The sequence below is a fragment of the Schistocerca gregaria genome, chromosome 9 (genome assembly GCF_023897955.1).
Source record: "Schistocerca gregaria isolate iqSchGreg1 chromosome 9, iqSchGreg1.2, whole genome shotgun sequence".
Lineage (NCBI taxonomy): Eukaryota > Metazoa > Arthropoda > Insecta > Orthoptera > Acrididae > Schistocerca > Schistocerca gregaria.
This window is the reverse complement of record NC_064928.1, coordinates 144,751,885-144,810,391: the sequence shown is the minus strand read 5'-3', so window position 1 is coordinate 144,810,391 and position 58,507 is coordinate 144,751,885. Positions and strand designations below refer to the sequence as shown.

General features: G+C 38.3%; 1 protein-coding gene across 3 annotated transcripts; it reads left to right on the top strand.

The window, feature by feature from the left end:
* The first annotated feature begins 18,905 nt into the window (after positions 1-18,905).
* LOC126291978 (V-type proton ATPase catalytic subunit A) lies at positions 18,906-48,029 on the top strand. Of its 3 annotated transcripts, none has more exons than XM_049985731.1 (12): positions 18,906-19,037; positions 22,830-22,923; positions 23,121-23,233; positions 27,882-28,109; positions 29,064-29,201; positions 29,388-29,539; positions 30,678-30,949; positions 33,056-33,182; positions 36,435-36,683; positions 39,707-39,913; positions 42,447-42,636; positions 46,763-48,029. In XM_049985731.1, exons 1-12 carry the CDS (start codon positions 19,029-19,031, stop codon positions 46,853-46,855), a joined length of 1,872 nt encoding a protein of 623 aa, XP_049841688.1. In that variant the 5' UTR covers positions 18,906-19,028; the 3' UTR covers positions 46,856-48,029. The 3 variants fall into 3 exon arrangements, with proteins under 3 accessions (XP_049841688.1, XP_049841689.1, XP_049841690.1); XM_049985732.1 differs by lacking the exon at positions 18,906-19,037 and adding an exon at positions 19,604-19,708; XM_049985733.1 differs by lacking the exon at positions 18,906-19,037 and adding an exon at positions 20,002-20,091.
* The last annotated feature ends 10,478 nt before the right edge of the window (positions 48,030-58,507 follow it).

The window sequence follows — 58,507 nt, the reverse complement described above, 5'->3', positions numbered from 1 at the left end:
AACAGTTTCAAAATTAATCAAGTGTCATAGGTTTGATACATTGGTATTTATAACCATTAACATATTACATCATTTACAAGGTGGATATTACTGGTTATGACATAATAATTATCTGGTTAATTGGAATCTGGGTAATGACTTGCTCTCAAAGACCTGAGACCTGTGGTACTGATTTATTCAATATGTTTTCCAAACTGGTTTGCTATGTTTCATAGTGATAGTGGTATCTACAGTTTGATGAGCCCTCCAAAACTGATTTTCTTTCTTAAAGTTAATTGTGTAAGCACAACATATCATTAAACAGAAGTGAGCAGTGCACATTTTCTCATGTGAGTTCTTTTGCATGTGGAACTCTTTGGGTTTCATTACTTAGCTATGACTTCTCTTGCATTCAAGTAGATGGTGACCTCATGGTGCCTCAAGCAGGATTTAAGTGCACATGCAGCTCATGCTAAAGGTCCACTGACAGTTGACTTTCAATGAAGGAGTATGTCTGGATAATGGCCTGAAATCGCTAGCCGTGCAGGTCCATTCACTATGTTTGGATGGTGGATGTTTACTTTTGGGAGTGTACCTATACCTACTGGAGGTGCTCCACTTTCCTCTGCCTTTTGCAGCAGTATTTAGGTGTTTGACTAGATCTGTTTTTTTTTCTGCCTAGGTTGGTGGATGTGGTCATATACACTGTCCTTAATTCTCCCAACTATTACCCAGGAATAAACAATGAGCACCATGTCTTGGGTACAGTATCATGTCTGATGCAGTTCATGAAAACCCCTATACTTTTGCCACTGAGTTTTGTTTGGTGTTCTAACTGTAAGCTGGTGCAGCTTATACTACTGGCTGTTATGTTGGCCATTGCCCTTAACGTAGCTCAACATCCTCACTGTGTGCTCTAGTCAAACATTGATTCATTTGTAAGAGGACCAGCATTTTCCATAGTGCTGTTTTGTGAGTCCCTGATCCAGAAACATTTGCTTTTATCTGCACTAGTGGTGCATGTATTTCTAGATTTGGGCATCTTTACAACATTCCACTGTCCATTAACTTTAAGTATTTGCAGGTCAAATAGGTTCAGTTACTTGCTTTGGATCGCTCATTCAGAACTAAATAGCCCATATGCATGTTGTAATTTATTTTTCTATGTAAATTGTACTCTGTTATGCCTTTGCATATGTGGGTCAAACAGGTTCAGTCATCTGCCCTAATTTTTTGTGTCATGGTTGGAGCTCATGTGCTATTTGCCATTTATTTGTTATGTCAATTTAATGTATATTCTATGTTTTTCTTTTAAGAATCTGTACTGAATCGATTAACCATTTGGGGCATGACCCAAACCCAAGCTGATTATCATGCATTGAATAATCCATGTGTTTCCGTTACTATATTTATTTTGAATTTGTGCTTGGTTGCTTTTGTGAATAATTGCTTATGCTTTTTGATTTTCCAGTACTACCTATCTTATTTTAAATGCTATGTAGAAGTTACATATTCAGTTGTCTTGAAAACTTTTTTAATGTTTTAAATATTATTCATTTTGTGGCTATTGTAATACCGATTTTCAAACAGCTAAAATATGAGGGAGAATCGGAAATATGTACAATAATTTTTTCCCCTGGTATTGCAGCTGGAATGCTGAAATTTCACAATGATATAGTTTGAAGTTTATGCTACAGAGGGTATTTTGTTTCCATGTACAGCACAAATGATGGAGGGCTGAAGTATGAAACAAATGTAGTGTGCATGTTACTGTCATTAACTATTGAAGAGCAGCAAAGTGTCCTTTGATATTTGTGGGCCAAAGGACATAAACCAATTGAAATTCACAGGGACATGTATGAAATGTACGAGGATGATGAGATGACTGTATGGACCATAGCAATGTATCCATGCCATGCGCATTCTTCTGAGAGGGCCGAGTGAACCTTAGTGATTCACCACGCTCCAGGAGGCCGGTAACAGCTGCAACTCCACAGAATGTTTGCGTCACTGAGGCAGTAATTTTGAATGTCAATGTGGTGTATAATACTGTTGATGGCACATGGAAATTTTGTAAAGTTAGTGTTTACTTTGTGCCTAAGAACCTGACAGACAACCACAAGGACCAGCGAATGGTGAAAGGCTTGTCAGAAGTGCATGACTGAAAGGAATTATCACTGGTGATGAGACCTGGGCATATCACTACACATCCAAAACCAAACAGGCCTCTATGGAGTGGAAACATGCTGGTTCCTCAGTAAGAAAAAGTTCAAAGTGACTCAGTCTGCAAGGAAAGGTTTTTGTGACAGTGTTCTGGGATATGCATGGTGTATTCCTGGTAGACTGAGCAAGGGACCACTGTGAATATTTCTGTCTAAATTGTGTCATGCCCATCATAACATTAATGCTGATTATGCAAAACTTCTGCGTGACAATGCTTGCCCTCATGTTACTGCCTCTCTGCATGAGAAAATCACCAAATTTGGGTGGGAGGTGCTCCAGCACCCACCATACATTATGGACCTTGCACAGTTGGACTTTCATCTGTTTTGTTCCATGAAGAAATTCTTGATCGGCCAACACTTTGCGACAGATGCAGAAGTGAAATCAGCAGTCTACAGAAGGCTGTACTCCAACCAAATGGACTTGTATGAACAGGGATATTGAAACTGGTACCATCATTAGAGAAATGTGTTGAAAACATTATTGACTATGTAGAAGAGTAGGTAAAAGATGTAATTTCATTTGTAATTTTTTTGCTACCTATTAAACTTTTTGGTAATAAATGCATTACTTTCCAATCTTACCTCATAAATGTTAAACCCATTGAGTGACTCTGGGGGTGATTTACAATGTTTGTCAAGTTCAATGGTTTTGCTTTGCTACAAATTTAAAAAATTTATCCTGTGGTATATTCAAAAGACTGCAATTTCAAGTTTTGCTAACTTATTGTGGTGTTCCCTTGACTTTATTGTTCATCATTGTGAACATTAAATTTGGCATCTGTGGCAAATTAATATTTCTCATCATTGTTTATGTTAAATTTGGCTTTTGTAGCAAATAAATATGTTAAAAATGATTACCTTCTTAATGCTCAGCATCCAAAATTGCTGCCATTTCAAGAATAGTAATAGCTTGTTGTTAATACAGTGTACAGATTAGGTCCCTAAGAGTTTCCTTTGTTATATCTTTGTTATTACGTACACTTATTTATTCCTCGCCACCAAGTGATATGACATAGTTGTAGGCCTCTAGATTTTTATTTTTGTGCATGGTTGTTTGAATTCCCTTCTGGCCTCTCGGATTTAGTTTTCTTGCTTTTCCTAAATTGCTTAAGGCAAATTTTAGGATGTTTCCTTGAAAAGACAGGGTCAAGTTCCTTCCCAATATCTGAGTTTATGTTAGATCTTTAATGACCTCTTCATCAATGGCATGTTAAACTCCTTCCATGTTTGTTGCATATCCCTGAAGATTCTCCTTGATGGTGCCTGAGTCAATTTATGACAGAATTTTTTTCCACAGTAAACAATTCTGTTCAAAAGTGATGAAGAAAAACAGAATATAAAAACAGATAAAATACACAGCAGAACACATAAAGTCTTTCACTATGTGGGAAACAAGAAAGCTGAAACAAGGGAGACATCAGAAGCAGAGTGACAGAGTGAAATTGAGTGTACAGCACATGCTTGAAACATGTCAATAAGTGTTTACAATATAAAGTGTTGAATTCTGTGGCCAATAGGTAATTAAAATGGAAACTGTCAAGCTGATATTAACTGCAGTGTTGTATATACTGTGGTATGCCAGTAGCCAAGCGTAATTCTACAAAAATAAACATGTCACCTGTGTGAATTTCATCTGGAGGTAAATCTGAAAAGCTTCAAAAATAAGTATCTCATAAGTGACAGGTTGCATTATCTGTAGAAAGACAATGATACATGTGGAAACGCAATTAAAGTTCAGAAAGAAGAAATAAAAATTTCAAAGTCTGTCGATAACATTGTAGTTTTTTCAGAGACAGCTAAAGATGAATGTCAATAAATCAAGACAATTGTAATAAAACATAGTGAAATTAAATCAGGCAATGCTGAGCAAATTCAAGTAGGAAATGAAGCACTAAAAGTATTAGATGAGTTTTGAAATATGACAAGCAAAATAACTGATTACAGCCAGAGTACACAGGATAAAAATGCAGACTGGATGTTTCAAGAAAGCATCTAATACAAATTTAAGTGTAAGAAAGTTTTTTTCTAAGGGTATTTATTTGGAGTGTAGCTTCATACAGAAATGAAACTTGGGCAATAAGCAGTTCAGACAAGAAGAGAACAGAAGGTTTTGAAATGTGTTGCTACAGAAGAAGGCTGAAGATTACAAGGCTAAATCAAATAACTACTGAGGAGGTAATGAATCAAACTGGAGAGAAAAGAAATGTTGGCATAAATTGACTGGAAGAAGGAATTGGTTGATAGGACATATCCTAAGGCATTGAGGATTTGTCAATTTGGTTAGAGAAGAAACAGAGAGAGATAGATGCCACTGTTAAGGAGAGTCTTCAGATATGTTATATGGAAAGAGTCAGTGATACATTAACATTATCAAATATTGGTATAGAAAAGGAGCTGAAGCAACTGAAACTGAATATCATTCACACACCCATCATTTTCCAGAAATGGCATCATTAAGGAGAGTCTTCACGTGTATTATGTAAAGTCAGCTACCTGTATATGTCAACAGGCAGAAGCAGCAACTGTAAATTATGTTAACAACTCATCTATTTAAATTAGTTGGTTCCAATATGTTCTAAAAAGCAATACGTGAAAATGTGATTTTTCAGGCAGTCATATCTCAGGTTATACTGATCACAGAGATAATGAAGGGGTCAAGTTCTTTGGATAGCCCTTGGCCTAACAACCATTTGTATATCTATTGGAAGAATGGGCATACTCCATCTATCCTACAGTACAGTGTTAAAATTTAAACATTACATACTTTCTCCAGCCCAGGCAAATTGAACAACTCAGTTGGTTCTTTTGCTTTAGGTGCTGTCTAGGGTGGACATTGGGTGGCTTGTAAAAGCTTCATTTGTTCATGGACAGTTCCTGAGAAAACAATGAAAAATCATGATCTTTGGGTGCAAAAAGTACCAACTGTGGGGATGGCCAGGTCTATAATTTCTATTCATGGCAGATGACCAAAATTTTTGCTGTATATTCTTAAGATGATAGTTTAGGGAAAAGTCAAAAATTTTTTTAATGTCATTATCCATCACTGAGATCCTTTAGTTAAAACTTACCGACCTTCTGCACATAAAATTTGCACGTAACATAGTTTTAACTGATGTAGTGAACACATGGAAAAGGTTTTAGCACAATAACTAAGGTTCTGAGGCTACAAAACAATATTTTTGGTTAGCATTTTTTCAGCAATAAAACTTTATGATTTGCTGTCTTTGTATTCAGGCACTTCGCACCTATACGAATACAGTATACTCAAAGTGGTAGTGCAGTAACAAAAAATGGACTAAAAAGGGTTTTAATATGCTTGAATAGGACTGAAATGATTGTCAAAAATTATGTAAAACTGGAAAACCTTCAAATACAGTAAAATATTTCTGACAACATTTTTACTCTTTTAAGAAACAAATTATTTTTGTTGAACCGCAGTCAATGAGCAAACAGCTATCCAGAAAACCTGTAAAGCAAACAATTTTGTGTTAACTTTATGTTATACATACTTATTTGTTGTTTATATGAGCCAAAGTACATAACTGTGTTGTAGTACATAAATAAACTGTCAAAACTTAACTGACCTATATAATTTGTTTTTTATAAGTAGCATACCCAGCTGTAACAGGGAAAACAAGGAAACCAGCAGGAAAGTGCTCCAGTCAGTTTACAAAGAAGGTGAATATGTTCCTCTTTAAAAGACCCTGGTAAAAATGTGTAGCACCAGCTGCTCAGTCCTCATTCCACTTTCCTTGGCAAAACTTTAGGCTTGCAAAACTGTTCACATTTTTTGGTGCTGAAACAGAGCAGCAGAGATAAAGTGGTGATGGAAGAGAGAGAAGACAATGCCAATGGGAGAGAAAGAGAGAGAGGAGACAATGATGGTGGAGTGAGAAAATGGCAGTGAAACAAAGAGGGAGATGGATGGAGACAATAGCAGTGGGAACCAAAAAGAGAGAAGATATTGACAGTCAGTGAATAATGGTGGTAGTAAAGGAGAAAAAGAGGTTGGTGGAGGTAGAAGCAATGGGACCAAATGAGAGAGGAGACAATAGAAATGAAGAATATAGATAAATGGAGACCACACGTGGTGTTGGGGAGTCTGAACCCACACACATAGGGGAGGGTACATTTTGAATTGCAATTTTAAACATGCAGGTATAGAGAAAAATGTAAGTTGAACCCTCCAGCATTTTTGTGCAACCACAGTATGGTGGAGACAGTGGCACTGGGAAAGAGAGACATTGTAAGAGAGAGAGCAGACAGTGTCAGTGAGATATACTGTAAATCATTGGGACAGGAAGGAGACAGTGGAGGAGAGACACATTTAGACAGTGGCAGTGAGACGAAGATGCTGAGTATGAAGAAGAGAGATTATGTAAAAGGATTTAGAATGTTCTGTGTTTAAACAGATCTCACAAAATGACAGCAAATAGTAATGGTAAAGTTCTTAGCTTACGTAAAAACTTGTGTTTTGATGGGAAAAAGTGTAAAAAATGCGGAAAAGTACTGAAAACCGGAATCACGTGCAAGGAATGTAATAACTCATAACATTTTCGATGTGCAAAAGTGGACTCATCTGTGAAAGAAAATAATGAATTTGTAACATGCTGGAACTGTAGTCAGTGCTGCGTTCAGAATTCAGATAGCTGTCATAAAGCAAAAATTTGTGAGTGTAGGTGTGAATTATCTGTACTAGTCGGCGATATGGTAAGTGAAATTCAGAGCCTAAAGGCTGAAGTTACTTCTTAAATAAGAAGTTGTGTTAAGTTGAACAACAGCGCCTGATGAACTAATGTAGGCCTAAACTAAAAACCAAGGAAAGCTTTCCTGCCATCATTACTCAAAACAGGTTTCAAATTCTCGACGAAATAGTGGAACAAGAACAAGTTCAGTCTGTGCAAACTAGAAGTAATCCTTCAAGCAGCAGCAAAAAAAAAAAAAAAAAAAAAAAAAAAAAAAAAAAAAAAAAAAAAAAAAAAAGCGCCACCTGTCAGTGATAAGTTCAGAAAACACCAAGTCCCAAACTCGTGTGCAAAATGTGAAACAGAACATAAACAAACCGACCAAGGAAATCGAATCTGTGAAATTACACGCAAGAAATCGTCCCTAGAGAAAAACAGAAGAAATGACTACAATCAGAAACACAAGCAGGGCTGGATTCTATTATATGTAGACAGCCATGGACGTGAAATAGCGCAAAACATCGCAAATATGCAAGACAACTTTGCAGCGGTAGGCCATATCCAGCCTGGAGCCCCTCTTTCTGCTGTAGTGAAGCCGTGCATGCAGGATTGTGACTCCTTCTCATCCAATGACTGTGTCATTATTATCGGAGGTTCATATGATGTATCAAGAAATCAAACAAATGATGCAATTAGACATATGAAAATGGTACTGGGTAAGTTAAATGACACTAAAACAATTGTTGTCAACATTCCACAGAGGCATGATCTTATGAAACAGTCTATTGTGAACCGGGAAGTTCATAAAACAAATGACAGGATTAAAGCTCTATGTAGTAAATTTCAGAATGTGTCTCTAGTAGATGTCAGCTATCTAGAAAGGGAACTGCACACAGCTCATGGTCTGCACATGAACAAAAGAGGCAAAAAGATTGTTAGTAGCAAAATTATTGAGGAAGTCGGGCGACATTGTTCACAAAGTGATGAAAAGAAGTCCATTGCCATGGGGTGGTACAACCCACCTCAACAAAATCTGCCACAACACCAGCCACCACTGGCAAGCCAGGGAAACTTGTAAAGCCTGTTGGCCTCATTGCTTGTCCAAAATTATTGTCTAAGGTCCAGCAGGTAAAACTCAGCCTTAAAATCATACACCAGAATCTTGGTAGTCTTAGAAATAAGCATAATGATGTAGATGTAATTTCACGGATTGACAAACCCGATATATTAGTTGTAACTGAACATTAGTACAACGAAGCTCTGATTAGCATTAGTCAACCATTGTGTATGAAATTCTGCACAGCCTTCAGTAGAAAAGACAAGACTGGGGGAGGTGTAGCAATTTTCACTGTAAATGAAAGTAATTTTAATGTTATTGATGTGAGTGCCTTCTGCTTGGAAGGAGTCTCAGAATTTGCTGAAATAAACCTAAAATGGGGTAGAGATAACATAACAGTTATCGGTGTTTACAGGCCACCTGCAGCAAATACAGATACCTTACAGGCCACCTGCAGCAAATACAGATACCTTTTTTTGTAAATCTTTCTGGCTTGCTTGTATATATAGACACAACATTTTCTGGGCCAAATGGTCATGTAAATATTATAGTTACAGGGGATACAAATATAGATTTATTAACAAATGATGTCAGCACCAAAAAGTTACTTCGTCTGTGCGATAAATTTAACTTGACCCCACTCATTCAGGAACCCACTAGAGAAATTGGCAATAGTAAAACATGTCTTGACAACATAATAACAAACATGACCCACCTATCCCACAGTGCATCGGTTTTAAAACTAGCCATCTCAGGTCACCATGCAGTACAGCTTAAATTGAAGCTCCATGAGGCCCCCACTGTCACTACAAAGCAACAGTTTGTAACTAAAAGAATAATGTATAATTACAACATAAATAGACTAAACTGCATGCTAGCACAAATAAAATGGTTTGAAAATAATAGCTTTTCATATGATACCTTTGCTGCTGACTTCTATTACTGCCTTGATACCACATGCCCAGTTGTAATCACAAAAATGAAACAAACAAAAAATATAAACAAAAATATTTGGGTAAATAGTAATGTCACTGAAGCGAGGGAAAAATTAAAACTACTCCACAGTGCAATGCTGAATAACAGAGAGATTCCTGAGGTAAAGGAAGCCTTCAAAATATATCAAGCACACTATAAGGACTTACTCTCACAGACCAGGAGCAACTATGTTGCAAATGAGCTTCAAAACTCACACAACATAACTGCTGGCATCTGTGCAGTCATAAACAGTTTTAGAACCTGCAATGACAAATCCTGTATGGACTTTACTATTAACCACAATGGTATGCTCATGAAAGACCAACTGGAAATTGCAAATATTTTTAATGAATATTTTTCTTCCGTAGGGAAAGCCATAAATGACAAACATAAAACATGCACTACAGTTTTAAAGGTAATACATGTGACCATAGTATATATCTAGCCCCCACAAACTGTGCAGAAATAAAGGGCATCATTAGCTCTCTAAAACCCTCTAATTCAGCTGGGCATGATGGCCTAAATACTAATGTTTTAAAAGCCTGTAGCCAATAATAGAATCAGGTACCTTCCAGACAGACTCAAAATAGCACAGGTAACACCCATTTTTAAGAAAGGTGACAACAACAAAATAGAAAACTACAGACCAGTCTCAATCCTTCCTGTCTTTTCCATAATAGTTGTGAAAGTTATATACAACAGGATTATAAACTTTCTTAACAAACACAACCTGATATTCGAAAATCAAAATGGATTCCTAAAAGGTAAATCAACTAGCACTGCAGCTGCTCAACTAATGGAAGAGGTGATAGGGGGTATCGAAAGCAAGGAACATGTGGCAGGTGTATACCTAGACCTGGAAAAAGCCTTTGATTGTGTGAACGTTGACATCCTATTAGACAAGCTATGGAAAATGGGCATTAGAGGCGCTGCTTATGACCTAATAAAGTGTTATATGAGCAATAGAAAACAATTTGTTCTACTTAAAATGGAAAGTGGTGTCTACAAATCAGAGATCATGTGCATAAAATATGGTGTGCCCCAGGGCTCAGTGTTGGGCCCCCTTCTGTTCTTAATCTATGTAAATGATATTAAATACTGTACTATGAATCCCAAAATTGTTCTGTATGCCGATGATACGTCCATTGTATGTAAAAAGGAATCATGTAATGAACTAGAGGCTGAGTACAATAATGTGACAAAAGAAATTGTTCAGTTTTTTAATGCAAGCCATTTAAATGTAAGCACCAGTAAAACATGTTTGATGGAGTTTAACGAAAGTAGTTTGAATACTGAAATTAAATTATGCATGGGCAATGAATTGGTAAAGAAAGAGTCTAGTGTAAATTTCCTTGGCATAACAATCCAAAGCAACCTAAAATGGGGCACACATATTGACTCCGTAACAACTAAGTTGTCAAAAAATATATTTGGAATCAGTACTATTAGCAAGTTGTGTAGAGACACCGTAGTCCTAAAGACTGCATACCATGCTCTTTTCTCCTCTCACTTGAACTATGGTATTGAAATTTGGGGGGGCAACAACGAAAGCTAATCTAGATATGCTACTCATTCTTCAAAAAAGGGGCGTGAGAATAATCTGTGGAGCAAAACATAGGGAATCTTGTCGCAACTTGTTTCCAAAAACAGAGGTGTTAACTGTTATAAACACATACATTCTAAAAGCCATATTGCTTGTGAAAAGACTGCACCAAAACACTTATTCAGATTTCCACCAGTACAATACTATAAATAAAGAAAGATTTTACATTGGCAGCCACAGAACAGCACTTTATGAAAGGGGGCCTCAGTACGCAGGTATAAAATTAGCTAATGCACTGCCTTGTGCAGTCATGGCTCTTCCTACAATTAAACTGAAACATCAACTTAAGAAATTTTTAGTAAAACACCCTTTCTACTCATTAGAAGATACCATACTTATATGAAGAATAACAAATGCTTTGTGAAATTATGTGAATAGAAATCAGTAAACATCTTATTGTAATTTTGTTGTAAATTAATGATGTATTCAGAAGAATGTGTCTTGCGTATTGTACAAATAACTTTAATCATTACTGTTTCTTTGTACATGTGCAGTGTACCATTCGATGTTGAATAAAGCTATTATTATTATTATTATTATTATTATTATTATTATTATTATAAACAGGTTCACACATTTTTGTGAGGAGGGCAGAGTGAGGATTGAGGCAGCTCGTTTGTCACTTTTCTGTCAGATTCTTTTAAGAGGAACATGTTTGTCTTTTTTGTGCTCTGACATGAGCATTTTTCTGCTGGTGGCAATTACTTGCACAAGGTGAAAGGCAGCTACACTGAATGGGTCATGGAGATCACTGCCCTTCCTCTTGCACTCTCAGCTGATACTTTTATATATTATTTCTTTCTAAGAATTTATGTAATTTAATTTATTTTAGAGAATGCTACCAGTTTCTTACATACTGAACAAATGAAAGCCTGTTTCATATGCATATGCACATTAGTGTGAAAGGAAATTTACATAAAAATATTTGTATATGTCACAGAAGGTGCAGCTAATGTCTGCCAGAAATGTGTTAAAAATTTTTGCACTAGAACATACGGCTCCATTCAGAATCCTAGATCGGGGTGCATAGTATGTATGGAAATTATTTTTACTTCCAATCCTAGAGTCTCTCTTACTATTAACTACAAATTCCCTCAGGGAGTCAATATATTGGCATGTGTAAGACTCCCAAGAGCCTAAAAAAATTCATAATATGAGTTTTTGTAAGAGTAAGCTGTTCGCTGTAAACCAGTTGTGAGCCTATTCCATTTCTCTCTTGACTGTGTCTCATTTGGATGTGCTAGGGCCATTTATCAGTACACTAAATGTCATCAACAAAAATCACAGATTTTGATTAGTCAACAGCAGTAATGTGTCAAGTGCAAAACCATGTGAGCAGGGCCTTATTTAGGCAGGTGCAACAAGTGCAGCTGCACATGGTGGCAAAATGTGTCCACAAAAAATTTTTTTTCTTTAATATAATTTTAATATTCATTGCATCATCATTCAGGCATTCAATAATTTATTGGCTAAATGTTGACTAATATATTTATCTGTCATTAAATTCATATTTTACTGCTAGTCCACGTGTATAACATCTTTCATGTATGAGCACATTAAAGTACTGTCAAACGTGGAGCACACAACCTGCACAGCTGCCTGTCATGGTCTCTGCATTGCACACTATGTTACAGCATCATCTCGGGCAAACAAGAGGTGGGCGCCCATGCTAGGCCATCTTTGCTTGTGGCATGCAGCTACCAGGTTGTGATTTTCTACAAAGGCTATGGCACGCAAGTGTGTGCAAGATGGTGGGCAAAACAGATAGATTCAACAGAAAAGAAACTAATGGGGATCAAGAATTCAGAATCAGTTCCACTTCCTTCAGCTGCTGAGAACCAAAAAAGGAAATTTAAAATTAAACGCAAGAGATTCTTTGATGAATCATCAGACTCGGAAGATGAACACACATGTCCTAAACAAGAAACAGGATCAGAGTGTGTTGAGATGCGGAGAAGAATTACAAACTCTTCTGGATGAATTACAGATGACAGCTGACTTCTACAGAGAATAAAACTTAAGATTTTCATTTCCCTTAAATATCACTGAAGTAGAAGCTGTTCAAATTTATGATGCTGTAGAGAAACTCAAAGCCATCTATGATTCTGACATAGTGAACAACTGTTGAAGAATGTATACATTTTAAAAGCTATCTGTACAGCACTCAAGATTTGCAGCTGTGCCCAAGTAACAAACTGTTCAGCTGAAAGGAACTTTTCTGTTTTAAATGGATTACGAACTACCTACGGGCAACAGAAGAAAATCAGGAACGGCTTGTCAATCTTGTACTACTAGCCATAGAATCAGGCATGATGTCAGTCTTGATATTCAGAGACTGATAAATGAATTCATAACTACAAAATTGAGATGTTCTTTAACTTTGCTATATTTTGTAAAATGCCAGTTAAACAGTATTGTACAACATTTGTGGGACTGACTAAACTTCACATTTAAGTGAAGTAATTTTAGTATAGGGTATTAAAGTGTAATGATTTTCTTTGTATTTTTACCATAAATTATGTCCAGTTTGATATTTCTGTGGTAATTTTTCAGTAAAAGGGGCTATTTAATGATAGTAGTTATTTTATTAGTTTTGGATATTGAACTTGCATATGTGCTTTGTGTCACTTTTTTTTAATTCTTCAGTAAAGTTTAGAATTGAAGTTAATGATTATGCAGCTTTATTGTTAGCAGCCCATAAATGAAAATCAATGCTGAAGTTTAGGGGTGGGGGTGTAAAATAAATTAGTGCACAGGAGTGTCGCACACCTTAAACACGGCCCTGCATGTGAGAGACTTGAAATACTTGCAGAATATTTTAAACAATTGCAAAACAGTGATGCATTACTGGAAAATTAATTAATTAAACACAACATAAAGAGAATGAACCTTGAAGCAACTAACATTCAAAGAAATTAAAGAAATGTAAATAAAATAGAAAGAAACTTCCACATGGGAAAAATATATTAAAAACAAAGATTCCAAGACTTACCAAGCGGGAAAGCGCCGGCAGACAGGCACAATGAACAAAACACACAAACACACACACAGAATTACTAGCTTTCGCAACCGATGGTTGCTTCTTCAGGAATCTTTGTTTTTAATAAATTAAAGAAATGATAAGATAACTTAAAAATAACAAAGTATATAAACAGGAGAACAATATAGTTTGCAGAATTATGGAAAGGCATTAGTGACAGTATGATAGCATGCCTAACAAAAATGATTAATGAATCTGGGAAATGAACACACAGTCAGCTGGGTGGAAATCTGTGTTAATACACCCCCTAGATAAGACGGACGATAAAACAAGTCCTAATAATTATAGAGGAGTCTCCCTCTTTTTATTTATTTATTTGTGTTCCATAGATCCAGTATACAAGGGAATTCTATGGACGTGGAGCAAGTCATAATTATACATGATAACAGCAGCTTACTTATAGATGCTAATAGATACAAATTGCGATAAGTGTAAAGGTACAAAATATGTTAACAATTTCAAGCTTAGGCACTTCCTAAAGTAAAACAGGGAAATAAAACAATAAACTACAATTATTCCATGTATGTTATAACTTTTCTAGAACTGAAGTACATTGTTATTTTGGCACAGGTCATCATGTTCACTTACAAAGCAGTAACAGTAAATATTACAAGTCAATGTTCCGTGTCTGACTTACAATATAGAAGTGCTTATGTCTGAGAACTCACCAAGAGAGTAAAACAGTGTTCCAGAGGATATTCTTTTAAGTTACTTCTAAATTGTGGTATTACATTAGCAAGTTTTTTTTTATTATTTTTTTTTTACATAGGAAGTGCATTAAACACCTTTTTGCTTGAGTAGTGTGCACCTTTTTGTACTAGGCTCAAGTTTTTTTTCTGTCAACATACAAGTCATGTTTTGATCTTGTGTCATAGTCATGATAGTCACTGTTGGTTTTGTGCAAGGGTAGGTTCTTAATTAAAAAGGACATTTTGAGGTCACTGTTAATGTTTTGTGTGTGTTTAAAAAGATTTCTGGACAAATGACTTCTACTCATTCCACTTAGAATTCGGATTGCTGTTTTCTGAGTGACAAATACTTTATTTGCAATTGGCTGATTTCCCTAAAACATTATGCCGTATGATGAGAATGAATGAAAATAGCCAAAATAAGCAGCCTTAACAGCGTCAGTATTTGCAGTCTCTGCTCTAATATGTAGAGCATAAGTTGTTGAAATAAGTCCTTTTCTTAAATCCAAAATGTGATACAACCAGTTTAATTTATTGTCAATGTAGACGCCTAAAAAATTAGAAGAATATTCTTGATGTGTATCTTGATCATTACAGCTTAGACTTATGTCCTCCTGCACTTTCTGAGACCCACAGGAATGAATTTACTTAAAGTCAGGCCATTTCAGGTGAACCATTTATAGACATCATTGAACACAAGGTTGGCAGATGCTGCAATGTCACTGTCAGTTATTTTTCAACTAAAAGAGATGTATCATCTGCAAAGAGAGTAAATTTTGTAATAGCTTTCGTACAGTGTGGAATGTCATTAACAAAATTAAGGAAGAGCATGGGGCCCAGTACCGAACATTGTGGCCCTCCAACCAGATGAAGCTATTGTGCCATCTCTGTGATTAAGCCATACCCCCTGCTTTCTATCAAGTTAGGTATGATCAAAGCCACATTCCCATTGTGCAACTTAAACCATACTAGACAACTTTTGAAAAGAGGATTTCATGGTTCACACAGTCAAAGGCCTTGATTAAATCACAAAATAAACCAACTAAAGCTAATATATTGTTCAGTGCTTCTAAAACATTATTGGTAAATGAAAATGTAGAATCATCAGTTGACTGGGCGCTTGGAATCCAAATCAACAATGACTAACAGCCTTGTGGGTGTTTAGCTGCTCCACAATTCTCTTACGTATAAGTTTCTCAAGAATTTTGGAGAAACTTGTTAAAAGAGAAATTAGGCGGTAGTTTGAAGCATCAGTTTTATCCCATTTCTTGAATAGTGCTTTCACATCTGCATACTTTAATCTGTCTGAGATGATACCTTGTTGAAGGGATTCATTAAATATATGGCAAAGTACTACACAAATGGCACTATGAGAATGTTTAAATACCTTAGAGCAAATATTATCAAAGCCAGATGAAATTTTTGTTTGCGTTTTAGTGATGTTCCTTTTCACCTCACAGTAACTAGAGCTATATGCATTTGACTTATTTTGCACAATCCAGATTCTTTCACAAGGTCCATAGCATCATTGACCGAGCCCTTACCACCAGTTTTCTCAGAAAAAGGACACTTGCAACTGCATCAATTTCTTTAATCAAACTACCACAATGTCTTATTTATATGTTAGAAACACTATCATCTTTTTGCCAGCTCCCTTTTGATAGCACTGCAGATGGATTTTATTTAATTGTTTGAGTTGTCTATTTCAGATTTAATATGAAATGTTTTAGAGCACTTTATAAATCTTTTCAGTATTTTACAATGTTATCTATAATGTTCTTTTACAGCAGGCTCATCAGAATATCTTGGTGATGTATTTATTTCTCTTTTTGTCTTATATGAACTTTTTATCCCTTTTGTAACCCAGGGTTCCATTTTACAAGCCTGGGGATTCATCCTTACAGATATTTTTTTTTTAAATACTGCTTCAAAAAGGGACATGAATTCATCTGTGAATAGGTCGAATTTAATGTTAACGTTTCTTTCTTTATATACTGGGCTCCAGTCAATCTCCTACAAGAAATTATTGAAATTTTCTAATGTATCCACATTGACTGTTCTGAAAGACCTAAAAACTGGTTTTCATTTAATGCTCAAACATATGTTACTAAGAGTAAGCAACTGCCTATCATGGTCAGTCAGACCATTGAGAATTTGACTTTCAATACTGTGACTACGACTAAACTTATCAATGAAGATGTTGTCGATAAGGCTTACACTGGTATCCGTCACTCAGGTAGGAAATTCAACTACTAGAATTAGATTAAAAGTTTGTAACAAATGTTCTAGTTCTGGGTGTTCACACGAAAGTCACCCAGAATGACTAACTGCTTATCCTTTGCATGTATTTTTAACAAAACTGATTCAAACTCTTTTAAGAAAACACAAATTTTCCCTGCAGGAGCCCTACATATTGTCACCACTAAAACTGACCTATTATCAACAAAAATTTCAGATCCACGGGCTTCAAAATGAAAATCTTCACAATACATACTTAAGCGATTTATGAGCTATTCCCACTTTGGTGTATATTGCAGCACCATCTTTCTCTCTATTTGCTCTACTGTAACTATCAACTAGGACATAACCCTCCAACTGAGGCATAAGCATAGCAGACTTTACATGGTGCCCTGTGAAGCACAATAAATGGGCTTGGGCTGGGGAGTAATTTTCCACTTTATCTCTAAGGTTCCTGATATTTTGGTGGATTACACATAATTTATCATTCATATCAGATTCTAAGTTACAATGTTTGGAGGTTAAATTAATTTATCTCATTACATAAGGATTAGTACCTGGTTGTGCCCACATTACTTACAAATTACCAGAGTCTTGCCATTTTTCTTGTTACTCGGATCCCATAAAAAAACTGTCACTGTGTATATCAGCTCTTGCACCCCTCTCACCTTTCAATAGTGATGGTGATGGACAGGCTGCTGGTGATGAGTTGGTTACTGCTTTTGACTGACTGGTGTTGCTTGGTTCCACACTCTTGTGTTGCTTCTTGTGCATAAAAAACCTGTTGGTTGTAGTTTAAGATGATGTTTTTATGCAGTTCGCTACAAAGTTCCTCTACCTGGTTCACTTAATTGAGCTTACCATTTGTGTTTAAGTGGAGTCCATGCCTAGTATGTTCTTCATGCATTAATTTGTTCATATCTAGTAGGTGCACATGATTAAATGTTTTACACAGCTTCTGTAGTTAAGAGTTGTAGCACTCAATTTCTCTGTTAACATGTGACCACTGAGTTGTACAGTTTGTGCAATAACTTCCTGTAAGTTTCAAGTGCTGTCCTGCTCTCATTTTTGTAAACATCATTGGTGCCACCTATAATTATAATGTGATCATCTTTTTTTCAAATTGTTTGTTTCTGTTATTAGGTTTTCAATTACAGCAATTAATGTTGCTCTAGGTTTAACTTTTGTGAAAACAGAATGCTCTTTATGCAGACCATCATGAGGGGGAGCTGAAAGGCTTTTCCTATGACTGTCTGCATACATAAAAACTTTTACCTGCACCCATCTTGCAAGTGACCTATAAGATCTTGAAAAATGCACTTTCAAGTAGAGCTGAAAGAATACAGTTAGGTGAGTATTAAGAAGGTTTCATGAAGAGCAGATCATTTGCAGATCAAGTCATAGACATAAAGCACATTTTAGAAATTTAGGCAATTATACACTTGAAATATGTGTAACGTAAGCTTTTATTGGTACAAAAACATTACACGTTGTTTTAAAAAGAGTCTGGACTAAATAAATTAAACAATAGAAACAATTAAAGCAACTTCATCCATACATTACAAGTAAAATTTATCTGTCAACTGCCAGAAAATTTTGAAATGTGTGTGTTAAATAGTAACAGAGATTGGAATACATAAAACTGAGAATGCCTCTGAAATAACAAGAATCATCTGTATTAAAAATCCTGGAACAAAAAAAGTAACATACATAACAGTGGTCAGACCAAAAATACTCTATGCAGCAGAACCTCTTAAACTGACTATGAAGGGAGAGTTTAAAAACATAGAAAAAACTGAAAGAAGAATCTGAAGACAAATACTAGGATTCAAAAGCAACAGTGAATCTGAACAGTGGTTAAGATGTGAAAGTTGAAAACGTAACAGATCTAATCGGCAAAGGGAGATTAAAATTCTAAGTACAAATATGCAGGATGAATAATGACAGAATAACTAAACAAATCTTCGACTTTTTAAAAATTACAAATTCAAAACCACGTGGTTGAAAGATGTGGAAACAGATGTGGAGAATGTAGGACTCGACTTGAACACGATCATAAACAGAACACTTTTTAAAGAAGCAATAGAAAAGGTAAGTTCTCAGGACAGAAAAAATATCGAGAACTGGTAATGACACAAAATTAGAAGAAATTACATTCTCAAAGAGTTGATAGATTTGGGAGCAGAGGAAACTGTAGTTGAAAACATAGACGAAGAAGAAGCGATGTAGATTCATCGTAGCCTCCAAAAAGATCACTCGAAATAAAAAATACTAACAATGTAAAATACGTTTTCTTATATTTTTTCGTGTCGCCCGTTTTGTGGGTTATGTGTTACGAGCGTTTCAAAGTTGCCGCCTTTGTAGCTGGTTTCCTAATCGATAAACCAGAGGTGTATGAATAAATTACAAGAATGTCTTTGCTTATTGTTCGCAGTTATTTTGTTAAAGTATTTTGTTTTATAGTTCTGTAAATAAACATCCAAGATTTTTTAAGACCATTTATTTGCTACCAGTCGCCTTAAATACTTGTACAAACCATGGATCTTGTAAGTGTCTTAGTAATTTGAATAATATTTTAAATAATTTGTTGAAATAATGTGTGCTTGTGGTAATGAGGTGCTAGAGACAATTGTTTTGTAGTAAAGTCTTGTTCTTTTCACACATTTTACGTATTGTCAAAGTTCTGAATATGTGAAAAAGGGACAAATTACTAATTCCGCGGAAGTCAGTTAATTTTTTCGAGCTCATGTAGGAAAAAATCTGAAGAAATTAATAGAAAATTTGCCGTTACATCTGACTCAAGTACTCAGTGGCCTAAGCAGAACATATGTGGCACTTTTTGATCAGTTCTTATTGACTTTACCATACCAATTTCGGCTGGAATATCGAAGTGCAATATAAGCTCCTGACACGAAAATGCGTGCCACCAACATTTTCAAGCAGATTCGATTTTTAATGTGGAGCGGAAATATTCCTCAGAACATTCGATGAAGGAAGTTATTAATTTAATTAAATATTTGCTAGCGTTCAGGAAAGATCCTAACGCCAACAAAGCAGCAGAAAATGTTTTGTCCAGCCTAATAATAATAATTTTTAAATTTCCTCTGCAAGATGATTAAAGGCAGGAGACACGAGCATGTTACGGAAGACTACGATGTTATTTGACTTCATCAGTGGGTGGTCAGCTGACTAGTCTTGTGATTGGGGTCCTGGGCTGGTGAGTACGGAAAGTCGTTTTTATCCGGTGTAATTTGGAATTTTGTTGTATTTTTAATCCATAGCGTACAATTCTCAGCTAAACAAAACTGAAGACTCGTTTCGCAAATTTGACATACAAATTTTTCAAATAGTTTTTGGTATTTAAGATAGTTGTGCGAATTTTAAGTTACTGTTACAGTCCAGTATATACTTCCATCAGCAGGAATTTAATGTTAAAATAGTGGATTGTGAGGCCGTTTCGAGGTCTTGAAACCGCTAGAAAATTATTTTTTCTGTTTTTGACGCACGCAGTCTCCAGTAGCTGGCAGTCAGCAGTGGAGGTTACGCCTACTTTTCGCCTTTCGTGGGCCACTGAATTTTACTCGTCGCAGACCGTAGTTTGTAAGTCATGTCATGTGAACACCTAATATTACAGTTTCATTTAACTGTGTTTGTAACATTAAACCAAATCCACTTCACGTTTGATTATATGTGACCTACATTTTGTTCGTGTAATGGGTTTGTATCTTCGTAGATATATCAGAAACATCTGGCCAATACTTTTTTTATCTGTGGACATTTAATATAGTGGTCGCACGACTTTGATAGAAAATTAATGGTAGACGTTTGTCCGGCAGGGTAAGAGTTTCATCTGACATGTTAAATATATCTGATTTGCAATGGCACATAGTCAGTTGTTATACATCTGAGCAACTGTGTAAGAATAAAGAGAAACACCATTCTTCAACGTTAATTTCTTTTCCTAAAGTGTTTTTAATTGCTGTTAAAGTTGTCAGCGATAAAATAGCTTGTTTGATGTTGCTTTCATTATCTTTGTCTGGTACCAGTCTTTATATCTCTGCATATCTACCAAACTTTATATCCTAAATGATCAGTTCTGCAGGTACTGATGATTGTCCAACCTCTACAGGTTCTCCCATTGCCAAGTTAACTGTTTGTGGGTAAATAAGTAGGCTTAGATATCCTATTCACATATTTCTTCTCATGGGAGGGGGGAGGAGGAGGGGGGGGGGTTTATCCCCAATATTTTTTCCGTAATATACTCTCCTTCGTTCGTAAAAATTTCAACTCGTAATCCCATTAAATGTAAATGTGTTACTTGTCTATTATGCAAAATTTAAGATATTAATGTGTCTTGAATACAATCTTAAAACATTGTACGAATGTTTGTGAAATTCTTCTCCCCCCTGTACTGATCTTGAGTAATACAGTTTTTGCATAGAATACGCTCAAATGTTCTATGCATTCCCAGATTTCATTTTGACTTTTCTGTTAGAATTCTTTTTTAATTAACACATTTGTATTGTGTATACATTGTCAGCTCCATTCAATATCTACTCTTAATCATCATTACTTTCAGTGAGAAGCCCTAGGACGTATCCCCAATTTTACATTCATATCTGAATTCTTTGTAGTATTAATTCAGTATATGCATTTTATAGTCATGTGATGCTGATTCTGGTCTTGTAAATGCCTAGTTCCTGGTTTGTAGAATTTGGGCACCAAGTTATTTTATACTTACCAATTATTTTTACAGCTTCAAAATCATTTTGATTGCTTTGCAGTATTTAACTCTTCTTGCTTATCCTTGCCTTAAATATCGTGTTTTCAAAATCGAGCCAAATCAATCTCTTCCTTCCATATCACACTGTGTGATAGACATTGTTTATATAGTGTTTCATCTGTACTTCACAGATACTTCATAAATTAATGTTTCTGCATTGTATCTCAAGGTTCTAAACTCAGACTTAATGAAGTATCTTGAATAGGATGACCTCCTTAATGCCAGCCAGGACGGATTTAGAAAACATTATTTGAAACCCAACTCGCGCTTTTCTCTCATGACACACCAAAAGCTTTGGGTCAAAGCAATCAGGTACATGTATCTTGATTTCTGAATAGCATTTTACTCGGTACCACACCTATGATTATTGTCAAAAGTGTGATCATATGGGGGTTATCAAGTGAAATTAGGACTAGATTGAAGACTTTTATGTAGAAATGACGTAATGTGTTATCTTGGTTGGAGAGGCATCGTTATATGTAGAATTAACTTCGGGTGCGGCCCATGCAAGTGTGTTGGGAACTTTGTTGCTTGTGTGGTATATTAATGACCTTGCAGACCATATTAATAATAAAATCAGGCTTTTTGTAGATGATACATTTATCTGTAATGAAGTCGATCTGAAAGAAGCTGCATACATACTCAGTCAGATCTTGGTAAGATTTCAAAGTGATGCCTTAAATGTTCAACATGTCAACTTCCTTTAAATGTTCAAAATTGTAAATTTTGCACTTTGCAAAATGAAAAAAATGTAGTTTCCCATGACTATAATATCAATGAATCACTGTTGGAACCAGACAACTCGTACAAATACCTGGGTGTAGCGCTCTGTAGGGATATGAAATAGAATGGTCACATGATTCACTTTGGGTAAAGCAGGTGATAGACTTAGGTTTATTGGTTGATTATTGGGAAATTAAATTAATCTACAAAGGAGATTGCTTACAAATCACTCGTTCTAGAATATTTCTCAAGTGTGTGGGACATGTACTAGATAGGACTAACAGGAGATATTGAACCTACACATGGGAGGGCAGTGTGAATGGTCACAGGTTTGTTTAATCCGTGGGAGTCTCACAAAGACACTGAAGGAACTGAACTGGAAGTCTCTTGAAGATAGATGTAAACTATAGTGAGAAAGTCTATTAATAAAGTTTCAAGAACCAGCGTTAAATTAATACTCTAGTGATATATTACAACCCCCTATGTACTGCTTACACAGGGATTGTGAGGATAAAATTAGAATAATTGCTGCACACACAGAGGCATTCAGTCAATCATTCTTACCGTGTTCCATACGTGAATGTAACAGGAAGAAACCCTAACAGCTGGAACAATAGGACATACCCTCTGCTGTGCATCTCAAGGTTTGCAGGGTATAGATATGGAGGTAGATTTAGAAAAAAATTATTCAGAGATCTATGGTTTTTTCTCAGTACTGTAGTGTGATATGTTTTTTCGATATTGTAATACAGAGGTGTCGTGATTCCTTTTATGACCACAGAAAGTGCTATTATTCCTAAACAATATATTAATTACACATTTATTTTCACAGATAAAATCATTCCAAATGACGAGCACACTGATAAAGACATCCGATGAGGACCGAGAGTCCAAATTCGGCTTTGTATTTGCCGTATCGGGACCTGGTGAGTAATTTCAAAATCTATCAGGACTTTTTTATTTATTGGAATCTTAGGTTAATTTCTCACACAGTTGACATGTGACGTATGAAAGCTCAAGAGCCAATTTTGTTCTGTGTGAATGGGCAAAATACTGGAAGTTGGTTTGTATATTGTGTAATGTACATGTTCATGCAACGGGGATGGTTTTGTTTCCGTTACAGTGGTGACAGCAGAACGGATGGCCGGTTCTGCTATGTACGAACTGGTGCGTGTTGGTTATTATGAACTGGTTGGAGAAATCATCCGGTTGGAGGGTGACATGGCAACAATCCAAGTGAGTAAAACCTCAATATACAAGAAGTAAAATACTATAGTAACCTTCCTATGTAATAGTTACAGCTATTTTGTACATGAAACTATGCTAGAATTTCCTTACACTGTTGGAAGCCTTTAAAGATATTTTATGTGAAACTATGCCAGAATTCCCTTGCGCCATTGGAAATATTTAGATATTACACAATTTTGGAATACCGGAAAGGCAACAATCTACATGTATGTGTAGACAACTTGTCACAAATAGGTAACTGGTAAGTAGTGCATGTATATAATTAAATATTTTTGTGTGCATGCATGCTTGCGTGTTTGTGTCAGGGGATTTATATTTTTGATTATAATATATTGGGAGTGAGAGGCAATCCGCTCTTAGGGAACACTTGTTTAGCCTCACCTGTCTGCTGACATGATTATTTCTCTCACTTATTTTCTTATTTTCGATTCAGCTGGTATCACTTACATTTTTGGCCTTCTAGAGTCTTGCCAGTCTCCCAGCTTCAAGGCATTCTTTACTCCGTATCTGTCTTTGACTTTAATCAGATTGGTAGGGGGGGGGGGGGGGAGGGGGCAAAGAATGGAGATAATGATCCCACTAATCAGTTCTGGAGGGTAGTTGCTAGGCATAAGAGAGGATGTGAGAATTTGAACATCTTAATAAAGCTTGCTTGCATTTTCTGCCATGGCAATGCCAGTCTGTTATTTCAGTATTCCTAGGCTTACTGACCTTTGGACGTTTGCTATGGAAGTTATGTACTTAGTCATAGTACATGCTGGAGAATGCATTTTGTGTGTGGACCTAGCATGAGAATATTGAATTGCCATGTAAGTGGTGTTCCTCAAGTAACATTGCAGTTTTTACGGAATTCAGAGGGACTGGTTCAATCTGTGTTGACAAAGCTTCATAAAGTGTGAGAAAACATTTCATTATAGGAGAGAGGAATGAATTGTTGCACATACAGTGTAACCATAAATTTAGTAGGGCCTAATAACTTTTCAATAAAATTAGAATATTACATAGCTATTTTCCCACTTTACCTGTAGGAGTGGAAGAACAGAGTAGTTTTATTTTACTTCTGTTTTGACATACTGTAGAACCTCCGTAATGATCTCACATAACATGTCTCACCAGTATAATACACTTTGGCTTTGAGTAACAGTGTATTAAAAGTTGGTGAGTATTAAATTCAAAGAATCGGACAGTTATTCAGGATCGTGAGTCACTTTCCATTGCTAAGCCCAACATCTTTTTTTTTATTGCAATTTTCCATATTTGCATGATTATCAGACACATTTGAAATTTTGAAGTAATTTGTAAAGCTTTACACAGATTTCATTTTCATTTGCAGTATTACACAGATTTCATTTTCATTTGCAGTATTAAAATGCAATGTGTCTCTATACAAAGATTTTTGTGACGGGGGATTGAAAGTTGACACAGTTGTCTGCCAAGTCTTATCTTATCAGCAACTTAATTAAGATAAGGTTTTAAGAGATTTTCTGACAGAGCACTTGATATTTTAATCCTCTTTTCAATCAGACAGCTGAAGATGTCAGAGTGTAATTTTATGTGGTAGTCTGTCTTCTTAACAATGGAATAAGTGCATACTAGATATAAACACAAATAATCATTTGATAACTACAAGTACTCCCTCAGACATGAAGTTGTGGGGAGGTAAAGCAGCATAATAAAGGAGGAAAGGCTCAAGTGTAAGAATGATTGGCCGATATGTGTTTGACAGAAAGGGAACAATGTTAGGAAGTGAAAGATTAACAACAAAGCTTTCACCCCACCCTTCCCTAATACAGTTTCAGTATTTTAATATTGACTCAGAATGTCCCCCTTTGATGTGATAGCTGTGTAATGTGCAGTAAAAATAATATTTACCTGCTGAAAATCTTCTGTGAAATATTATTGTTGTTTTTTATGTTGACTGAGAGCAAAATTTGAAACACATTAACTGTTGGTCAGTTGTGCTCTTGATATGTAGATGCAACGAGACTGGCATTTCATTATAACTGCAATGAAATTGCACTCAAATTGAGATTTTTTTCAGTTAAATTATTTGCACCACATTTACAATGTATCTGAAGTTATGATATGAAGAAATTAATTGCATGCTTTGGCATACAGGATTATTCTGTTTCAAAGTGTAACTTGAATTAATTTTTTTTTAAAATACCTATTTCAACAATAAACAATACATCTTGTGAGTCATAATTGTCAGTTAAACACTTCAGCAGTATCATAATTGGTTACTGAAGGAACATGTGAATTATTATTTGACCTAACGACTCTAGTAGTTGTGACTGGCCGAATTTGGGGAAGGGGGGGGGGGGGTACATAACACTGCCACTGATATTGCAGTTAGTGTTACATTTAATCTGTCAGATACTTGGATAAAGGGGAAATTATTAACTTGAACAACTTCACCCACATTCTATTTCTCAGCTGTCAAAACAAAGTGCTGATATTTAATAAGGTTGGGATTAAAAGTCATCCATTGGTCCATCCATCATAATATTATGCTCTTCACAGTTTGCCTAAATAAGTTCAGATGACACCAAAAATGAATCTTTCAGCAGGCTTGTTGTTGATTTGCTGTCAACCTCATTCAACCAAACTATTGACTCATGGCAAGATGTTAGTTTAACTTTCCTTCAACTATATAGAATCCAACCAGTAACAGTCACTGTAATAATGGCCAAATATGGGCCGTATACTTGAAAGCAAAAGGATAAAGGACTACCCAGTTGGGCAACAACCATCAAAACTTAGCAAACATAAAGGGATCATTCATTATAAGCTTTGACCAATGACTGACATTACAGTACCACCAACAATATCTCCACTTAGACAGCTGCCACTGATTACATACCAACAAGTTACTTCCTTAGAGCCTAGCCACTTGGGACCATTCCATCTGGAGTGCCGAACAGTTCGCCCAAATACATCAAATGTTGCCTTCACAGGCCAAGATTAGTCTCCATACCTCATCCAGAAAAATCTCCAGTCACCTTCTGCCTCCCCGATACCCACCGGCCAGCCAAGTCGTTCTTTCATGACTACCACTCCTGACTGGAAGAACTGATCTGAGTTTCAACTACATCTCGCTGTACACTGAAATGAGGAATATCTATCCTACTGTCCTCCCCACCCCTCCCACATCAGTATTTCACACCCACCAAATCTACACAACACCCTTGTCTGTCTATACTCCACCCCTGCTCCCAAACCTGTCCCTCTTGGCTCATATCCTTACAGTAGAACTAGATAAAGGACCTGATCCTTACAACCTCCCACACCACATACTTGAGCCCTCTCAAAGGTGTGTAACGTCTACCCTGTCCAGTGCAGGGCTACTAGTGAAAGCAACCATGTGAATTACAAAGAAAGATGTAACCACTGTGCCACTTTCTACATGGGCATGATAACTAACAAGCTGTCTGCCCAAATGAATAGCCAAGCCAAGCCAAACTGTGTCCAAGAGACAACTGGACCACACAGTTACTTAACATGCTGTCCAACATGATTTGCTTCACTTTAGTAACTGCGACCTGCTTTTCTGAATTGTGCAGGTGAGAACTCTCCCTACAACATATCCTTTGTCCCCGTAACTCCCCTGACCTTAACTTTCACCAGCCTGTCCTCCACCTGCTGATCCCCTTCTCTTCTCCCACTTTAGTACTATGCTTTCTATCCCATCAATGCAGCTACTAGTCTTTTCCCTTCTTTATCTCTGCCCCCCTCCCCCTCCTTTTCTTGCTGCAGCGAGTAAGCATAACAGCCAAACTCTAAATATTGCCTATAAAAAGATAGCAACAACTTGGCAGAATGCCCAGAAGCACATCACTAAACACAGTTTGTTTATTGCAGCTATCATGATTATGTGTATGTATTAGATTTACCAGACAGCCTGAAAAGGCTCAAAACTAGTTCTAAAACTCCTCACAGTAACCAGTATTTATATTTCATTAATGCCTAGTCATGTGTTCTGCAGTATCCAAAATGGACAAAATTAATTTGTTTGACTTTTAATAAGACTGCTTGTCAGTATTAGGAGGCTTGAAGAGTGTTTTACCTTTCAATCTTTTTAGTTATTCCCAGTTTGTTTTACAGAAGACCATCACTTCTGGAAAAAAAAAATCTCAGCATTAGCATATGACCGGCATAACTGTTAATTTTAAATTTGTAATGAATTTTGATAAATGCATTTAGAATTTTGTAATAATATGTTGGTGACAAATGCCATGTATTACAATTTGAACGTCTTGACAGATAATCCCCCCTTCCCCTCTCTTGTGACAGGTCATTCTCAAAATGGTTATCACTATACATTACATAATTTACTGTAAGAGTAAAGTTAAGATTAACTTCTCGACAGGCACTAAAGAGGTTTCAACAACAAATTAACACTTATTAGTATTACAGACATTAGTGGCAAAATACATTTCTTCCATGAATTCGTGCCAAAAGCCCATATAAATATATACTGCTACTTGAAATCAAAGACTGCTCTGTGTAAAGTTTATTTTCGGACATGTAAAACATTGGGGGTGCCACATCCTGTAACATTATTATAATACAATATGAATATTATTTTGTGATCTCATATACTAAATATTGCACTGAGAACTTATTTGTCTCACAGGTATATGAAGACACCTCAGGTGTGACAGTAGGTGACCCTGTGCTGCGCACAGGCAAGCCGCTATCGGTGGAACTTGGGCCCGGTATCATGGGCAGCATCTTTGATGGTATCCAGCGTCCACTGAAAGACATCAATGAACTGTCGAATAGTATTTACATCCCAAAAGGTGTCAACGTACCTGCCCTCAGCCGCACTGCACAGTGGGATTTTAGCCCCGTCAGTGTTAAGGTAAGCCAAATTATGTGCTCTGTGAGAGCTCGTAAACATTCAGACAGTATGAATATGGTAGTAACGTGCTGTTTGCGAAATATGAGTACTTCCTAAATAGTATTTCTACATGTTTGGTTCAATTGCTACTGTAGTATGGAAAGCATAAATTGCTACTCAGTGCCTTCTGTCATGAGTGGCAATCTATCCTTTCCATATTGCTGTTATTCCATCCTGGACTTTCCCCCATTTAGTGGCTCTTTAGCAAGGAAAGTTTTGCTTGATAGTAGCAAGTTCAGGACAACATGTGTAGGAGTGGAAAATAACTGTTTTGTCCATTTGGAAAACTTTTGATTGATGAACTGAGATACAGTAGACCTACGTGGCAGAGGGTACTTTTTATTGGCAGATGGAGGAGGGGAAGAATGACTGCTTATACATTTCTGTGAGAGCTGTTATTTACCTAATTTTATCTGTGCTATCTATGGGATAGATGTGGAGAGGGTTGAAGGATATTCATAAGTTTTAACCTGGAGTACAATTCTCGTGAAATGTTTGACATCTTTCGTAAAATGACTGCAAGTTAAGCTATTTCTCTTGAAACGTTAATCCGCTTGAGAATATTGTATAATTACGAGGAGATGAAGTTGGCATAGAGTCGATGCACACACGAAAAAAACTCTTCCTAGTTTTCAGAGCTGTTAGTTTCTTTATCAAAGGGGACAGGGGGAAGCAATTGACAAAGGAGGCTATGATAAGAGTGAGATCCACATATTTTGAGAAGAACGGAAGAAGGCAGAGGCGAAGAGAGAAGTGTCAAGAGTCCAGGAGTTTGAGAAAATATGCTGTTGGTTCGTTTGAATTGTCAACGGTATACAAAAATATAGTAGATTGTGTGTGGAAATACAATGAATGAACATGTTGAAAAAGATTTCATTTAATTATATTTAATGAGTTGAAATCATGATTTTTCAGATTGGGAGCCATATTACTGGTGGTGACCTGTATGGTTTGGTCCATGAAAATACTCTGGTGAAACACAAGTTGCTGCTGCCACCTCGTGCCAAAGGAACTGTCACATACATTGCAGAACCTGGAAATTATACAGTTGATGTGAGTACTGCAGTAATTCTGCTGTGAAACAACATTTAATGTGGTAATAAAAACTATTGACATATATACAATGGAGTGAGTAAAGACGGTCACTATACTGTGACACACACACACACACACACACACACACACACACACACACACACACACACACACAAAAGTCGTACATGGGATTTTTTGTTTCAGGACATCGTTCTGGAGACAGAATTTGATGGTGAGAGATCGAAGTTCACTATGCTGCAAGTGTGGCCTGTACGTCAGCCCAGGCCTGTTACAGAAAAGCTGCCAGCCAATTACCCACTCCTTACTGGTCAACGTGTGCTTGACTCCCTATTCCCGTGAGTTACCTATTTTTCACAGTGACATACTGCCCAAACTAATACCTGTTTAAATGTTTAATGTTAATATCACCTCACTACTGAGTGAACACCATAGTTACACAAATTGGAAACAACGGCTGAGACTGTGCCTGCTGGCACGAACAACCTAGCTGTGTCATCTCTCATTACTGTCATTGCGCATTAAAAAAGCAATTGGACCTTTCACCACTAAGGTAAAGGGATCAACAAACAAACAACTGTGGTACTGTGTTAAGTAACATCGTATCACAGAGAGAGCTGTACTCTGTCCAGACTGAGAATAAAGTTAATAGTGTGCTTGGTTTGATGCCAGATTTTTAAGAGGGAAAGATCTTAATGTGCTAGCCGCCTATTTTATTTGTTATGGGGTTATACTGGTGTACGTATGTGTTGCAGTATTCTGGTAATTTTCCTTGAAGAGACTTCTAAAATTGTGGATATTAATTTCATCTTGTGCTTTAGATTTGTGTGTGTGTGTGGGGGGGGGAGGGGGGGGGGGTGATCATCACACATGAGAGACAATGGAGGATGAGGTTTCCAGTGAATGCAGAGATGTTCTCCTAAATAAACAGCATGTACCTTCCTCCATCTTTGTCTTTTGAGATAGTTTGTGACAATGAGCTAAAAAGGCTGTAAAATTTGAAATTTTATAGTTCTTTTTTAAGATTTGTGAGATGCAGGTGTTGGTTTTTGCTTTTATTATTTATTTAAATTTGATCTGTTCAGGATTTAATTTTATTAATTTAATTTTTTTATTACTGTATTCAATGGTACCATTGCCAGTATCACTGAATGTGAAAGACATTTGTTATTAGTTTGGTAATGTATTTATGATAACTGAGTTACCTGTTACAGCGGGTTAAGGAAATGTATATTTTTATACAGAAAGCATTCAAATCAACATCCAGCCATCCAGGTGCTGGTTTTCTGTGGTTTCTCTTAATTGTTTCAGATGTAAACCCACATTCAATTCCTTTGCTCTTTCTTTCGTAACTAGTTAATTCTCTAAGCTCCTGATTATTGATGAAAAGAATTTTTTGGAGCATAAGAAAAAATTGCTCAAAAAATTATAAATGAATATTATGCTTATAATCCTACAATTTCATTTATATTTCAGGTGTGTCCAGGGTGGAACAACAGCTATTCCTGGGGCCTTTGGTTGTGGCAAGACTGTAATTTCACAGTCATTGTCAAAATACTCAAACTCTGATGTAATTATCTACGTAGGTTGTGGGGAGCGAGGTAATGAGATGTCTGAGGTACTCAGGGACTTCCCTGAGCTGTCAGTGGAGATTGATGGTGTGACTGAGTCTATCATGAAGAGAACAGCGCTGGTCGCAAACACCTCTAACATGCCTGTCGCTGCCCGAGAAGCATCTATCTACACAGGTACATTTCAGTTAGCAAGCTATTAATGCTGTACGCTGATAAGTCAAAACGTGACCACCGCCTGCCACAATGTTCGATACCTCCTGCTGGCATTGCAGGCATGTGAAGCAGTACCAAAAGTGCGCGAGTAGAGCATACATGGACAGGTCATCACCCTAGTAAATATGTAGGTTGCAAATGCAGAAATCCATGGATATAAGTGATTCTCACAAAGGGCAGATTATTATTACACAGAGCTTGTGAACTAGTAGCTTGGAAATGGTGAAGCTGGTTGAATATTCACATGCTACTGTCGTGAGCATGTACGGAAAGAGGTAGGAGGACAGTGATGCTACCATTAGGCTCTAAATGGTTGGACGTCCACAAGTCTTCTCACAATTTGGGTTTTGGAGATTTGTCTACTCTGTAATATAGAATAGATGGTGGTCTGTGGCATCTGTTGAAAGAGCACAGTGCTGTTGCTTACACAAGCACACCATTCATCATACATTGTTGAACATGGATCTCCATTGCAGACCACCCCAATGTGTTCGCATGTTGATCCAACTTCATCAATAACGATTGCACTGGCACGAGACCATCAGGATTCAATTGTTGATCAGTGGAAATGTCGGCTCCTTGGGTGACTCACATTTTTTGCTACATTAGGTCAGTGGTTGTATCCACAAATGCAGTCATTGAGGTGAACAATGACTTGAAACATGCAGCAAGCCATGGACATAGGCTGGTGGAAACAGCATTATGCTATGGGAGACATTTTGTGCTTGCATTGGGCCTGTGTGGTAGTATTTGAAGACACACTGACAGCTGCAAACCAACTGAATCCCATCATGCTTGATGTCTTCCGCAATGTCTTTCAGCTGTATAATTGCCCTTATCTTAGCCATTACTGTGCTAGAGTCATGTGAGGAGTGTAATAGTGAATTGATATTGCTGTCTCGGTGACCAAATTCGCCTGGTGTAAATTCTGTGGAACCCGTCTGGGTCACTACTGGGCACCACCATCGCCATGTACAAGTCAGCAGCCCATTATTTGGACCAATTACATGGCCTGTGTGTAGGAATCTAATGCCACACACCTCCAAAAACCTTCCAACAAACTGTTGCCCCCCAGTATGCAGAATCAGTGATGTATTTCTTTCCACAGATGGACAAACCAACTATTAAGCAAGTGGTCATAAGTCTATTGGCTCATTGGTGTACATGTAATCTCAAGTTCCTATTTCTGTTGATGATGATGATGATGATGATGATGATGATGATTAGTTTGTAGGGCACTCAACTGTGCAGTCATCAGCACCTGTACAAAGTCCCAATTTTTTCACAGTCCAATCTAGCCACTGCCATCAATGATGATGAAAACAACACAAACACCCAGTCCCTGGGCAGAGAAAATCCCCTACCTGGCCGGCAATCAAACATGGGACCCCATGATCCAGAGGTAGCAATGCTAACCACTAGACCACGAGCTGTGGATTTGTTTATTTTGAATCATTGACACAGACGTCTGATTCATTTAAAGTGAAGTAAATGGTTGTAATTGGTTTCTACACATATACTGATATTGCATTTCCTGATTGGCGTTTTGAGCCCTGTATAACTGATTAGTGATTGTCAGACTGTTGGTATGATTCTGGGTTAAAGGGCTGAAGCAGGGTTGCAACCTAAGAGCATGAAACAGCTTACTCTAGTAGTTAAATACAATAGATTACTACTCCTTACATGAAAGACGTGGATATTGAAGATGGAAATACACTTCTGAATGCACATATCATTTCCAAAAATCAGTAGCCTACAATCAACCAGTAGCATTGTGATGGCTCTATGACCAAAAAAAGTTTACCTATTGCATCACACTTATTAGCTTTTTTGTTAGTCTCCTATGGAAGCTGGGGCCCACCTCTCTGTTCTATTTATTAACATAGTAATAAGAGAATGAATATAATAAAATTAAATAATTCTACACAGTGGAGCCAATGTATACATTTACTGCAAGTTCAATGAGCATTCTTTTGCCTTGCACAAATATGTATTGTGTTGCTCTCAAAATTGTACTGATCCCATAAATACTATACTAGAAAAAACATCATTTTTCTCTCTTCACAGGCATTACACTGTCAGAATATTTCAGAGACATGGGTTACAACGTATCTATGATGGCTGACTCAACATCCCGTTGGGCTGAAGCTCTTCGAGAAATCTCAGGTCGATTGGCTGAAATGCCTGCAGACAGGTGAGGTGGAATTGTTTAATGGTTATTCTCTTTAATGTTGGATTTAATTAGAAACTACATTTAATTACTTTGTGTTGTACAGTGTGCCACCTTAAAGTGTAATAATCAACAGCAAAAAAAAAAAAAGCATTTTATCTGTATCTTCTAACTGTAAGGCAACAGAAATATTTTGAGCTAGAATCCCCGAAAACTTGTATGTACATCTGAGGTTTGGTCAAACCAAATTTTAACTATACTAATTTTATTTTTCATAATAATCACAACTATGGTATAGGCACCTATTCCACTTGCTCATCACGTTTTTTTAGTACCTTGTTTGTTGATAACTGGTGGCTGTGAAACTCACTTCCTCAGTTGTGGCTCTGTCTGTCATAAAGCCACTTTCCACATTCATCACTCTACACTTCATGAAACACATAGGTGGCCCCCTTGATGATTTTATGTAGGGTGCATAGCATATTGAGTTGCTCACTATCTTGGTGCAAACTGACATCGCCATTAAAATGTGAGGTTGATATGTCATTGATAGGAAAATGCTAGTTATTACGAAGGATTTTGAAATGTTAACTAGAGGTCACGGGTTATCATTGTATAATGCTGTGGCTTAGTAATGGTCCTAAGTACATCAAAGAACGGGAACTGAAGTTATGAAAATTCCTTAATTTTGAGTGTGTGAAATGTGGCCATCTTTTTCACCATATCTGAGGACTCAGTTTTTCTTATCTTGTGGCACTGTTTGATAGCAGAAAACTTACCTCTTCTGATCATAGTAAATGAGATGTTGCAAGCATAGACCTTTTCAATGATGAGGTGTGTGATATCCATTCTGACAATGAGTTTCTGAGCCACATCATATGGTTTTGTGTCTGGGCAGTGTGTGTTTTATATTCCAAATATGTTCTCTCTTTTTGATATGCGGTGCCACACTGTCAATTTGTATAACTGAGTTGCAGCTTTAGCATGCCGCGAGGTACCCGTTATTGTGAAAACTATATTTTCTCAGCTGCAACACGTTCTCCACATGCATACACATTGGCCAACATCATGTGAAACAGCTTTTGGTATTACTAATTTTTATACTTTCTTTCTTGGTGGTGCAGGGTATGAATTGTGGTACCCAGTTTCCTGATTGACGGTGTGAAGGTTGCCTTTTAAGATTTTCACAAAACATATATTTGACAGAAGTCATTTTGTTGTTTCTCAAACTGTTTACGTTTAAAACTTATACACTTTTCATGATTTTGGAACAGATCTAGAAATATTTATTCTTACTCCAATGTTGGTACTGCAGGAACAAGGTTTTAAAAAGGTTGAACACATTAACACACTGTCGAAGAATCCAGAGTTTACTCATGTTTCACATGCCATATGTTACGGATGGATCCCAAGAATACTAGTTTTTTCTACTCTCTATCTATAGGTGCCCCATTTTCACTACTCCATTTATTTAGTTGTGTATCAACTAGATTGCATGTACTTATGCTTATTTAGCATTTTGATTGTATTTTGGTGTTTCAAATAGTAACTTTTTTCGCCTTGAAGGTCTTCCTGCCTGTAGAGGTGGTCCTATTCAAGAACTGGAAGGACATGAAAAAATCTGAAATACTTTGTGACGTTTTTGATTATTATTTAGATGTTCCTAGTGAGAATGAAGATGAAGGTGACTGTGTATGAATGAATGCTTTATGGTTCTGAGGACTATTCCATTGACAGTGACATCTTTAGACCTGTAAAGAAGCATAAGGTGGCAGCATTTTCAAGTAATTCTGACACTAATGACGGTGATTCTGTTCTAATGAATGATTTATTTTATCATAATGTTAGCCTTTTTGAGACACTGCCTGAATCTCGAATGTGTTACGGTGATGAAAATCTTTATTTACCTACTTTCTTTTAGATGAAAGAGAGAAACAAGTTATTAAATGGTGAATCAAGTGAATACAGACAATGGTACATTAAATCAACTTTGTTTTTCTTTCAGATTGATTTCCTCGATTTTAATCGAACACCTGTGACAAGCCAATTTTTGTTGAGTATTGAGCATTAACTATTATTTCAAAGCAGTGGCATCTGATCTAACCAAAGAAAAAAATGGTTATTTACTTGAAAGGGCTTCATGAATTAAACTCTGTTGTTGATTTTGGTTCATCATAGAACATCCAAACAGTTGATTGCTGCCCAGTTTCTGAATTGTATAAATGTATCAAAGTTTCTTCTCCTGTTATAGTGTTGTATTCAGATTCTGCATTTTCTAGGACAAATTTTTCCGTACACAAACTGACGCGAGAATTCTGTTGAGAAAGTCAGATTGTGTGGAATCCATTGAGAACTGATCTGTTTCAGAACTAAAGATTCACACAAAATCAGATCCACTGCAGTTGTCAATACGCCTTTTATTCGCAGTAATCCATGTGCCAACCCTCTTGAATTATGTTGCACACAGCATTGTTGGTTTTTGGAGGAACGACAGATTTTAGTCAACCTCTACAAAATTTTCACTGACAGCATTACAACAATGAAATTCTGTAAACCAATTGTAAACAGTCCTCTCTGAAGATGACTGATTACTAAGTGTTAAATGAAGTGATTTGAGGCATTGATGCCAAGTTAGACCTTTACAAAAATTTTGCCATTTGCCCTCAGTGTAATGATTAATAGGCTACTGCTATTGTGACGGGCATTACAAATTGTAATCACATTAACTCTGATTTTATTTTGAAACAGAATACATTTATAAGTCGTAAATATGTGCTGTTTATGAATGAATTGGCACTTGCCGCACTCTATAAAATCTATGCATAAAATGTAAATAAAATAGAAAGAAACTTCCACATGGGAAAAATATATTAAAAACAAAGATTCCAAGACTTACCAAGTGGGAAAGTGCCGGCAGACAGGCACAATGAACAAAACACACACACAGAATTACTAGCTTTCGCAACCTATGGTTGCTTCTTCAGGAAAGAGGGAAGGAGAGGGAAAGACGAAAGGATGTGGGTTTTAAGGGAGAGGGTAAGGAGTCACTCCAATGCCGGGAGCGGAAAGACTTTCCTTAGGGGGAAAAAAGGACAGGTGTACACTCGCGCGCACACACATACACATCCATCCGCACATACACAGACACAAGCAGACATATTTATCACAACAGTGCAGAAAATGAAAGTTACAGCAAGAAAAGGGAGTAGACTTAAGATGTTCCACTTTATGGTTTTGGTATGTGCGTGCCTACAATAATTTATTTTTCTGTTCCAGTGGTTACCCTGCCTACTTAGGTGCACGACTTGCAAGTTTCTATGAGCGTGCAGGTCGTGTGAAGTGCTTAGGTAACCCAGACCGAGAGGGCTCTGTGAGTATTGTAGGAGCTGTGTCGCCACCAGGTGGTGACTTCTCAGATCCCGTAACAACTGCCACACTGGGTATTGTCCAGGTGTTCTGGGGTCTCGACAAGAAACTTGCCCAGCGAAAGCACTTCCCGTCCATCAACTGGCTCATCTCGTACAGGTATGCTTTTGACAGTGTTTGTAATACTGGTGAAATCATAAGCAGAAATACAGTGCAGCAGTTGATATGCAACCTCTGTGTGTAATCTGACAATGGAAAACCCAGGATGGATTAACATTGTAATATGAAATTGAATAGATTGCTGCTTACCTTATACAGTAGTTGTTTACGATGCACCACGGTGATATAGAGGAAGTTGATTTAAACAATTTGATAAAGGATTGTTTTGTGCTGCATTAAGGGGAGAGATGACAAATTGGCCTAACCTACAGCACATGTGTGGTGCCTGATGTTTTCAGTATTCTCTCGTTCTCTGCACAAAAACCATTTGTCCTAGAGAAAAAAATGAATAGGATCTTTTTGTAGGAAATTTAATGTGGTGAAATTTTTTACTTGGAGATGCATGAGGGGCTGTGGTAAAAAAAAAAAAAACTTACAGAAGTGACCATCAAATGCACCTCTATTCTCTCTCTCTCTCTCTCTCTCTCTCTCTCTCTCTCTCTCTCTCTCTCACCTCCTATCAATCAGAATTTTTATTATATCGCTAATGTCCCTCCTTTCTACCTCTACAAAAATTTGCAACTACACAAATTTTTGCTATGTTAAACCTTCCTTTGTTCTTTGTTCACTAATCTGTTAGGCCTTCGGCTTAGCTGTGAACTTACAAATTGTAAAGCTAACTTTTGTGCAATTTTTACTACACAGTTTTGTAGATTTTAACAGCATAAAATTAACAAGTAAATTATTCTGTCCGTCTGGCGTTCTTACTATGAGACTACTGTGCCTGTGAGGACTAAGTTATCAAATCAAAAATGTAAATACATTTTGTGTAACATTCACAAGTCTTTTTTTCTTTAATCCCTCACTAGAGAGTTTAAATCAAAGAAGACCAAAAAGGTCAAATTTTCATGTAGTTACAAATTTCTGTGCAGTGGTAGGAGGGAGTGGTATGAACGAAACACTAAAAATCCTGACCATTGGAGAAAGGGAGGGGTGAGTGAGTAAATGAATGAATGAATGAGTGGGTGTACCTTTGCAGGTCACTTTTGTATGTTTTTTCTTGAATAAGTCAAAAACTGTGGCCCGTAGTGAAAATACCTCATTACAAAATCAAACTAATTTAAATTTATAATCAGAAAAGTCTAATCCATTTTGTTCTCTGCAACCAATTTAGCAGAGTGAGAGAGGAAGTTGAAAATTTCACATATTGTGCATGCTCTGTAGCCTAGATAGTTTATGTACACCATTTTGAGATGGTATCCTGTCTTGATGGACCATAAGTGTACCATAGTAAATTGCTCATACCAACTTTTTCTAGGCCACTGTAAGACATTTAAGTCAGCATTTACACCCTGTAGAGGATGCATTGAGTGGCTGATAGATACACTAAAAGTAGACTATAACAACTAATTTTATTCATAAGTAACTAACTAATTAATTAATTCTTGTGGAAAGTGATACACAATAATCCATGGTATGAAATTGTACATTAAGTAGGACGGATGGCAACAGACCTTGGCAAAAGTAAAACAGAAAATTCAATTAAAATAATGGATAAAGAACGTGATACATTTTACATTTAACCATTATCAACCACTTTGCAATTATCATTAGCATAATTAAGTTCTCTTTAATTTGTTTATTGCCTTGGTGTCTTGTATCCTGAAATAAGTAAACATCTAAAATTGTTGTAAAATGTTTGTGCAACTTTATTTGTAACAGCAACTGAAGTTTTACAGAAAGAAAACTTCAGGAAGAATTTGTTCCATAACATACTTGTTAAAATTATATATAATGTTCCTATTATACTCTGATGTAACAAAAGTTGTAGAACACCTCCTAATATCATGTCAGACCTCCATTTGCATGGCATAGTGCAGCAACTCAACAATGCATGGACTCAAACAAGTTGTTGGAAGTCCCCCCAAATATTGAGCCGTGCTGCCTCTGTAGTCGTCCCTAATTGTGAAAGTGTTCCCAATACACAATGCTGTGCATGAACTGACCTTCCAATTATGTCCCGTAAATGTTTGATGAGACTGGGACTCATGTTGGGCGATCAGGTGGCCAAATCATTCGTTCGAATTGTCCAGAATGTCCTTCAAACCATTGCATACAATTGTGGCTCAGTGACAATGTTTAAGAGCATGAAGTCCATGAATGGCTGCAAATGGTCTCATAGTCGGTGAACATAACCATTTCCAGTCAATGTTCGATTCAATTGGACCAGAGGATCCAGTCCACTCCATGTAAACGTAGCTCACACCATTATGGAACCACCACCGCACAATGCCTAGTTGACAACTTGGGTCCATGGCTTCATGGGGTCTGGGCCACATTCAGATCCCACCGTCAGCTCTTACCAACTGGAATGGGACTCCTGTGAACAGGCTACTGTTTTCCAGTCATGTGGGGTCAGCTGATAGTCACAAGGCCAGGAAAGTAGCTGCAGACAATTGTGTGCTGTTAGCAAAGGCACTCACATCGGTCGTCTGCTGCCGTAGCCCATTAACACCACATTTTGCTACACTGCCCTAACAAATATGTTCATCATATGGCTCACATTGATTTCTGTGTTTTTTTCATGCAGTGTTGCTTGTCTGTTATTGACATCTCTATGCAAGTGCCCCTGGCTCTTCATCATTAAGTGAAGGCAATCAGGTACTGCATTGTCCACGATGAGAGATAATGCCTGAAATTAGGTATTCTCAGCAGGCTCTAGATGCTGTGGATATCGAAATATTAAATTCCCTAATGATTTCAGAAATGGAATGTCCCATGCATCTAGCTCTGCCATCCTAGGTTCAGTGTCTGTTAATTCCTGTTGTGCAGCCATAATCATGATTGAAACATTTTTACATGAGTCACCTGAGTACAAATGATAGAAGCATCAATGCACTGCCCTTTTATACCTCTTGTATGCGATACAACCATCATATGTACATCTGATTTCTGTCAGCTCAGTGTGTATCTCTCAATTGCATTTTTTGATCTGTAGCTTAGTCACATATTTATTTTAACAGTAAATACATGCGTGCTCTGGATGACTTCTATGACAAGAACTTCCCTGAGTTTGTGCCATTGCGTACAAAGGTGAAAGAGATTCTGCAAGAGGAAGAAGATCTGTCTGAAATTGTACAACTGGTTGGTAAAGCATCCTTGGCAGAAACTGACAAGATTACACTTGAGGTGGCCAAACTATTGAAGGATGACTTCCTGCAGCAGAACAGGTTGGTTGCTACTATAGATAGGGCTTTACAAAAACTTTTCAGCTTTGTGTTTCATAGTTCTCTCAATATGACTTCAATTTTCCAGTATTTCATTCTGTTTCCTATTAGCCGTTTACACAAGACATTTGTCTGCAGTTTTCCATTTTCCGTGGGTCCTGATTTGTTTTGTACTGAATTTAGGAACCAAACCAATTGTACGTAGGCTAGTGGTGCTGCCTTAGAGGTAACACAGCATTCATATTGTTAATGATTTTGTAAAATTATTTACTTGAGCCTTATTTCACACAAATGGTATCATTACCAGTTCGGGCCTGTTAGATAATCATCAGACGATCTAAATGTATTACAATGTAATTTATCAATGTCTGGCTGGGAAAGGAGCATATCCTGCCATGGTCAGTTATAGTTTGATGAGACACTGTGTAACATTCACATTGTCTGATGGCTTGTTAACAAGTCAAAACTGGTAATGATACCATTTGTGTGACCTGAAGCTGAAGTTTCTAATTTAAGTGCAAACTGATTGTACTAAGTACAGGAAATATATTCACAGCTGTAAATATTGACTGCCATCAGCTATTTGACAGAATGACGACAATGAAAATTTGTTCCCGATAAGGACTCGAACCCAGATTTCCCACTTATCGCAAGCTGTCACCTTACCATTAGGCACGACTCATGGTGAGATCCAAACATCTGTATGTCATCAACCTCGTGTCTATATCATGCTTGTATATCTGAAGGAATTTACATCAGAATTTGCATTAATACACACACACTGCAAGTGTATGAAGAGTCTTCTGTTCTGTCGATACAGTGTGTTAGTGAACTTCCTGGCAGATTAATACTGTGTGCTGGACCGAGACTCGAACTCATGACCTTTGCCTTTCGCGGGCAAGCTTTTGTAAAGTTTGGAAGGTAGGAGACGAGGTACTGGCAGAAGTAAAGCTATGAGGATGGGGCGTGTGTCATGCTTGGGTAGCTCAGTTGGTAGAGCACTTGCCCGCAAAAGGCAAAGGTCCAGAGTTCAAGTCTTGGTCTGGCACACAGTTTTAATCTGCCAGGAAGTTTCATATTAGCGCACACTTCGTTGCAGAGTGAAACTCATTCTGAGTGTGTGTTAGTAGTAAATACAGGTATATCCTCTAGTGGCTTCATACATCACCTCAGAAACTAGCCCAGGATAATACCCTCCTGAAGTGAAGGGAATGTACCAGCCAAAGAGGAGTACATTTAGCTGCCATACAGCTGTGATAGTGCCGTGACTAGTGCCCATGGGAATTTGTATCAAGACAGTGCTGTTAAACCTTTTAGCACTATGCCTGTGCGCCGTATGGGAGAGCATCTGCTTAGTGTGTCACAGACTCTGTTTAAGCACATAAAATGGATAGTCCCTTGTTTTGTTGCTAAAAGGGCTCTATTTAGTGGTGGTGCAAGAAGAGAGCCATTTGTTTGTGAATGTTTATGCAGTAGGAATTATTTGTAGGGACCTGACAAAGGTAGAGATTTTGGCTGCTTTATATGGAGATCTACGATAAAAAACAGGTGCTGACAGAAGATTCATGTTTTCTAGAAGAAAGTATGAGGGATGAATCACTCGCTTAAGTGTTTCAGTTGCCTGTAAAGAGTGTTCCTTTTCATGATTTGTATGGGAGCAATGTTCAGGTCTTCATTTCCATTTGGGACTTCACAGTAATGGTGTAAACAGTGTTACTCTATTCAGACAATGGTTCAGACCATCAGTTACAATCTGTTGCAACAAAGAAACTTAGACAATCTAAAAATAATCTCCATATGGCATAAATTGTCTATATTAAAGTTACATGAAATATTATTTTGCATATATGCATCCTCAAGTTGCCTAAACTTCGTGATTATTGGTCCATACTCGTGTTGTCAGTCAGGATTTGTAAGTAAATTTTGGGACTTGAACATTTTGGCTGTATTGTTCATTTGCTTTTGCATCACACAGGATTACTGTATCGAAAGTAACTACAATAAAACCATATAAAATATTCAACTGCATTTACATACCATTATGCATTCCTCTACTAGTTTTGCAAATGCAGACAAATGTAACTGTACCATCAGAGAGAGGCAGCTTCACAATTTTCACTTGTTTCTTGTTCATAAATTGTGTATTTGAAATTTTTATTTTGAAGTACTCGTTTCCTGTAACTGACATACATTTTGCTTTTAAATGGTGCAAGAGTAATGTTCCTATAGTGTTTCTCTTGGTGCCAGTGTTGTTGATGACAGTTGGCTTGATTATTTTCACTGCTTTATCCAAAATATTTATTGAAACTGTTCTTTAAATTCATTCTTCATTACATATTCTCAGCTGCACATTTATTTCATACAATTGTGCAACTGAGAAATTGAAATAAAGAATAAATTTAAGCAGTGTTGTAGATCACACTCACCTTATTAATATAAAGAAGGATGCTAATAACCATAAAAAATTGTAATAATAAAATCAGATATCTGTTAAGTGTTGGGTAAAAGATTAAAAGCAACACCATATTTTTTTCAGCTACTCACCATATGATCGTTTCTGCCCATTCTACAAGACAGTAGGCATGCTGAAAAACATGATTGCTTTCTATGACATGTCACGGCATGCAGTTGAATCTACTGCTCAGAGTGAGAACAAGATCACTTGGAATGTTATCAGAGATTCTATGGGCAACATTCTGTATCAGCTTTCGTCTATGAAATTCAAGGTAAAATAACTTACTTTAATTGGGCTGAGACTTACAGGTCTGGCAAATTAGATAAAGAAAAAAGCTTAATATGAAAATAATTTTGTAGTGCTGACAAAACACTGTGCATGTCCACACTTCTTTTTTCTTGTAACATGAAATGAAAATAGTTAAACATGAAAGGATTGCATTTCTTGGATAAACAAATGTGCCTGTTTCCTGCAGTTGCAATGTCACTTAGACCTGTGAGACACTACACAATAATTTTGCCCAGAAACAAAAGTATGTGCTATCTATAATATACAGATTGCACAGAATGTGTCTATTGCAATAGATAAAGGTGAGAAATTTCTTTTAACAAAAAAAAAATTCAGTGCTCTCAGTTTGCGATAAAAGATTTTACACTATTAACGTGTGCACAACCAACAAATTGTGTTGAGTGAACAGGGGTGCTCCCATCCCATAAAATACAGCTATTGGTTTGTTGCAGAGAAATTGATTGCAAAACCTTATGTTACCCATATGTTTTAAATTTGGGTCATTAGGGCAATAACATTGTGATTCTATTTAATGTCCTTATACAGCCCCCCCTCCCAGTGGCAATTTTGACATGATATCCTTTCCTGCTTTAATACAAGAGCTTCCCCAGCCATCAATATCACTAGAAATTAACACCATTGTGAATGTTTGGATGTAAGAACAGATGCTAAATGCATCATTGACTATGTAATCATCTTCTCATTGTGCTTCTTTAGATTTCCTGATTTGTTAAAATATGAGGTGTGTTCAGAAAATTAACAGGCTTTTTTTTTTAAGAATATTACTTTCTCAACTGCATCAATGTATTCCTCTTCAAAATAATCACTGTAGAAAAAATATGCACTCTTTTTCAGTCCCAGAAACATTTATGGAACTCAGTCTTAAGCATAGCTTTTAGATCCATCAGTGATGCGTTCTTGATATTGTCTATGCTTTTGAAACAGTGGCACTCTAAAGTATAATTTCTGTACAGAAACAGAAAAGCCACATATTAGTAGTAATTCTTAGTGATTGTTAGACTTTGTGGCAAGTATTTGTTTTGCACTATGCCATAAAAAACAAAGAACAAAGCTAGCACAAGTTCCACATTTGACCACACTCATTGAGCTTCTTTCAGCCTTGGTGATCCAGAATATTTCCACTTAGCCAGCTGAGCCTTAGTAGTTCTGCCTTGTCAGTGACTTTCGTGACTCATGAGCATCTTGCATTCGCTGCTGTTCTTGTATGAAATTCAACTGTTTTCAAACAAATTTAGCTGTCATGTTACATATCAGTCAGCAAAATAAATAAATAAATAAATAAAAATTAAAAAAGAATTGTGGTTTGGGCTAATTTCATTGACTTTCCTGATAGTGATTCGGTGATCATTCATAATTATTTCGTTCTCTTTTTGTAAGATTTCATTGGTTGATGAATTGCTGAGGCGTAAAGGGCACTTTCTGCCCTCAATTCTTTAAACGCCTTCTTCAAAATGCTTTACTACTTGTAAGTCCTTGTTTTATCCAGTAGAGTCACCAAAAGCAATATTTAAGACTTCTAAAACTTGGCTGTGGTTTGTTCTGTTCTTCCAGCAAAATTAAATATGAATTCTCTGTTCCATTTCTATACAAAGTAAGTAATTGTCAGTGCTAGTAAAACATATGTAATCTTTTTGACAGCTGACACCAGACTAAATATTAAATATGGCTAACATAGTGTACATACTTATAAGACATGTTTACCAGCTCAACAGCAAAATAAATTCACAAGTCAAACCTACACAGCATGTGAAATTACATTTTTGTTACTTTTCGAACATACCAATTGTCACTTTTCCAGTCACTTCATTTCCAGAAAAAGACATGAGTGATTTTATGTGAAGGATTATGGTTTGCTCCCATTTGAATTTTTGAAGGTGTTGACACATTTGAGATGGTGTTGGACTGTAACTCAGTTGAAAAAGTTAACATAATGATAAAATGAGTTACGTGAAAACAGTCATCGTTATCATCATTTTCACTAGGAACATATAAATTATCACTTCAATAATCTTCAAAAGTATTCCAGATTCCTTCATCTCCTTCGATTTTTCTCAATAGAACCATCTTTAAAAGCAGAAGAAACTTAAAGATGACGACAGTAACTATTTGAAATATCAAAATACAGTCAAGATGGTGGGTAAACAAAACAGTAATATTAGGAAAAGGATAGATTGCTACTCACCATAAAGATGACACAGTGAATTGGAAAGAGCACAATGAAAAGTCTTTTCGTTGTGTCTGTGTGCAACTCAGTGTGTCACCTTTACAGTAAATGGCAATCTATCCTTTTCCGAATATTGTTGACTTTCCAAGCAGGAGTTCTCATGGTCTAAATAAGCAGAAGGTACATGAAGGCCATCAAGAAAATACATTGACCACTGATGATGCACACAACTGCACGGATTACCCTGACATGCCTCCCTCCTCGTTCCAAGTTCTCTCTGCCGCCCCAGTCTACTTTAAATTCCCCCGTACACATGAACAGCATTTCCGAAGTGTTCTGTGTTCCGGAATAGCATCTCAGCATTTAATGTAAGTGAGTGATCCAGCCCAAAACCCAGATGCAGTTAGGTACACAAATGAAATTACACATTTTCAGAGACTCTGATGCTCCATTTACGTTTGATACTGAGGTGCTATTCCAGAACTTGGAGATCCTTGGCAGTTCTGTTCATGTGCAAGGGGAAATGTAAAGTAGACTGAGGTGGCAGTGAGCAGTGAGAATTTGGATCAAGGAGGGGGAGGCATGTCAGGGTAATATGTGCAGTTGAGTGAACTGCTGTGCCAAGGAGGATTAGTGGTTAATGCACCTATATGTGTTTGAGACCAGTAAAGTCTCTGTGATTGCCATTTCATTTGTAGATGATTATGTATTGTTTGCCTGTATGGTTCTGTATTTCAAATTTATTTGCAATAATAGATCTCCAAAGATGTAGTAGCTTCATATGGCCCTAACTTTCCTGTACTTTATGTTGTCAGGGAAAAACACCTGAAAATGTTGGTTTGTTAAGATGATGTATTAATTGACGGACAAAAGCCAGGCTCAAATCACTCAGCTGACTTTCATTTTCTAGATTCATCATTTGACAGGCTTCATATTAGTCACATGCTTGTCATTGCTGCATTTATATGCAGTTTCCGTGGTGCCAGAAAATGAAATTGCGGAGAACTCAGCAATTAGTGAACTCTTGTCAAATAGCTTTGAAAGAAAATGTTATGGCACAGTATTCTTAATAATGAATAAGGAAAAAAAATAGTAGAATGTGTTTAATGATGTCGGTATATTAGACTGTTCTGTAATATTTGCTAATATATTCTTCATTCAGGTGGGTGTATTAGCTTCCGCGATCTATAAGGGTTTCATTACATAAGAAGTGGAAACAGATTCAAATTCCTTCCCTTGCATTTTTTTTATTTGAAATCGTAAGCTTTTTATGCAAAACTGTCATCAGATAAATTTCCTTTACTGCCTTTGTTTTGTGGTCTTGTGGTTTCTCTCTGTACCTACTGACTGGGAGACTGCAGAATGCAATGAAGTGCTAACCTAAGCTTTTTGTGGCTAGAAGGTGCAGAATATGATCAACTGGACCTCATGAAACCAGATGAGAGATGTTTGTGGAAAATAAATCTTGGAAGTTGCAGAAGTTCCTGTAATATACTTAGGAGGTACCAAGAAGTATATTGTACACACAAATCATTCCTGCACCACTGCCCCTCCCCCTCCCCACTTAATTAAATTTAATGACAGTGCCATAGTGGAGGACAAATTCTGCTTATCACACGCTGAAACTGGATTGCCTCCCCAGAAACTTTTGATGAAATGGCAGAGATTCTCTTTCTTCTGCTGTCAGTTTGTATTCCAGTTTTGCTGGTTGGTAGACAGATATTTTTCTTCCATTACTATAGTTTTTCAGAAATACATTCCACAATATTACAGCTTGTCATTTTCCACTTAGTTAAATTGCGATTGTACTAGTGCCAACTGTGCGTATTCTATAATGTATGATGTTTCTTTTACCTAACATCTTGGTACAGTATGGAAGTAAATTTGTGTACAGACATAATAAGTGTTTCATTTAAATTTTCAGGACCCAGTTAAGGATGGAGAAGCGAAGATCAAGGCAGACTTTGAGCAACTTCACGAAGACATTCAGCAGTCCTTTAGAAACCTGGAGGATTAAAATGGTAGCTGCCTGCAATTAACTCGGTGCAGTTGTCTCCTTCGGTAGCCTCTCTAGGACTGCCAAGTGGCATGGTTGCTCGACATCTAAGCATTCCTTTGCCCCATAAGGACTAAAGCAGATGGAATTTCAGTTTCAGACTGGTTTCATTGGTGCTAAGATTATGTTGTGCCCATTTCTGCTTCTCACATTCCAGCAGAGAAGAATTTACTTCCATATTCTTCCGTTTTCCTTCTTCCTGCTTTTAAGTATCAGTATGGAGGTAACTTAAATTATAAATCCCATTTAACTGTGTGTGCTGCAGTCCTGTAAATTTATTTGCCCCTCTAAATCCCTCCTGTGTGTAACATGAGATTGCCATCTGTATGTATGTACACACCATACTGCAGTATTTGAAATCAGTTAGAAGATGAATCACATCACTTACTCATTGTTTCACATAGCATGCGTGCAAACTGCCATCAATTTCCTATTTATTTGAATAGTTCTCACATTTGCAGTGTTGCAGATTCTTTTAATTATTATCCCATTGAGACTGAGTCAATCCTGCAGTTGTAACTCACTATTTACACACACATTTAAGTGTTAAAAAAAGAAAGAAAAAATAACTGTTGTATATTGAAAGTACAAGGAACAAAGTTGCATTTAAAATTGTTAATGTATTTTATATTTCTCTGTAGACACAAAGTTAATTCAGTTTGCTTAATGGAGATATGTGTAAACCTTACATAGCAGTTTGTGCACAAAGTGTGTATATGTGAAGTGGAGATGGTTTCTAATTTGCTGATTGATTGCCAGTATTAATTTAAACAACTGTAGTTGTGGGATGTAGTGGGAAGATATTTTTTCCATAAAATTGGTGGATGTATGTGTCAGATATTGGTTGCATGTGTAAAATAGTCATCCCGGTAACTGTAAAGCTTTAGAATAGCAGGGTACAGTTACTGACTGTATAGTTGTACAGGTGTTGTTACTTTTAAGAATTTATTGACACAAAGGTGAAAGTCTATTATTGTATTGTAATGTTTATAGCATTTAAGGTTTAAAAAATCCTATGTCTGTGTATAAATGTTACCATTCCTCACGAAACATAACTGTGTAGAAATACGGTCAACTTCATATTCATTTGCATTTCACTGTTGTCACATGAATAAATTATCCAACATGATCACAACTAGTTTTTCTCTCTCGTAATACCACCCATTTTGCTCAAATTGGAGCCTGCTAAGTCTTAAAATCTGCCTTGAATGCAGGATTCAGCTGTAATTTATTATTTTAATCATCTTCTCATTCAGAATGGTGTGGAATGAAGAATGTTTGCTTAGAGTTGTGGCTTTGCAAGCTGATATCGTAAGTTTGTGTTTAGAAACTTTTCCATATGTTTTAATTCTGAGCAAACATGGAAAACATAAATGACATGGGGAAATCACTAAAGATGTAAAAGATATAAGCTTGGGAGAAAAAATCCACTTGAAATTATTAAATTTATATGTTCGTTACCGATATTCATAATACTTATGAGGGGTTGGGGCTCTTGGACCTAGATAGAAACAGTTACGGATGTGTCAGACTAGCCTGCTTGCACACCAGCTACTTAACAAGTACACTAACAGCAGTACTGTCAGATGAATCAATAGGCATGCTTAGGAAATAGAAAATGGAAGGGAGAGAAATGCAGCTGCAGGGAGAACTCTGCATCAGAGAAAGGAGGTACTGTTAAAGGGTACAAGACTTTTATCATTATCAGATTTTCAACATACATCTTTCAGTTCCAAAGCAAAATTCACTTTTGGTATGAGTGAAGATTTCATTCCACTGTAAGTTTAACAAACTGATCATTGTAATAGCTTTATATGACTAGGAAGAGCATAATCATCTCCCCCACCCTCCCCCCACACCAAAATAAATAAATAAATAAATAAAGGTTCAAAGCTCCTCAAATTGTGTGTATATTTGAACCACAATGCCTCAGCAAATTGAGGGTCTTCTGCTTACACTCTATTTTTCAGACTTAATCAGTTACTAGGTAGCTGTTTTAATGCAGTGAAACCCCCTTCCAAAATGTTAGCTTTCCCTGCAGCACAATTTTCAAGCTCTGCGCAGGATACTGAAGTAAGGATGTTTTATTTTCTTTCTCTTCTGGAACTCTCATTTCTGAACCATCATTGTATTGTAGTAATAGTGTAGTTGATACGTGGCCAGGTAAAAAACACCAAATGGACTTTTAAGACAATGATAGTTATGATAAATTGTTTATATATATGACAACACAACAGAACCAAAAACTTCTCAGCAATTTTTTTTTCTAATTTAAACTGTTTCTTAATGTTTCCTGGCAGGTTAAAAGTGTATACCAGACTTAAAGCCAGTAGCAGATCTTTCCTTTGATGGACAGCCTCTATAGACTGAAAGATTCCTTGTGGAAACAGCATCTACATTGTGGCAGTGTCATTTCTCCAGCAATCCCTTCTCTTTTCTGGAGTACTTGTCTAGCAAGGTTGGCAGCAAAGATTCTGAAGTGGCTGGAAAAGTATAGTAGAACTGTAAATGGGAGCTGGGAGGCATGCCTGGATAGCTCAGTTGAACACAATTTTGTAATTGGCCAGGGAAGTTCATAATAGCCTATTCTGCACTCAAGAAGAAAAGATTTAATCTGTCTGTGATTTGATCTTTTACATTGCCAAGTCAACAGTTGTGGTTTATTCACCTATCCTTAATGTCACAACAAAAACAATCAATTATTTATAAAATTATTTAATTGGCTAGATAAAAAATCTACTCACCAAGTGGCAGCAGAACACATACGCATAAGAGTGCTGTGATTGGCAAGCTTTTGGAGCCAGTGGCTCCTTCAGGCAGAAGGAAGAAGGGTGAAGGGAAAGGACTGGAGAGGTCTAGGAAAAGGAATATATTTTGGGAAAGTCACCCAGCTGGGGGAGACTTACCATATGGGATGGAAAAGAAAGACTGACTGTTGGGAACTGTATCAGGTGAGATTTGAAAACCTGAGAGCTTTTTAAAGTTGGAAGACAGGGTAATACGCAAGACAGAGATTACTACTAAAGCATCTTGCATGAGTCAAGTTCTCTAAGTGAGAAGCTAAGTGTGTTGTATGTAACAGAGGTGGGAGCAGGCAGTGAAAAATATACGGAAAAGACAATGAAAGATGTAGCAAATTAAAACAGTGAAGCAAAGAGTCATTACAGTGAAAAGAAGCTGAAACGGAAGAAATTATCATAAATTAAGTCCAGGTGAGTGGTGAGAGCCAAGGACATGTTGTAGTGCTACTTCCCACCTGCGGAGTTCTGAGAAACTGGTGACTGGGGGAAGAATCCAGATGGCATGTACGGTGAAACAGGTGCCGAGGTTATGAATGTCATGTTGTAGAACATGCTCTGCAACGTGATATTGCAAGTTGCCAGTATATACCCTCTGCCTATGCCCACTCATCCTAATTGATAATTTGGCGTAGTCATGCTGATGTAGAAGGCTGAACAAGTTTTACATAATAGCTTGTATGTGACATGCCATTTTGCAGGTGGCTCTCCCTTTGATAGTATATGTTTTGCCAGATATAGTACTGTTATAGATGGGGGTAGGAGAGTGCATAGGGCAAGTCTTGCAGTGGGGGCATTCCGGGTAGGAGCCATACGATAGGGAGATGTGTGGAGGAGCAGCATAGTCTGACAAGAATATTGCGGAGATTGGGAGGACCATGGAAAGCTATTCTAGGGCTGGTGGGCAAAATTTCAGACAAAATTCATCTCGTTAACTAATGGATCTGATTAACACTTTTCAGACCAGGATAATACGAGTCACCAATGGTGTGCTCCAATACTGTTCTGTGAATGGATCAGCAGTACCAGGATTGGATGTGATGGCCCAGGAAATCTGCTTTTTAACTAGGCTGGTGGGGTAATTATGTGCAGTGAGGGCTGAGGTGAGAATGTTGGAGTATTGCTGTAAAGAGTTTGCATCTGAACAAATACATTTGCCTCGGATGCCAAGGCTGTATAGGAGGGAATGTTTGACACGGAAAGGATGGCAACCGTCAAAATGTAAGTACTGTTGTTTGTGGGTAGGTTTAATGTTGATGGAAGTGTGTAGCTGGCCTTCGATAAGGATGAGATGAACACCAAGGAAAATGGCATGGGATTCAGAATAGGACCATGTGAAATTTAATTGGGAGAAGGTATTCAGAGATTCCAGGAATTTTAGCACGTCATCCACAACATGTCATCAATGTATCTGAACCAAACCAGTGGCTGAAGACATGGATCCCAAGAAACCCCTTCCAAGTGATCCATGAAAGGTGTTGGAAGGAGCCATCCTGGTTCCCATGGCTGTACCCCTGATCTGTTTGTACGTCTGCCCTTTGATGTGTTTGTATGTCTGCCCTCAAAGGCGAAGTAGTTGTTGGTAAGTATAAAGTTGATTAAGGTGAGTATGAAAGATGTCGTAGTTTGGAATCAGGTAGGTGCTGATTTAGGAAATGGTCAGCAGCCGACCGACCATGTATGTGGGGGATGTTGGTATAGAGGATGTGGAATCAATGATGACAAGCAAGGTGTGTGGTGGGCAGTGGCGGATTAAAAAATTTTGCGCCCCTAGGCACACCATATTATATGTGCCCCCTCCCCCTTTCCAAAAAAACTATTAAACAATCACTTCAAAATTGCCGTTTTGGTTGGGAGTGCTGTGAGCTGTTGCCGTACTATGCTATTCGTTGTTCTGAAGAATGCGGTAGCGGTCTAGCCACACTCGATCAAAATGTAATATGGTTACTGAACTGTACTTGGTGTACGGCAGTGGATAAAACTTAAAACTGTGTTGTGTTAACACATTCTTCTGCTGAAAGACAACATAAATAAACACAAGGAAAATAACTTTTCTTTTATGGCCTAAAAATTCGGCATAGCATCTAGGAGGCAATGGATTTTTGTTATACATTCACTTTTTAATATGTCCTTTTACACAAAACCATTGAAAATGAAAATAAAGTTGTGTTACAATCTAAAAATTGAAGCGAACATGTTATACATTAGTAATTAATATGTAATTTTGCAGAGATGCGTTCAAAATTAAAATTAAACTGTCGTTTTATGCTCTAATAACATAAATGTGTAGCAGATTAAAAAAAAATCAACAACAACATTCGGTATTAATATGTGAATCTATAGGAAAGCGTAAGAAATGAAAATGAAAGAGAGATTTCAGTGCATGAACTAATAACTGAATACAGAAGACATAGAACTGGGTTTCCTATTACATAATTTACAGATTAGTGAGGAAAAATCAAATTTGTTTTATAATCTAATAATTAACATGTAAAGCACGAGGGTCTAGGTGCTGTATAATTAGTGTACACAACACCTTTAATCCATGTAAGCGCTGGACAGTTTTGTACTGCAGCTACTGCTCTCACCATAGCTCTTTCTAATGGTATTAACAAAGCTTTTACATATTTATTAACACAACTGGATTATTTTTTTTCACACTTCTTCATCTGAATGTACTCTCCAATAACATATATTTCCGCAATAACTATACATTTCAGCAGATGCCAAGAATACGCATCAGTTGTAATACACTACAGTATATGTAGTATGACTTGACTGTACAGCGCCAAGTGGCTTGGGTCATTCAGGTATTGTTAAGCATTGTCGTTTGGTCACGTCTACACGTAAACGAGCTTTAGTTCCTTTGGCAATTGCAAAATAAACAGGTAATATGTAGTATGTAAATACAATGAATGTGCTATAAGTTATAATAAAAATCACATTATAATCTTAATTTTTTAAAACTAATATGAATAAATAAATAAACAGTCACCAGTTAGCGAAGTTTGCATCTGGCTTTGACAGCATTCCAAACCCAATGCATTGCTATCAGTGTCAACATTATAACCACACTTTTTGTGTCCTGCCAAAACATGGCCAAATGTGTTACTTGTGGTAGAGATGCTCATGAGGGTGATTGCTTGCCTCCTCCTCCCTGCTGCATCAACTGTAATAGCAACCATGCCACCTCATCGTGTGAGTGCCCCGTGTATCTCAGTGAGCAGCCAGTTCAAGTGAAGAAAAAAGTACCTTATCCTGTCGCTTGCAAGTTGTTGGCTTGTCAAAAGCCCTGCGTTTTACCATCTGGCACTTACAGTACCATACTTGCTACGCCTCAGTACACAAAGGACATGGCCGTGCTGACTTGCAACCTCCAATCCAGTACTGCAGTTGTGAAATCACCCAGTATCTCCTTCTCCTATAGTTGCGCAACAAGCCAGCGAATCTTTGCCCTCGACGGTGAAATCAGTGCTACATAAATGGCGGGCTGGAAGGAAAACTCCCGCAAAGACTTTTTACGTTCCTCCATCCAACAAACATTAGGGTCTTTGTCCACCAACAATACAGGCCCTAAGAAATCGAAGGTACTCTCAACAGTGCTGCTGCATGATAGCCTCATCTGGCCGACCACCATTTTGCCGGTGCACACCGCCTACGTTTCTCTCCCCAGGTAGAATGCCAATACCTCATCAGTTTTCATGGAACATGAGCCTCCAGCATCTGCAACTTGTACCACAGTCTTTGAAGGTCGGCACTCGCAGCTGCCGAAGTGACTGCCCCTTGTTTGTTCCCTCCGCCCCATTCCCCATTACGGTTCTTCTCCAATGGAACATTCATGGTGTTCGATCCAAGGAGGAGAAAAGAGGCCTGCTCTTGGAATCACAGCATCTGGATGTTTTCTGCCTCAAGAAACGAAGAAGTTGCGTCCTCATGATCACTTTGACCTTCCCCCCCACGGACAGCATTCCATCTAGATGGGGGATTCGTTCAGCTCATTTGAGATATTGTCCATAGCCGAACCATCTCACTGGAAGCCCAGCCAGAAGCTGTTGTGCTCCAAATTTTCCTACCTCATTTCACCTTTCCCCTCTGTAATGTCTACATCCTTTCATCATTACCCTCAGGGGGCGCAGCATTTAGTTGCTGGGTACGGGCTTGGTGACCCCGGGGCCCTGAGGTGGGGACTGGGAAGCGCCACCAGTCCTTAGTACCGTAAGCTTTGAGCGTGCATCAATGACCACTGTAAGGCGCGATGGTGGAACGTTGTACGGTACAGAGCCCGGGGATCTTGGCTTAACTGCCTGGGTCGCAAGGATGGTATAAACATCTATAAAAAAAACTCTATCTCAACGTGTGCTATGCGCCGAGGAGACGCATGGCTGTTGAGGTAGAACAGTTGCTAGCGGCTGACCTCTGGGGAACCTGCCGCCCCCAGTTGTATTAGGCTTACCCAGGCAAGCAGGACTCTGTCTGGGTGGACGTTCCTTTCCTTAGCTGCTCATGAGACCACCATGAAAAAGAATACAAATAGTGCCCAAGCACGAGTCTCTAAGAAAGGAAAGTTCAATGCTTTAACGTATGACCCCCAATCGTTCCGTTGCCTGCCCACACCAGGGGAGGAACGGCGGTCTAAATTACCTGGTGAAACATATTCTCCTCGATTTCTGCTTTGCAGCAGAACAGATGGGGACTCATTTCTGACCACAAAGCCTCAGTTTTTTGTGGAAAATTTAGAGGAAAAGTTTGGAGAAGCTGAGGGCATGTCTAAAATGAGGTCTTGAGCAGTCCTCATACAGACAGCATCCCCAGCATAGTCACTGGCATTGCTTGCTTGTGACAAGCTCAGTGATGTTGCAGTCTCCATTAGCCTCATAAGAGCCTCAATATTTTTCAGGGACTTTTTTTTCATCATGACCTGTTGTTGCAGTCTGACAACGAGCTCCGTGCAAATCTGGAATGCCACAATGTCTTCAGGGGACCTAAAGATAGTAGCCTCAATACCGTAAGCTCTGAGCGTGCTTCAATGCCCACCGTAAGGCGCGACGGTGGAACGTTGTATGATACAGAGCTCGGGGATCTTGGCTTTTGAGGGAGACACCCTGTCCGAGAAGGTCAAGGTTGGTGATAGATCAATGTGATGTTAAGCCTTATGGCCCTCCTCCCATGCGCTGCTTTTAAGTGCTAGAGGTTTGGGCATATGTCATTGAGATGTGACGCCAACCCTACCTGTCGGGATTGTGGACGTGCCTCCCACCCCAACGTCCCATGTTTGCCGCCCCGTCTGTGTCAACTGCGGACAGAAACATTCACCTTGCTTGTCAGACTGCGCGGTTTATCAAAAAGAACGGGAGATTATGGAGTATAAGACCTTGGACAGGCTCACTTACACAGAGGCTAAACACAAGTATGATCGACTTCACCCTGTGCGCAGTTCATCGACGTATGCTGCAGCAGCTTTGATGTTGCCATCCCTGGCGATGAGACCCTAAGATCAGCTGCTTTTTGTGGGCCCTCCAGCCTGGCCGTCTATTCCTGCCCCCCTGGTAGTTACGGGAACACCCTCTTCCATTGCTCCCCTGTTTTCAACATCGGGAGTAACAACCCCTCCTTTCTTTGGGGACTTTAGTCCCCATCTCTGCGACGGAGAAGTGCCCACCTCCTCTGGCTCCCTTTGTACAGAAGGGATCGTTTGGTGCTCTCCCTTCCACGGTTACTGCCCCTCCAGATGTCGGCTAGTGGCTGAAAAAGCCACCACCTGAGGGCCATAGGTCTTCCAGGTCTTCCCCGGTCCATGAGACTGGGTCGGAAAAGCCCACCCAACCTAACAAACCAAAGGACAAATGGGACCCTACCAAAAAGAAGAAAAAGCAAAAGGAGAATAACATAGAGACAGGAAAGGAGTTCACCACTGCACCTGAAGATGATATGGAGCATCTAGCGTCCACTCAGGAGCTACATGTTACTTGACCCAGAGCTCCTGTGGAAGCTGATCAGGCTACTTCACAATCGGTGGCGGCGAGTGCTTCTAAGGCGTGACCTATCCCCCCCCCCCCCCCCCCCTGGTTCTTTCATGTCTTTGCAGTCGGATACCATTATCCTTCAATGGAATTGCAGTGGTTTTTTTCATCACCTTGCTGAGTTGAAACAGCTTTTGTGCCGCTTCCCTGCCACTTGTCTGGCCCCACAGGAAACCTGGTTCCCTGTTCAGTGGACCGGCCTCCTCTGTGGCTACCGGGATTACTATAAGAATCGTGTTGAATACGACAGGGTGTCTGGCAGTGTCTGTGTCTATGTTCTTGCCCCAGTACCACTTCACACGGCTCTTGAGGTTGTGGCTGTTAGAATCCAGGCAGGAATGGAGCTTACCATCTGTTCCCTCTACCTTCCCCTGGATGAGGTTGTCCCTCTTGCTGACCTAGCTGCCTTGTTCGCCAGTTCCCACCACCATTCCTCCTTTTGGGGGACTTTGATGCCCACCATCCTTTATGGGGTTGGGCCCAGATCTCGAGCCAGGGTAGGAACGTTGAGGCTCTCTTGGCACCGAAGGACATTTGTCTCATTAACACTGGTACTCCCACATATTTTAGCTTGACTCATGGCACATACTCGGCCATTGACCTCTCTCTTAGTAGCCCAGGTCTTCTTCCATACCTCAGTAGGAGGGACCACGACGACCTCTGTGGTAGCAACGACTTTCCTATCCTGGTTTCTCTTCTTCAATCTCAACCCCCTGACCAGCTGCCACGAGGGTCTCTTCATGGAGCTGATGGGCAGCCTACACGTTAGCTACTATGGCCATTGCTCCGCTTCCTGGTGACATTGATTTTGCAGTGGGCGAGGTCACTATGGCCATTGTTTCTGCTGCTGAGGCAACTGTCCCCTGTTCTACAAGTACCCTGAGGCGTACGTCAGTCCCTTGGTGGACACCAGATATTGCAGAAGCTATCGGGGACTGCCAGCGAGCCCTGCAACGACACTGGCGTCATCCTTCCCTAGAGAATCTGGTTGCCTTTAAATGGCTGTGGGCCTGGGCTCGGCGGTTAATCTAGCAGAGCAAACAGGCCTGCTGGGAATGATATGTTGCCACCATAGGTTCTCGCACCTCCCCATCTCAGGTGTGGTCGCGGGTTCGGCGCATTTTTGGCTTTCGTCCTCAGGCATCTGTCCCTTGCCTTTCTCTTCGGGGTACACTTTGTACTGACCCAATCGCCATCGCCAAACATCTGGCAGAGTACTTCACTTGTAGTTCTGCGACAGCAGGCTACAGTGCAGAATTCTGCGCCATTAAAGTGCAGGTTAAGCGTACGCAGTTGTCGTTTTGCATGCACCATTGGGAACGATACAACGCCCCATTTAGTGAATGGTAGTTCCAAAGTGCCCTTACAACTTCCCCCGATACCTCTCCAGGTCCAGACCGAATTCACAACCAGTTTCTTCGCCATCTCTCGGCGCACTGTCAGGGTGAATTACTCGCCCTGTGTAACCACATCTGGACAGAGGGCGTTTTCCCAACTCATTGGCAGCATAGCGTTACCGGGAGGCATCCATCAGGGTTGCCCAGCAATCGACAATTTAGTCTCGCTAGAGTTGGCTATTTGTACAGCTTTTACTCAGCGAGGACATCTAGTTGCTGTTTTCCTTGATATTCGGAAGATGTGCAATACCACCTGGTGCCATCATATCCTTGCTACGCTGCACAAATGGGGCTTACAGGGTCCACTTCCGATTTTTCTATGGAATTTTCTCTCCAATCGCTCCTTTCGGGTTAGAGTTGGCACTTATTTTAGCTCTGCTCATATTCAGGAGAACGGTGTCCTGCAGGGCTCGGTTCTCAGTATTACCCTCTTTTTTGTGGCGATTAATGGTCTGCAGCTGCGGTGGGCTCATCGGTCTGTTCCTCTCTATATGCCGATGACTTTTGTCTTTATTACAGTTCCCAAAGCATCAGCGTCGCTGAACAGCAGCTGCACGGAGCTATCCGTAAGGCACATTTTTGGGCATCCAACCATGGTTTTCAGTTCTCAGCCTCTAAGACCCGAGTGATGCATTTCTGTCATCGTCCAGGCTTGCTAATGAACTCCTTCATATTGAGGAGATACATCACTTTCTTGGCATGCTGTTTGATCCTCAGCTCAATTGGACACCTCATCTTCACGAGCTTAAACAACGGTGCTGGCGGCACCTCAAACATCCTTCGCTGCCTCAGCCACAGCATTTGGAGGGCTGCACGAACAACCCTCCTACAGCTCTATAAGGCTTTAGTCCACTCCCGTCTCGGCTATGGGAGCGTGGTGTACGACTCAGCAGCACCTTCAACATTGCAGATCCTAACCCGATTCTCCATTGCGGTGTCAGACTGGCGACAGGTGCCTTCCACACTAGCCTTCTTGTAGAAGCTGGAATCCCTCACCTATGATTCTGTCAGCAACAATTTGCTTGCCTCATACATCGCTCGCATCCATGCTTCGCCTGACCACGCAAACCACAGGCTCCTTTTTCCTTCTTCTGCACTCCCCTCCCCACGACAGCAGCCTAGGTCGGGTGTCCCGATCGCAGTCCACGCTTGTTCCCTTCTCTCGTCACTTAAGTCCTTTCCCCCTCCTCCATGCTTCCAGCCCTCTTCTTCTACCCCTCCTTGGTCCCTCCCTCGCTTGTGGCTTTGCTTGGATTTATCCTGCGACTCCAAGTCCTCCGTTCCACCTGACAGTCTTAGTCAACAATTCGTGACTCTTCTTGCCTCATTTCGTGATGCATATGTAGTCTACACCAATGGTTCTGTGGTCAATGGACACACTGGGTTTGCTTTCACCCA

What these genes read in the sequence shown, in the direction of transcription:
- LOC126291978 (XM_049985731.1), top strand. An exon ending in AGAAGCATCTATCTACACAG is followed by an intron (nt 30,950 to 33,055) that starts GTACATTTCAGT and finishes CTCTCTTCACAG; the next exon opens with GCATTACACTGTCAGAATAT. An exon ending in AACTGGCTCATCTCGTACAG is followed by an intron (nt 36,684 to 39,706) that starts GTATGCTTTTGA and finishes TTATTTTAACAG; the next exon opens with TAAATACATGCGTGCTCTGG.